At 31.4% G+C, this 63,563-nt stretch overlaps 5 protein-coding genes and 2 long non-coding RNA genes across 22 annotated transcripts; 3 read left to right on the forward strand and 4 right to left on the reverse strand.

Moving 5' to 3' along the window:
- Positions 1 to 1,631: 1,631 nt before the first annotated feature.
- LOC146920078 (PHAF1 protein At3g51130) lies at positions 1,632 to 7,289 on the forward strand. Of its 4 annotated transcripts, none has more exons than XM_085713477.1 (15): positions 1,632 to 1,906; positions 2,311 to 2,393; positions 2,816 to 2,890; positions 4,012 to 4,079; positions 4,410 to 4,515; positions 4,603 to 4,663; positions 4,741 to 4,907; positions 5,057 to 5,119; positions 5,264 to 5,311; positions 5,813 to 5,926; positions 6,016 to 6,115; positions 6,222 to 6,301; positions 6,487 to 6,591; positions 6,691 to 6,773; positions 7,024 to 7,289. In XM_085713477.1, exons 1-14 carry the CDS (start codon positions 1,810 to 1,812, stop codon positions 6,739 to 6,741), a joined length of 1,218 nt encoding a protein of 405 aa, XP_085569603.1. In that variant the 5' UTR covers positions 1,632 to 1,809; the 3' UTR covers positions 6,742 to 6,773; positions 7,024 to 7,289. The 4 variants fall into 4 exon arrangements, with proteins under 4 accessions (XP_085569603.1, XP_085569602.1, XP_085569605.1 ...); XM_085713476.1 differs by having other exon boundaries at positions 6,691 to 6,746; XM_085713479.1 differs by having other exon boundaries at positions 6,694 to 6,773.
- Positions 7,290 to 8,140: 851 nt separating this feature from the next.
- LOC146920079 (putative serine protease EDA2) lies at positions 8,141 to 12,570 on the reverse strand. Its single transcript, XM_085713475.1, has 12 exons — positions 12,363 to 12,570; positions 11,719 to 11,844; positions 11,360 to 11,515; positions 10,992 to 11,174; positions 10,639 to 10,755; positions 10,459 to 10,512; positions 10,294 to 10,365; positions 9,877 to 10,082; positions 9,629 to 9,723; positions 9,095 to 9,169; positions 8,896 to 8,979; positions 8,141 to 8,445 (listed from the first exon to the last, which is right to left on the reverse strand). The coding sequence occupies exons 1-12, from the start codon at positions 12,531 to 12,533 to the stop codon at positions 8,330 to 8,332; spliced, it is 1,455 nt and encodes a 484-aa protein (XP_085569601.1). The 5' UTR covers positions 12,534 to 12,570; the 3' UTR covers positions 8,141 to 8,329.
- Positions 12,571 to 15,730: 3,160 nt separating this feature from the next.
- On the forward strand, positions 15,731 to 19,426 carry LOC146920080 (F-box/FBD/LRR-repeat protein At4g26340-like). Its single transcript, XM_085713483.1, has 5 exons — positions 15,731 to 16,351; positions 17,200 to 17,647; positions 17,827 to 17,979; positions 18,134 to 18,425; positions 19,290 to 19,426. Exons 1-4 carry the CDS (start codon positions 15,864 to 15,866, stop codon positions 18,395 to 18,397), a joined length of 1,353 nt encoding a protein of 450 aa, XP_085569609.1. The 5' UTR covers positions 15,731 to 15,863; the 3' UTR covers positions 18,398 to 18,425; positions 19,290 to 19,426.
- Positions 19,427 to 22,672: 3,246 nt separating this feature from the next.
- LOC146920081 (B-box zinc finger protein 18-like) lies at positions 22,673 to 30,314 on the reverse strand. Of its 2 annotated transcripts, XM_085713481.1 has the most exons (6): positions 30,133 to 30,314; positions 29,873 to 29,989; positions 24,464 to 24,560; positions 24,259 to 24,374; positions 23,689 to 23,934; positions 22,673 to 22,895 (listed from the first exon to the last, which is right to left on the reverse strand). In XM_085713481.1, the coding sequence occupies exons 2-6, from the start codon at positions 29,963 to 29,965 to the stop codon at positions 22,890 to 22,892; spliced, it is 558 nt and encodes a 185-aa protein (XP_085569607.1). In that variant the 5' UTR covers positions 29,966 to 29,989; positions 30,133 to 30,314; the 3' UTR covers positions 22,673 to 22,889. The 2 variants fall into 2 exon arrangements, with proteins under 2 accessions (XP_085569607.1, XP_085569606.1); XM_085713480.1 differs by lacking the exon at positions 22,673 to 22,895 and having other exon boundaries at positions 23,505 to 23,934.
- Positions 30,315 to 39,319: 9,005 nt separating this feature from the next.
- Positions 39,320 to 43,453, reverse strand: LOC146920082 (uncharacterized). 12 transcript variants are annotated; one of them, XR_015011674.1, is made up of 8 exons: positions 43,280 to 43,453; positions 42,908 to 43,090; positions 42,769 to 42,806; positions 42,611 to 42,670; positions 40,387 to 41,300; positions 40,195 to 40,306; positions 39,635 to 39,709; positions 39,320 to 39,549 (listed from the first exon to the last, which is right to left on the reverse strand). It is a non-coding gene; the product is annotated as an uncharacterized LOC146920082 (long non-coding RNA). The 12 variants fall into 12 exon arrangements; XR_015011676.1 differs by having other exon boundaries at positions 40,387 to 40,643; positions 40,737 to 40,787; positions 41,216 to 41,300; positions 42,611 to 42,806; positions 42,908 to 43,426; XR_015011675.1 differs by having other exon boundaries at positions 40,387 to 40,648; positions 40,737 to 40,787; positions 41,216 to 41,300; positions 42,611 to 42,806; positions 42,908 to 43,426.
- A 3,262-nt stretch (positions 43,454 to 46,715) lies between these two features.
- LOC146920083 (uncharacterized) lies at positions 46,716 to 49,760 on the forward strand. Its single transcript, XR_015011661.1, has 6 exons — positions 46,716 to 46,927; positions 47,077 to 47,118; positions 47,241 to 47,319; positions 47,596 to 47,651; positions 48,152 to 48,250; positions 49,416 to 49,760. It is a non-coding gene; the product is annotated as an uncharacterized LOC146920083 (long non-coding RNA).
- Positions 49,761 to 59,244: 9,484 nt separating this feature from the next.
- LOC146920084 (glyoxylase I 4-like) lies at positions 59,245 to 60,677 on the reverse strand. The gene is made up of 3 exons (XM_085713484.1): positions 60,342 to 60,677; positions 60,113 to 60,230; positions 59,245 to 59,793 (listed from the first exon to the last, which is right to left on the reverse strand). The coding sequence occupies exons 1-3, from the start codon at positions 60,542 to 60,544 to the stop codon at positions 59,491 to 59,493; spliced, it is 624 nt and encodes a 207-aa protein (XP_085569610.1). The 5' UTR covers positions 60,545 to 60,677; the 3' UTR covers positions 59,245 to 59,490.
- Between the last annotated feature and the right edge of the window lie 2,886 nt (positions 60,678 to 63,563).

Consider the following 63,563-nt stretch of genomic DNA (forward strand, 5'->3'; position numbering starts at 1 on the left):
GAATAAATGTTGAATAAGACTTATGAGATTTTTATGTTGAGGCCTGCGTGCCAAAGATTATTTTTATTGTTGAACTAATTTCCGTTGCGAAGTTTTGAATTACTTATGTTAAATGATTTTGAAGAATAAATTGTTATTTATTCAGTTTATGAATTTTTAAGAAGTGTAGCATTCCGTTTAAAGTTGAAAAACTCTGATTTATTTATGAAATTTTTACGTTGGGAAAACGGGGTGTTACAGACAACATCATGCGCGAAGTGCATACGATACCAATCACATGACGCCACACACATTAATTAATATGATGCTTAAGCCTCATGTACGACCTAGAAATTTACTATAGAGCCCTATTTTCGGCCAAAAGTGAGGGATATGAATTTTGGTGGCTCTGAGGCATAAGGTGCGATCAAGCAACCCTAAGGTCGTGTTTTTGAAGGCTTAGAAACAAGTTGGAAGATTGATACCATTGTTCATGTATCTTTCTCTTATCCTTTGAACTTTGTTATTTATTACTACTATCACGTGTAACTAAAGTCTCGTAAATTATGATTGAATTATGAAACTTTATACTATGGTTGAAAACATGTGATCTATGAGTCCTTATCTTAATGCAATTAAAACTACGTTTATTTGATAAAAAAAAACATGGGATGATGGACTCGAGAAAAAAATGTTATCTCATAAATGATCCATTATCAAGGGGATTTATACGGGGCTTAGAAGTTTGAAGTTTATTTTAATTTTTGAAGAAGGAATTCAAAGTTTATTTGAAAGTTCTCGATAAAAGTGTCAATGTGATACTTAAATCATGAGACTCTCCTGCACTATAGACCTGTCTTTTGGGTTATATTCTTCTCACGAACTCAAGTCCTAACAATTGATGCTTCGTTGAGATTTGGATCATGAAAATTGATGTCTAGATGCTGAAAGTTCCTCCACCAAATGTTAATAGGTGGGTGAAGCCGCTAAAGTAAAAGAACTACCATCTAATAGATAAAGTAGAAGTTGTTGTAGACGTTAGCTCCTAAAAGAGGTGAAATGTTAGAAGTCTGACATTATATAGATAAAAGTTTAACATAACATGTTAAGACTCTAGCAAATTAGTTTCACATGACATGATCAAATGCAATCCTACAGTGAATTAATATTTTTTCTTTGGGTCATGTTATCGAGCGTCTTAAGGACAGAAAACAGAAAAAGAAATTTGAAGTTGTAAATAACATTTTTTAAACAATTAAAGACCGCATAATTTTCAATGCAAATACTATTATATTTGATTTTTAACCGTCGCCAAGAGCACACTAGTTAACATTTTTTTTTTGGGAAATGTTAACTAGTGCCCCCGGGGCACACGGGTTAAGGAATCAAATGTAAAAAGTCTTGCCTCAGAACTTGTGTTGTCAACTCATCAAAAACTTAAAAAGTGTTATTTTTATTTTGAATTTTCCTTTTTTAGTTTCCTTGACCAGTGCCCCGGGCACCGGTTAACATGACCTTTTTTTTTTCTCTCTCTTACTCATGAGTCATGACCCTGTCGTAACCAAATAAATACCGCTAATGTGGTTTGGGTGGCGTGCGAGAGGGGGCAACTTTTGCGTTATGTGATGTCCAAAAACAAAAACTTGTTAGTTAGTTTTTTAATTTGATCCAAACCAAATATCATTTCCAATCTAAATCTAAACCAATAGAACGAACCAACCCCATATAAGCATTCAATTCAACACATCATCATCTTGAAGTACTTTCATCTCCGATAGTAACGGAATTCCAACCCAGAAATCTCTAAAATACCCTCCAACTTCCCCGATTATGTTGCAGAGACCCAGACGCCGTTGCGAAGGCACAGCCATGGGCGCTATCGTTCTCGATCTTCGTCCCGGTCTCGGAATCGGTCCTTTCTCCCTCGGTAATTCTCTTTTCATTTCACCAATTCGATTATTACATTCATCGCGCTTTATTCCCAATCGAATAATTCTCCGATCAATTTCCGAATTCCGCTTCATCATTTCCATTCCATTTTCAGTTCTTCGAAATCCGATTAATTCGATTTCATTTTTGAATTTAGATATTATAGTAATCATTCTTCGTCAGCGCGTTTATAAATTTAGGTCAAACTGATTGTGATTTTTGATCGATTATATTATCAGTTATTAATAATTATGTAATGTTGTTGTTAAGTGCTGTGGAGTTTTTGTTCAGTTTATTTGATAATTTTTAGAACGAAATGAAGTTTGTGTTATTGGGAATCTTGTTGGAGTTTGAGAATTGGTACTGTGTTTAAGAGGTTATTGTTTTCTTTGTGATGTTTAGGGATGCCTATATGTGAAGCATTTGCTCAGATTGAACAGCAGCCGAATTTGTATGATGTGGTGCATGTCAAGTATTTTGATGAGGTTTGTGACATAATCTCTTGTTTGTGTTGTCAGTGTTATATGTGAATTTGCATAAATAATGTTAGAAACTAGAGGTAACAGATTTGTGGAATACTGAAATTCACTGCATTGAAGCACAAAAAGTCAAAAAGTAGGAAATATTGCACCACACTGTAGTTTTTTCAATTCTGTGGTAACCAGAACCGGCTTATTGATGGTTTTGCCTCTGGAGCTCTGTAGCACCAACACGACACTGACACATGTGTTTACACTTTACAGTTTACACACTGAATTATGCCATTTTCTCAAATTATTAACTGTGTCGATGTGTCAGTGCCGTGTCCGTGTTTCATAGCTCTGGAGGCCTCTGCTGCTCTATATTTTTACTTTGTGCGAGGTTTATTTATGTTTACAATGGTTTTTTATGCTTTGTGCATTTGCAGGAACCCCTGAAGTTGGACATTGTTATTAGCTTTCCTGATCATGGTTTTCATCTCCGTTTCGATCCATGGTCTCAGGTGCTTCTTTTTTCCCTCTTTAGGATACCAACAATTGATTTTTACCTGTTTAAATGCCTATTCAGGTGCGCGCGCGTGTGTTTGGGGGTGGGTGGGGGGGGGGGGGGGGGGGGTATGGCTTGGTACGTCTAAGTGAAATATTTTATTATTGCATTAATAGGAAGCATGAGTGTTTCAATGGCTATTATCAGAATGTCACAATTTATTTATGGGAACTATCATTGGCGCTTTAGTTCAGTGTTGGGGTTGCACGAATTATTATCAATATAGGATTTTCATAAGAAAAACTATGTAGTTTTGTAGTGTCTTTGCATTCCATGGAATCTATGTAGAACTATCGGGAAAAGTCCAACTCCCACATCGGTTAGAGATATGGCCTAAATAGAGCTTACAAAGCTTTGGTAATTATCATTTATCACCTTACAAGTCAATTTTGTGGGCTGTTAAGCCCGAAACTTAAGATGGTATCAAAGTCTATCTTAAACCAGTTATCGGGCTTCCCACATTATCCATGCAGCTGACCCAATAGCCTTGGGCGTGACACAGTGTATTGGGAGAAACTTGATTTGTACATTGACTATATGTCTAAATAGAACTTATAAAGTTTGGACCATCCTCACTTTACAAACTGATTTTGTAGTGTTAAATTGAACCCCAAAACCTAAACGGAACCTGGTAAGAGAATAATAATGAAAACCGTGTAAGGATCTTGTGTTTCTATCCCCGTGCAAATGTAAACTGTGGGAGTGTGTAATTTTATTTTAGAATTTTGCAATACTTTATTTCTCCAATTTCATTGGGGGTGGATTAGTTGAAAGTGAGGGGTTTTTCGACACTAGATCTGTTTCTTTTCTTACATTTGTGTTCGTTCCTGTGAAAAGATGATATCATGCTAGAGAACTTGTATTTTTTAAGCTGATATTGCTTAGTCAAAAAATTGTGTGACACTTCCAATCTTCTCTCTTCTCTTCTTATAGATTTAAAGCTCCAACCTCAGCTGTATGTAGCAGTTCTTATGCTTTCATTCATGTTATTGCTGTCGCAGAGAGCTTGTTTTTTTATTGTTTTCTATACTTAACAAGATGACTTTATCATGACAACACTTTCCAATACTATTTTAGAGACTGCGCCTTATTGAAATATTTGATGTAAAGCGGCTTCAAATGCGCTATTCTACTTCTTTGATTGGGTGAGTCTTTGAACCTACAATTTTGCTACAATCTATACTTGCACACAGTTGGATTTGCGTCTAACTTATGCACTTCCTAGTTATTATTTTGGTTCTTCACTTCCAAAAAGTCATTTTAAGTAGGCATCTGTGGAGAAATTAAATAATAGTTTTTTTGAATAAAATAAAATGAAGTTTATTTCAACTTTTATGAAAGGCTATTGTTTTTAAAGACTCCTTGGTACTATAATATTCTATTAGTATTTTTTTCTCTACAAATGATTATTGATAAGTTTATCCAAACTAACTTTTATTATGAAACCCCTAACTGATATTCTTTTCAACTTCTAGGGGACCAACAACGCTAGCTACTTTTGTTGCGGTGTATGCACTGTTTGGGCCCACATACCCAGGGATTTTCGATAAGGATAGAGGCATTTACACGCTGTTTTACCCGGTAATGCATAAGTATTGGTCTTTATTTTGGTTTTACTATTCCACATTAAAATATTCTGGTTAATATTTTTCTTGGTTTGTTCTTTAGGGGCTTTCCTTTGCATTTCCTATTCCGGGTCAGTTTACAGACTGCTGTCATGATGGGGGAGGTATATCATAATTAATTTGAAAAGTTTTAAGTTGTCTAGTTTTCATACGTTAACCTTGTTTCTTTTCATTATGAAAGTGGAATTGCCGTTGGAGTTTCCAGATGGGACAACGCCAGTTACATGCCGCGTTTCTATATATGATAGTTCCTCCGGTAAGAAGGTTGGTGTGGGCTCTTTAATGGATAAGGCTTCTGCTCCTCCATTACCTACTGGCAGCATTTACATGGAAGAGGTTCACGTTAAGGTTTGGTTTCGTTAATCTCTAAAATCTAAGTTTGTTTGTGTTTTTGCTTATTTAGTACAACACCTTTAGTTGGCTGCATAAGCTTTCTGCTTGTCTTGGCAAGGTAGCTATTATTTATTGTCTAACTCAGTTCTTTCTCTGTTATATAGCTGGGGGAAGAATTGTACTTCACTGTTGGCTCCCAACACATTCCTTTTGGTGCATCCCCACAGGTGAGCTTAACATCCAATCAAAATTGTTAGTTATACTTTTATCAGATTATTTTCCCGTGCTTTCACTTCTTCTCTTGTCACCTTCCACTTTATTATTATTCTTTATCTGAAACGAGGTGTTTACCATGCTTCTGTTTTACGCAGGATGTGTGGACTGAACTAGGACGTCCCTGCGGTATTCATCAAAAGCAGGTACCATAAATTACTAGTTCTTAAAAATGGAATATGGATCTTTTGTAGGATTTTTGTGGACTTGAAGTCTTCAACTAATGCACTACAGAATCAAAATGAACTCTTTATGCATCTTTACAGTTGATGCACCAGGGAAAATTGAAATTTTGATGATTTATGCAGTTCCACTATTGAGATTTTGGTGTACATTTTTGAGTCTGCCAGTAAATATAAATTCAATTTCAACATACCAATAAATGCCTTCCACCTGATATTTTAATGGATCATAGGAGGACCTAGCCAACTGACTGCTGTGTTTTAGCGAACTGACAAGTTCTTTTTGGGTAGAGCGCTCTAAATACTGGGAGTTGGGATGGATCCAAACAAAAATTATCAATTTAAAGATTATCTAAAGAAAATCTGATGCTTTTTTATTGTTAACAAGCAAGAAAATCTGAAGCTAATTGTTGCTGCTCGAATGAGTATTTCCTTTGTTTGGATTCTGACGTTATTGCTTTGCAGGTAGATCAAATGGTTATACATTCTGCCTCTGATCTTCGGCCACGGACAACTATCTGCGGAGATTACTTTTATAATTACTTTACTCGTGGTCTGGACATCTTATTTGATGGACAGGTTTGCACCTTACCACATTCTTCTCTATCTATACACACAAGCATACAGTTGACAATCAATGATCCCTCTTATATGTTTTGTATTTTCAGACTCACAAGATTAAGAAGTTTGTGTTACATACTAACTACCCCGGTCATGCTGATTTTAATTCTTACATGAAATGCAACTTTGTCATCTATTGCTCCGATGGTAAGCAATCTTTTATTTGCATTGCAGTATTTAGATTGGTCTCAATGTAACAGTTATATAATTTTTTGCTGTGAAAAAAGTGGTAAAATCTTTTCCCCCTTTCCAGCTGTTGGAGGATCTTTTCAGGATGTAAATAACAGCAAACAGAGGGTTATTACACCCAGCACAAAGTGGGAACAAGTAAAGGTAGCTTTCACCCCTTCCAAATTGTATGCTTTGCCTTATAATGATGTTTCATCTTGGAAGATACTGAGTTATAGTAAATCTGTATGTACTTATTTAAAATGCATGAAGTAATTTTGGGAAGAAAGTTGTGAGTAGCTTTGATGTGGGTTTCTTATAATAATATAGCATGTAATGGATTCTTGTAGGAAATACTTGGGGATTGTGGGCGAGCTGCCATTCAGACACAAGGTTCTGCCAGTAACCCGTTTGGTTCTACTCTTGTATATGGTTATCAAAATATTGCTTTTGAGGTAACTCATTCTTTGTGCTTATGGTGCTCTGCTTATTTAATAGTCCAGTCTATTATGGTGCCTGTGAGTGACCCCTAAGCTATACTTTTGTGATTTTAGCAGGTGATGAAGAATGGTTATATTGCAACAATAACTCTCTTCCAGTCATGATGATGGTATATTTTTTTATATTGTGTTCTTATGTAAGTAAATTTCCACTTTATTCAAATTAAATAGCAAGTGATAACCTTAATTTTCTTTTCTTAACTCGTAGTTATTGGTTCAATCATAAAAATCCAAGTTTATTTCTTACCAACCACAGTATTGGACCATTATTGTCCTGATATTTCCAGCTTCTGTCATACTAGACTTTGATTATACATCAGGTTTATTTACTTATGTTTACCTATCTATTGCTGGTGATGAGACTTGGAATTAAATGTCTTGATGCAGGGGCTTTTGGAGTTTGGTTACACCTAATCTTTCCTATCATTCTAAGGTTTGCGAAGCGTGGTTGCGGAACTTCACAAGGAGTGGCAGGCTTTGTACGTTCACTGTGTAAAAAATCTGAATAGTTCAATCCTCACCATCATTATCGTGCGAATGGGCTATGGTAAATTTGTACAGCTGTGTAACAAATTGTACATATAAAATCATGTAATCAACTGATATTGTCTTGCACAAAGCAAATACAATAAATTCCTAATGCTTAACTTCCAGATGGTTTCACTTTGTAAGATTCTCTCCTTTGTCTGGGTTATCATGATGTCCGACTAATCCAAACAGTACCGATTAAAAGTAATGCGTTGGTATTATTGTGTTGATTCAGATCTCATTTCAGTTCAGTTACTGGGTCACAAGAAGAATGAAATCCAATGAATATGAACTGAACTTGAAGCTTTTTGTGCAATCGCACATAGAGGTTATCTCACCTGTTCTGTCAAATTTTCTTGTGCTCGTTTTCACGCTGGAATGGTTTGAGCTTCTTCCATTTCTTCCCACAATGCTTTTGCTTGTTAAATCCCACTGCATTCAACATCTTCACATCTTTGCTTCGCTACTAATTTAATGCAGTGAATGGACACTTTCAGGGTAAATGCTATAAAATGGAAAACGCATGAATGTTGGGGACATATTTATGTTTTTTCCCCTCAATTTATTAAAATTGTGAATTTTTATTCAACTTGGCCACTCGATCAGTCAAGATTTTAAAAAAAAAAAAAATCAAACGATTGGTTTTAATGTTTTATTGTTTGAATACAACCTCAGGTTTATCAATTTTAGTTAACTCTTCAATTTCCTCTCTTAATCAGCCTTTGCATGCCTTCTCATTTTTATTCTGATAAGCCAAGGTATCCATATCTCAAGTAACTGAGATTCATCAAGTGGCAGACCTATTACATGGCTCATGCATGCAAACAAAATGTCAATCTGAGCAAGACTGAAGTAACAAAGACAGGGACTAAGGACTCAATATGCACTAGTGGCAAAGGAATAATGACCAAAGTCACTACTGGTAGACATCCATTTTCTTGGTAGATTTTCACTATAGGCCAATGACACCCAAATGTTATATAAATATATAACTGGTACACTATCATCTTGAGATTGCACGAAATAGAATAACTTTGTACAAATATGTTTTGCCTTGCATTTGATCAACTTACACAAGATTATTCAAAACACAACAATATAATTTAGTATTAGTACTAGAAACCAGAGTAACTTTTAGTTGTACATCATGCAACCCATACAAATCTTATATACAAGTCCTGCCCGTGTCCTGACACTGAGACAGCCATAAATCCATATGCTCTATGATCTTTTGTCTAACTTTGTGAACAGCATCAGGGGATGTGCAGTTCTTCTCATTGCCTAAAAAGAGATTTCACAATTAGAATGTTGGTTGATATAGCAAAATAACGCATACATATTGTTTTGTCACTTTCTTCCTTAATGTTTTTTGTCTTAACTCTTTGATTCTCAGGGAAAAAAGATATCTATAATCCAGGTAAGTAAAGACCGGCGAATGATTGTTACAGACAAAGTTTGAACTTGGATATTCCCGATCGATTCAATCTTTGCCGAAAGTCATTAACCTCTTGATCCTACGCCTACCTGCTTGATTATTTTCCCTCTTATGTTTTCATCATCATCGTTATTATTATCATCATTAAAAATGTTTTTCCTCTTTTGATAAGCATGAGATTTATTTGTTGATGCCTTTGAGAAGAAATCTAGGTGATAAGTAAACCCAATAAATTGCAGGTTGAAGGTTGGCGGCCTAAAAAATACTGCGATAACAATAATGATAATCAGACATACCTTCAATATTAAAGGGACTTTGAGGGCATCCTCGTATGTCGGTTCCATGGCCACAATTATGACAAGTGATAGTGTAGGAAGGCACTGAAAGTATAACAGTGATAAAACATTATTCAGCAAATCTTATGAGAACATCATAAATTATTACACAAATAATGAATGCTACGGTCTAACTTGATTAAAGTAAATTTTAACTCACTATTAGGTGATGAAATTTGTTTTGATGCACGACGCCAAGGATCCTGTGAGCCATTTGTGAATACTATTTTGGAACCTGTCCATACACAAGTTAAATTTGGATACATGAAATGAAGCCAAATTTCAAGATTATATAATAGTATATATTCATAATAAAATCATAGAAGAATGTAAAATATGTAGTGTCCAACCAAATATGCCTACTGCGAAAAAACCCAAGTTACACAGGTTAGAAATATGACCTTAAAAAAAGCTTATAAAGCTTAGGCAATCATTACCTAACAAAAAGGATGATTTAGGCCCGAAGTCCCAATTCTAAGATATTACAAGAGTTTATCATGGGTTCGCTGACAGAGTTCAACAAAGTTTATACAATTCTAAACCTTTTATGTTTTATTTTGTGGGTTTTGTAATGTAAGGACTATTCAAACCTTATAACTTAAAGCACTACTTAGGTCATATCTCTAGTTGATGTGAGACTCGATACAATAAAAAAGAAAACAAAAAGAAACAACAATTTTTGCAAGTTTCTAACCAGCAATTTTTGTGCCTCCATAATATATATTTGTTGCATCAACATCAGGAAATATGCCCTCTCCAAAGACATTTTTGCAAAGGTCCAAATGGTATCTGCAATTTATGAGCACCACTCCGTAAATATTTACAGGATCATGAAAACTAGAAATATTAAAATATAGTTTTTTTCATGATATGTATACAAAAGAGGAGGAAAGGAATATTGTCAAGAGAGAAGTATATTAACAATGGAAATAAGGATATTGCCTTGTGTCAACTTTTGAGGAGCGTATACTGTCATTTGAGGGAGCCACCTGAAAGTATGCAACCTCAGTACAAACTTGAAACCACCACAGTCTACCAGAACTGTTTTCAGTGATAGGAGTGTTCTTCAAGTTCTTTTGGTTATAATCTTGTGTACTTTCACCTTCAGTTCCAAGGTAAAACTCTTTGATAAATTTGGCATAAGCATCCTGCATAGTGAATTATATATGTGCCAACTTAGAACTATACAATAAGATAAAAAAAATTACATGACTATATTGTATGACAAAGGAAAAATATTACTAAGCAAGGAAAAATAAAAATGAAAGGTGAATTTAATTTGAACATCCAAAACAAGTTCATTCAGGATTGAGCCGTTTCGAAATGTTTTGGCAGAAGTAGCTAAATTGAAAAACATACCACCAAATCCTCGCCGTCCTTCTTCGCTTTAACAAGAGGCTTGCATAATATATCAGGATTCCCGTATTGAAACTGAAGCATTCACAAAGAAGACATGGTGAAGTTTAAATACAAGATATTGCAAGAAAGAATTAATAAAAAAGCAGCATGAGTCAAATCAATTACCGCTGTAACAGCAGCATCAGCCAAGAAATACAAGAAATCACCGTCAATTTCAAGCTGCAAAACAAGAAGTTCCCAACATGAGAATCGTAGAAGAAAATCTAGTGGGGACTCGGGAGCGTGAAATTGTATATGACTAGATTATAATATGCTTTAGAAGGTGTAAGAAAGAAATAAGCATACATCAGCTGCATTAAAAGAAGCCTTCAATGCCTTTCCATTAGTTGCAAGTTTTCGATCGATAAGTTGAGTGGTTTCTTGTAATGCTGCCTTACATTCAACACCTGCTGACTCACCAATCTGCATGTTAAAGATAGAAATCTAAACTTTGACACTAGAAAATAGTGAAATTTGTAAAATATACACCATCTTGACACACAAAAATGTATGACCAACAACAACAACAACAACAACCAAGCCTTATCCCACTAAGTAGGGTCGGCTACATGGATCAAATGACGCCATAGTGTTCTATCAAAAACCATATTTGGATCCACAAAAATGTATGACCAAGAAGGAGAAATCACTATCTTCACCTGCTGATCAAATTCTGTGAAGTTGTAAACAGCAAGAACAACTGCAGAACTTGCAAGACTTCCACATGTTAAATGTGGAAACTTAAGACGGAACCATGCACTGAGAGCTCCAGGGTATGAAACACCAAATACGAACCAGGGATTGTCAGTTTTTGTTCTATTAAGCTTTACATTTAAAGAGTCCTGCAAGAATATACTGCCAATTTCAGGAAGCATTTATCATAAGTTTACGAATTCTATTATTTGATTTTAAATAACTTCTGCATGAACTAGATATCTTAACATTTTCAAATAGATTCTTACGGTTTCGGTACTACTTCACTGCATTTATTTATGCCAAGTAGTCATCAAACAGGAAGGGCACTTGCCTGGTAATTCTGGCGAAAAACTGCCAAATCAAAAAGCGCCTGTTTAGATGAAAGATATCTCAAATTTTCTGTCATCAGAGATTTAAATGGCGAACTCTTCCCATAATAGCGATGCTCAAGAGAAACCACAGCTGCTCCAAACTTCTTTGCCAGAACCTATAGATGTTCAAAGCACATGGATATATATTAGCTTCATAAAAGCCACAATATATTTAAAAGAAAGATTATCAATCTTATTGGTCACTATGATCTATAGGATTCGATCGAGACATATTAGGACAACAAATATACATTGCGCAAAAAAGCATATAGGTTATAGCGTATGATAATACAAAACTGAACCAATAATAGCAACTTACACCAATATAGTCATTTCTTATCCCATTGCATGAATATTCACCACAGATCACCAAAAACACCGGTCCATCTGGAATCCGAAAATGGTCAAGGAACTCATAGTAACGCTGCTGGAATTTGCGGTGATCCTGCAGCGAATTTATAAAGCACACAAATAAGAAGAATCGATCAAATTAAAATTTGATAAGTAAAGTAGATAAACAGATTCTACACTTGTGAAAAACTTAACAAGACTATCAAAACATCCTCTTTTCTCAAATTAGTGTAGAATGTCATATTTTTTAAACAGTTTCATTTTCAACCAGCATGTATACTGTAGTTTCACATAATGTGATATTTAGGCCCTGTTTGGATAAACAACTATCATGATGAGTGCTTATGTATAAACTATTTTTATAACAAATGATAAAATAAAGTTAAATTATTTTCGTATAAGCTGTTTTCATAAGTAATCTTGGAAAACTTATGAAAATAAGCTGAAGAGAATAAGCTGAAAACAGTTTATGAACATGTCATAAGCTATTTTCATAAGTTCTCCTAACGGTCTAGAAAATGTTTGTATCAGTAGATAAACTCAAATAAGTCCCTTTATGCAAAATTGGAGAATTTCATTTGATTTTACTGAGTAGAGAAAAGAAACAAGTACATAGGGAGAGTAGTGATCTAGTGTTTGGGGGAACCACAATTCTTCCTTAGTCAGATATCTTGCAGATTCAGACAAACGACGTTGCAGCGAAGGAGGTGTTGCCGACGCTGTAGAGAACAAGAACAGAAACACCAACAAACACGGCGACATCATCACCCAACGCTGTCTCATCGTTTCCACGTCAACCCCCTGTTCAACCTTGAAAATTAATTATTTTTTTTTATCAAGAAGAAATGATAAAAACAAAAACAAACTACAATCTCAAGCGAACAAATCTTGAAAATTAAATTAATTCGTCCTTGCTTGGTTTTATTTTGTAAAATTGATTTTCCAATTCTTGTTTTTTTTTATTTTGACGTTGATTTTCTAATTATTTTGATCATTTTAAAATTGAAACTAAATCATCCTTTCAAAATTGAAACTAAGTACTCTCTCCTTCACCCTTATTGTAAGTCCTTTGACTAATTTAACATGTAGTATTAGGGATGGCAAAGCGGGCCGGCCCGCCCCGTCTAAGTCCGCTAAAAACGAGACGAGACGAGCCGAGTCAAATTTTATGACCGAGTCCAAAATCTCACCCCGCCCCGTTTAGTGGCGGACTTGCGAGTTGGCGGGCAGGCCCGCCAAACAAAAAACATTTTTTTTTAAATTTTTTTTACAACTTAATTGTTACAAAAAAAACTATGTTGCTTTTATCTTAAAAAAATATAAAAGAATAGGTAGCAAGTAAATTTGTGAAAAACAAGATAATTATCAAATTGTCGAATTCAACATCATAACTAATAGCAAAATAAGGCAAATCCGCAACATAAAACAAATCATAAAATAAATCCAACAACCAAATTATAAAATAAGTCTCAAAATAAATAAACTCAACAACTAAGATAAATCCAAAAACATAAAATAAGTCTCAATATAAATCTAACAACCAAATAAATCCAAAAGCATAAAATAAGACTCAAAATAACAAATTGAAACACGAGTTAAGCGGGCCGCCCCGCCCCGCCCCGTGCCCGCCCCGTATTTTAACGAGACGAGACGAGCCGAGCCAACCATAGAAAGCGAGTTCAAAACTTCGACTCAGCCCGCCAAAAATAGCGAGCCAAACGGGCCGGCCCAGCGGGTCAGACCCATTTTGCCACCCCTATGTAGTATTAAAAAAAGGAGAATGCGATTTTGAGATATTCCTTAAAATAAGTAAGTTTGCATTAAAAAAAGTAGTAAAGATTTGTATTTTCAAGATAAAATTTCTATAAATGGAATCCTTAACCAATGCCTTCGGGGCACCGGTTAGCAAAGACTCATTGAAAAAAAAAGGGTCTTGTTAACGAGTGCCCCATGACACTCTTTAAGGATTCCAAAAGAAGAAATTATTTTATTAAAAAGGCAAATATTTCGATTTCCAATACACTGATTATACATATTTTTATGATAAATTACTATTTGAAGGCCTTAACTAGTGCCCCAGGGACACTGGTTAACATTTCCCAAAAAAAATGGTAATGTAGTTAATGTATCCAGTTTTTTCTTCTTTTTGGTTACAAAGCTAAAATTAATGTATCTAGTTTGTGTATATATTTTACTAAATTATCTTGTTTGTATTTAATTTGACTTTTCATATTTTAATGCAAGTTAATAGTATTAATTAGAGATCTATTTAAGAAAAAAAATGATAAATGCATATAGTAATTTATACATAGCTTATATTTAAAGACTAGACTTTTTTTTTTAAAGAGGACTTATAATTAGGGACAAAAAAAGTATAAACTTTTAAAGTTGAAAGGACATTGGTTAAATAAATAAATAAACATAGAAATATTGTTGCAAATGATGAATTTAACTTTTTAGAAGGTTAAAAATGGTTGTTTTTAAAACAAAATTATTATATTTTGACTTTTTTAACAAATGTCTTTAGGACTCTAGTTTAGGGATGTCAATTGAACCCATGTCGAGTGGATAAAATCACCTTAATACCCATCTTGTCTCATATCCCTGTGGTATGTTGGCAACGATGACGATCCTGTCTGAGCTCCCATCGGCGACCCAATAGTCATGCTGAGAGAGACGTAGAGTGAGGCACGACGACCCTGTGGTGGAAGGTTGGGATGCCGTCATGACTTTATGTTCTATGCGCCGGAATCGGCGGTGGACGGGGTGACGGCGACCCTATGGTGGTGGAATGTTGGAGGCGTCAGATCTGGTGGTGGAAGGAAGAAGAATCGGTAATGTGCAATAGAACTGATGGATAGAGTGGGTGTGTCACATGTGTTATTTAATTGGACTCTTTTAATCTTAACCATATATTTTTGATCTAATGAATGATAAATGTTCCTACCATTCTCACTTGATATGCCCCCTATATATATGACATATCATATGAGAATGACATGCTTATATGAGAATGATTAGGAACCATCAGATCAAAATAGATGGTTCAGATTAAAAGCTATATTTTAATTAACACACGTGTCTTTCCACACTCAATCAACCTTTCTCATTTCCATTAAACTTTCTCTCTCCCCACCATCAGAATTCATTTCTCTCCCTCACCATAAAAATTCTCTCTCTGACGGCCACCTCTATTCCGGTGACCACCTATATTCTGGCACAACATCTCTCTCGGCGAAGCCTAACGGGTTATGATGAGAACAACAACGTCGGAAAACCTGACGCGTGAACTGTGCCTAGTATAAAAGACCGACTCTCTCACTAAAGAACCGTTCACTCTGACTTCTCTCTAAGTTTGCATCACAACCTTTTCCCTTTCCAAGATTAGAACTTTTTAACATGTAATGAATTACATATGTATGTTTTTTTCAAACACCAAAATTTTAAGCTAAAACTAATGAAAATTTAATTAAAAATCAAATTGATTTAATTTTTTGCGGATGAACTTTTTATAATGTTTCAAACAAATCTTCAAAAAATCATTAAATTTTTTTAAAATTTAAGTATAATTAAATAAATTTTAATTTGATTAGGACTAATAACTACGTGCTGAATTTTTTTATAGGGATCAAAACATTGTCAATTTTTTTTTCTGTACAAAAGAGGACATTGTCAATTTATTTTATATGAACTAAAAACAAAAATGATTATATTTATAGAGACTAAAACCTTATAAAACCTTATTTAACCCAAAAAGTAATTTAATAGATATGATAATAATTTTTTTTTTTAAATACGATAAATTAGTGATGTAATAGAAGATTATTTAAGAAAAAAAAAAGAGCACGAAAAACTAGTAAGAAAGGCAAAAAAGAAGGTATAGATTAGAAAGGTGAGGGCTACTCACTCTGCTCTACTGATTTTGTGGCCAGTACTCAATGGCATTAACTGATACGAGAATTTGAAGCTTCTTGAAGAAGCTTCAGTAGCTTGTTTTCCTTCTTTCCGTCTGTGAGAGAAACTTAACCGACTAGCTTCCCTGAAAACTAGTAGCTTCCGCAAAGAAAACTAGTAACAACCAAAACAGATCCAAAACTAAAGCAAGCAAAAACAATGGTGATATCGTCCAAACGAAGAAAACCGGTAACGGATGAAGAAGAAAACGAAGACAGAATCAGCTCCTTACCCGACGGTGTTTTGAACCACATCCTCTCATTGCTCCCTACCAAAACCTCCATTTCTACCGCCCGCCTTTCTAGCCGGTGGCGTCACCTCTGGCAGGATCTCTCCGTTCTTCACTTCTCCGATGACTCCCACGAATATGTGGACCAACCAGCGGAACGTTTCAAGAGCTTTGCTCTTTTAGTTAACGGTGTCTTGGCTCTCCTCCGTAATCCCCGCGCTATTCGGAAGATGAGTCTCAGCTGTGCTCATTCCTTCTCCGACGATAAGTTTCGTGAATACTCAGTGGAGACTTGGGTTCGTGCTGCTGTTGGACCCCACCTTCATGAACTCGAGCTTACTCTCTTTTCTGACGAGGATGGTCCCGACTTCAAGCTACCGCAAACCCTCTTCTCATGCCCTAATCTAGTTTCACTCAGGCATGCATGCACTCACGCTCACGCACTTTCATTTTATATATACTACATTTTGATTTTAAAGCATTTTTCTTTCCTTTCTGTGGTTGTTGTTGTGTCCTTCAGTATTTGTTTAAGTTTGAAGTGAAATACCAGACACGGGACTCAAGTTACGACATTGACACCAATGATAGATAATTTGAGGAAACAAATTAATTAAATGTAATATGTGTAAGTGTTGTGTTGATGTTGGACCAAACACACCTTTAATCAGAGGTGTCAGTGTTACAGATATTAATTAAATGTAATATGTGTGAGTGTTGTGTCGATGATGGACCAGACACACCTTTAATCAGAGGTGTCGGTATTACATACATAGTAGTAAAAAATCTCGATTTGAATAGTTAAATCTTACTATTTTGCAATTATACTTGCCCTTAGTGATTATGAGCGATTTTTCGATTATGGTCGTGGTGGTGGAACTGCTTATTTGAGACTTATGAGTTTGAATTACTTACGTGTTATGCAACATATGTTGTAATGTGAGCTATGGTTATGATTATAAATATGCACAAGTGTTTTACTTCCGCTTACCGATCTTGCGTAAAATCTAGATTTTGACTACCTTGGTTACGGTGGTTGGAATTGGTCATTTTAATAGGTAGAACATTTGATTTTATATTAGACCATTTCAATATGGCTACATAAGGATTGAAATGAATATTACACACACATTATAGACCATTTTCAACATGAACAAATTTTAGGAGACTAGAATAAAACAAGAAAGTCCAAAAGTAAAAACTAGTATATTTGATTTGTTTGGTTTCTGAATTGTGATATAATATAACATTTTCTTGTTTGTACGCCAGTCTCTCCGGTGCAGTTCATGTAAGCATCCAACACTCTACGGTTGTTAGTTTACCATCACTAAAGATGTTGATGATCAACATTGGTTATGTGGAAGTGTCTTCTGTGAATGCACTTCTTGATGGCTGCTCAAATCTAGAAATTCTGGATCTTTGCTTTTCAGCCCAAAGCTTGGAAAAACTTTGCGTCCCGCCTTCCGTGAAAAGGTTGAAAATCACCATTGAGAATGATGTTGGGGCTTACTTGGAAGTAAATGCACCGGATCTTCAATACCTTAATATTACCCAAATCACATTCGGCGAAGGTTTCAGCTTGTACAACTTGCCCAATGTGGTGGAAGCGTATCTTGATGTGTTTCCCACATCACTTGGTTCCATCGTCCCTTTGCACAACCTCTTTGGCGCTCTCTATGGGACAAAACATCTCATGTTGAGTCGTTCAACAACCAAGGTTAAGTTTTTTCTTTAGTTATTTTATGTTTACCTCATCATTTATATATAGAGTTAGAACCTAACTAATAATAATAAATCATTAAGTAACTATATTTCTGATAATTGTGATATATTTATATTTGTAGATAGATAGATATCGTTTTGTACTAATTACTACTTGATTTCGTGTCCAAACAGTGGCTGCTTGGTGAACCCCATGAGATGCTTTTTCAAGAATTTCGATATTTGATTCGCCTTGAGCTCGTTCTTCCCTGGTTTAACTCACATTCTCTTCTCCACTTGATTCAGAAATGTCCCTTGCTCCAAGCTCTCATGATTCAGAATGACAAGGTTTCATTTAATCCAAGCTTAATTTGGTCTATTAAACTTTGTTGCTAAATTAGAAGTTGCATCTTATTGAACACTACGCTACTGAATATATGACATGATTAATTCATTATTAAGAATATTGCATCTTATTCAAGCCCTTTGTTGCTTACAACAGGAACGGTCGCCAATTTTAGCATGGTCTCCACAGCCAAGTATTCCTAATTGTCTCGTATCCCACCTGAGCTTTATTGAATTTAAAGGATTTCGAGGATTTCCAGACGAGGTTTCATTTGTTGAGTATGTTTTGCAAAAAGGACATGTTTTAAAGACGATGATTATTGCTGATATTTCCTTGGACCTAAAAAAGAAGTACTTCATTCTCAAGTTATTATCTGATGTGCCAAGGGCCTCTGCAATGTGCCAACTGAAATTTGATTGAACTGTATAATCTCCTAACTATATATAAGGTTTGAACTCTCTCCCTCAATCCATTCTCTCTGTCTTACTACATCATCAAATTCAAGATGGCTAACATTGGGTTTAATCTGTGCTAATTAGGGACTGAACTGAATCTTGTTTATAGCAGCATGTCACCACATTTCAATTATATTGTGGTGGAATTACATAATATATACCATGCTCTCGAAGTTTCTAAATTTTCTTTGATGTAGTTATTTTCATGCTTACCAAGAGGTGTTAACTGATGAGAGTTCTCAATCACAAGAGCAGAGAAGCAAAAAAACATAACTGAAATTCCTCTTGATTATTATTGAAATACAAGTAGCAATCTGCTAGTTACATCTGGGAACCTCTTCGATTTATAGAGAGTGAATTGGCAAGGTATCAATTCTATCGAAAAGTGAGGCCGGAAGACAGAGGGTGTTTCTGATATGATTGGCCTCGGAGTGGCATGCCTCCAAAACGACAGGAGACGGCACATCCACCACCGTTGGAGGTGGAGGCAATAACAGTATCCACTGCGTTTCTATTAAAAAAACAACATGGTTAAACTAGGCATTTTGGAAAGAAAAAAAATAGAAGTTAAGACTGACTGTATCCACGTTCCATTTCTGAGTCGTTCGTAAGATTTGCATGACACCTATGTCGTGCACATTAACATTTCTCTGTTGCAAATTAACTTGGAGATTTTCTATTGTGTGATATTATTGTTATTGCAACTAAAGCTTTGTTTATTTGGGACATCAGGGTTCACTTTTATGGATCATCATCAACTAAAGCTTTGTTTATACTGCAATACATATTGTGGAAGCATATTTTCTTTTGCATAAAAAGTGAAGTATTAATGTAAGTTACATCTGTTTGAGTTTCAGAGAAAACTTTCCCTCTCGAAGTACTCAGATCAAGTTTGCTCTGATGATTTGGCTTTACTACAAAGAGGATATGGGAGCAAAACGTATAATATGTATTTTGCATTTCATCAGGTTCAAAACTCTTTTTGTATTTTGACAACTACTATTTATTTCCATATTTTTGTATATTAGTATCAGGAAATGGTACACAAGGAAAAGTTCTTGAAATTGTGTCTTGTTCTTTTGTGTAGAACACGGAAACTCATCTAAGTATTGTCTAATTCTCTCCTTAAGATCTAAAGCCTGTATGCATAATATTCAACTATTGATTTCAAATTTTAGACAGGTTTTGGTTGTACATTTCATATCATCTTATGCACAAATACAATCTCTCTTTCTATGACGAACAAATGTTGGTCGATATAGCTATATGCTTAGAACTTTGCATTCATTGAAAGGTCATTGTTTAGGAGGCAAATGTTTATCAAGGATTTCAATTAAGGTCAAAGTTATCAAAATTTCTAAATTTATAATTTTATAAACTTCACTAGTTAAAAGCTATAAGATTGCAACAAAACAATGATTCCTTCTTCAATCTAGATCTCTACTGCTGAGAAGTTTTTTGTCTCTTGATACTTAGAAGTCTTTTGTCCCTATTTAAGTAGAAGTAGTCACCAATAAAAATGACACAAATGATGTACAATATACATTCAACTATCTATGAATCTAGCTTACATTCTCAAATTTGTAGCTTTGAACTCACTTAACCTCCATCCTAATGTTTTTTTTTTTTTTGAAGAAGCCTCCATCCTAATGTATAAAGATGTAATACAATAATTTTTGCCACCTTTACTAATAAATGGTTTCCCTTTTCCCATTTTTTTTCTTCTAAAAAACATAGAAAAATACAAATTATCAAGCAACTTTAACTTTGTATAACTATTACTAAAGCTCTTTTCATTTTTATTTTGGTATGTATACGAAGTAGCAAGCATAAATTTAATTGTAAATAAATGATTAAATAAAAATAATGAAATCATTCTTATAAAAAAATAATAATAACTTGACCAAAAAAATAAAAAAATAATAATAATGAAATCATGGTGTAATAAAGTGATAAAGATATAGTAGCAAATTAGTATATGTTTACCTAAGAGCACTTGTATGAGATGACACTGACTCTCTTCTAGCTTAATCAGAGGTCATGAGTTCGAATCTAGTTATGTAAGTGCATCAATATTAAATCTCTTGAGGATGGTTGGTCTCTGCAGTTGCGCGTAGAGAATACTTGATTAAAAAAAAAAGTTTATGTTTCCTTGTCGATAGACTGCTTTGATAATCAAACTAGTTAAGGATGACCAAACCAACAGGCAACTTAAAAATGAGTAAGAATCCTCTCTATTTAGAGAAATGAAGAAAGTACTAAATGAAGAAAATCTTAACTCCTTGAATAGTATATGAACACCGTATCATAAGAATAACTTAGTAAATATTTTCGAGAAACAAAAATTTAAGCATAAGATGATGCCTAAATTAAATACAAATATAGTCTCTGAACTAGCATTTTCTCTTTGGCAAAAAAAAAAAAATACTATCATTTTCTCTACTATTTGGTATATGAACTATAAACATATAATAAATTGACTTTAAATTATTCACAATCTATCAATTTAGTTCACAAACTAATATTCTCTCTCTCATTTTAAAAATAGTTGAGGGAATGACTCGATTGATTGATAATATTTTATAGACTATTTATTATATTCAAGAGAAATTACGAGAGTTGGTTAAAAAAAAGAGAAACTATGAGAGTGAGTGATAAATTAACCAAATTAAAGGTTTTTCACAAAATAATAAAATATAAAATAGTTGGATTTCATGGGAAGAAAAGAAAATCTACGGAAAAGAAAAAGTTGATTAATGTAACCCGCAACCTCAATTGCAACAGCCAACAAGAAAGCCAGTTGGAGTCTTCATAAAGTAATTCCTGGAGGGAGACCACGCAAACCTCAATTATACCACAAAGAGAAACATGCATTGAATTTACACAACAAATGAAGCCTAATATCATTATCAATCTCAATCGGTGTATATAATAATTTGACAATTTCTTCTTCCAACAGCAAAAATGCATGTCGGCTGTTTTTTTTTTCCCTTCCAACTCTAGCAGCTTACATTTTATTTGAATTAATTATACGTGATTCGTTATAATTTTAAGATTTCCTCTTACAATACTTTTGAAATTTACACTTTGAAATTTTTCAGTAAGTTTAAAATATCCAACCATTAAGGTGTTGGAAAGTGAAAGAAATGCTGATAGTCGATGAATTGGCTCCTTATACAGCACAGCACCTAAAGACTTTGACTCTTGAAGGAATATATCCAATTCATTATTTTTTTTATTAACATATAAAAACAGATGCTAGTATATAAGATATTCAATTTGTTTTAATGAATAATTTCAATATATAAACTCTTTATAATTTTTTTATTATATTAAAGATATTAATAGTCAAAGTTGTGCATTAACGTGTATGAAGTGATAAGTGTGACCTATTTTTAAAAATAGAAGGAGTAAATGATTATCGAAATTTGACTTTATTTTTGACAAATGGTTAACTTTTAGAAATCATTTGAGAATCAATATTAACTATGTACTTGTCTACATAGTGACGGTGTAAAGAATTTTTCCAGTGTTGGTCAATCATAACGATATCCAAGCATAAAATTACCTGACTTGACCATAATTACTTTTAGGACCATGCTAACTTATGTCCTAAATGCACATGTTAAGCAACCCTAAAAGATCAACTTTACATTGAAAAATATAATATATTAACTTTTAAAAAGTTGAATGCACGATTTTTGATACGTATATTTTTATAATGAATTCCTTAACATATGCCCTTGAGGGCACAAATTAACATTTCCTTTCCTTTTAAACTCTGCATATGAATTGTTGTAATTTGTTGGTGATGTATTTTTTTTTACATTGATTGAATATATGAAAATTAAACTATCTATTATAATTCACTATATATGTCAATAAAACATATTATAGCCATGAACTAACCAGGGTTAAGTCTAGTAGAAGGAGCAGTACTCTCACAGTAGCAAACTAAGATTCATAAGTATTCACACGCATGGTGTTAAAAAAACTAAAGAAAGAAACATATTATAGCCGTGCAAGTCTTCATCATGGTTGTTAAATCATGCATGGTGTATTTTAGAAATTGATAGATAGATGCTCAATAATTCACAAACAACGACAGAAACAAGGCAGCGGTCCTTTGATTTCTGCCATCAATTGTAGTTTGGCTAAACACATTTCCTATTTTTTAATTTTTTGAAAAAGAAGTATTATCCTCTATGTCATGGGGGAGCACAAATGTCACATACAAAACTGAAACCAAAAACAAATTTCAACACACTATTCATTGAAAGGGGGTCAGAGGTGTATAATAAACAATGCTTTGCAGTACAGATTCTATGTGTTGAACTAAAAAGCTAAATTCCTACATGAGAGAACAAATTCTTTAGACTCGCATTGCTTTGTAGCACGATCTATGGTAGATTTCTGATGTAAGATCCTGTCGGAATCAGACTGCCTTGTAGCACAACCTATGGCTGCCAAGATAAACAAAACAACATTAATATTCATGAGATGCATGTATGTCAATCACACATGCTTTGCAACGTGTAATGGTAAATCAAACACGCGCTTAAAAGGTTCTACTTTATCCTGTCATTGGATGATTGCATTGAAGACAGAAAGATGAATGGTTTGTCGTTCGGAAAAATAACAAAATAATAAGGAACCAATCCGCAAAAGTTCAAGATATATTTTACATAGAAACTTTTTAAGGTAATATTTCAAACCACAATCATAAACACATGGATATTGTCCTTGCAATGTTAATTTCTGTAGAATGCATCAGTAGAGAGGATTCATCTCAAGTTTTATTGTTGATGTCTCTTTAAGTAAAGCTGGTCATTTGATTTCACAAGATGAGATGAAATAGTGGAACTGGATCCATCAAGGTGGATGATTGCTCATTCATTGGACTAGCTCAAATTTTGGAAGAATGAATTCAAGTTCAAACGCGACAAGTTTTATTTGTAGATAATCATAAATTCAACAATCACATCACTTCGCAATATCAGTCCTATATCCCAATCATAACTACATTAGCTATACAAACAAGTTCATTATATTTAATGCATTAGAGATGAATCTAGCACAACTAACCAGAAATTATTCATATTTAGCGTGATTAATGTGTACCAGTAGCAACAGCCAATACGTTTATCAATTTCACTAAGTATATTTTGCAGTATCTAATTTATGTTAAACACACACATTTATCACAGCAGAAATTTATAACCAGCAGAACAAAGTTTACTTCCCATGAACTCTAACCTGATTATTTGATGCATGTTCATGTATTCTGTTGTTAGGCTTCATGTTCAAATCAATCAATTTATTTTCCATCTTAGAATTCCCATCAGCATTAGGTTCTGAAGTTGGAACCGGAGGCATCCTATGATTTTGTTGCTTCTCTCCCATTTTTTGTTTAGGAAGTGGACTTTGTCCTCTTTTAATATCACCTGGATCTAGAGGTTGTGAAGCCGGGTTGTCTGCATTACTAGGTTTATCGCCTGGAAACTATGAAACAAAGAGGTATTATACATACATTTGAAGGTATGAAGAAGAAAAATTCAAGAGAGTAAACAATCATTTTAGTCCCTAAATGTGTGAAACGATGTCACTATAATCCCTGAACGTATCAAAATTTCAAAAACAACCCCGAAAGTGACTAACAAAAGATACATCTGAGGACCAAACTGACTAATAAAAGACACATTCAGGTATACTTTTATAATAATTTTGATACATTGAGGGACTGTAGTGACTGCCTCACACATTCAAGGATTAAAATTACTATAATCAATTCAAGACTAATTCATTTTGGATAAAGGATAGACACACCTCAACTCTTTGCCTAAAGAGAAGATATCTTCCATGCGTTCTTTTACCACCAACATGAACTATCATATCACATTGCAAACAAAGGGAACTTCCATCTGTTTCGCAATAGAAGAAAGCTGCAACGAGATTGAGAAAAACAAATTCATAAGCAACGAAAAACATCAGAAGAACAACACTACAAGGATCAAAAGAAGAAACTTCTTACCAGGGGCATTCTCACATATGTCGCACCGCGGCACGTCACTCGGACTTGCAAGACCAACCCTAACATGTCTACTAGCTAACTTATTGCACATATGAACCTGCAATTTCCAAAAGTTGCAAACTTTGAACCATTAGTTGAAAGACATTGACCAGGAAAATCAATCAAATTCCAATACCAGATTATACTTAAAACTAACTTGGATTTCTTTAAACAAAATCGAGAAGGAGAAATTATTCAGTAATGACGATTTTAGCTTATAAGGTCAAACTCTTACGGCTGAGCGTACACCTTAGATTTTGAATTTACACAAAGTCCACAAAAAATATCAAATCAAATCGAATTATCATACTATATATAAAAGTTGCCCCAAGCTATAATTTTCGCCCTAATTTTTCAGAAGCCCTAATGATATTAATTACTGTTTTACCCTATTCCAAACTTTAATTATGAAAAATAAAAAGAAAAATTAAAAGAAAAATAAGGCTTTTCATCTCTTTGCGCTACAAACATGGGTGTTTCCGCTAAACCCTAACTGTTTGCGCTACAAATAAGGCTTTTTTTGTTTTCATCTGTGCACAATTCTTCCGAAACCACAAACAGATCAAACACGCAAATAGAAAACAGATAAACAGATAAAGATGAGAAAAAAATACGGAAATATCTCAAATTGTTGTTTTGGCGTATAAGTTGTTTCCTATCACACATAAAGCCGCAAATCAGACAAAAGACTTGCTTCCTATATTGTTTCCAACCCTAACAAAAATTCGTTCTCCTTTTCTTGACCTATGGCTGGAAGAAACATGGAAAATCTCCTATCCTATCACTGCCTAACTGCTATTATTTTTGCTGTTTTATGTAACTATTTTTTGCTGATGTTTATATTATTTTTGTTTCCTTGCAATTTATGCATAACCAATATTTCACTCTCCTTCATTGACAGGACCTCTATTAACAAACCCAATTTCAGATTATGACAAGGCAATCAACAAGCTACAACTCAAATACAGAACATACATCGTCGACTATGACGTCGAAACTGTGAGTATACTTTCCTCTTTGTTCAACTATCCTTTTCCTTGATTTGTATAATGTTCTTTGCTTATAATTAAACTTTTGTACTTTTGTGTTTTTGGTCTCTTATTTAATTTTTTTCTGTGCACTTCTTTATATAGATTGATTTGTGTGCGCTATCCCTGTTACATATATAAGAATGCCACTCTTTCCATGCTTCTTTATAATATCACTTTATCTATAAAAGTTAACCCGAAAGCTTATTTTAGCCCTAATTTTAACCTAAATCCTATTGCATAAATTTACTGTTTTAACCCTAAAGCTTAATTCTGATTTGTTTAACCCTATTAACCCTTTTTTTGTTGAAACAAATCGGACATAATCTCCTGTTTCCCTATTAACCCTATTTTTTTTGTTGAAACAGATTGGACCTAATCTCCTATTTCCCTATCAACCCTATTTTTCTGTTGAAACAAATCGGCCCTAATTTTCACACCTTTTACTAAACGGAGTCCATCCTATAACAGTTTCCTCCTATTTTGTTTTCAACACAAAAATCGTACAAATAAAATCGATAATCATAAAAAAAAATCTATTTTTCTGATTAGCTACATTCCTATAAGAAAACTCTATTTTGCTGATAAACTGATAAACATGAAAAAAAAAAAAACAAATCACTCCTATTAACAAATTGCTCCTATTTGTTTGGAAGACAAAAATCATTTGCTGGTAAACAGATAAACATAAAAAATAAAAAAAATAAAAAAATCACTTCTATTAACAGATTGTTCCTATTTTGTTTGCACTCTAAGAATCGTTTCCTACTAAACAGATAAACATTAAAAAAAAAAAAAACAAACCACTCCTATTATTTCCTTTAAACAGATCGCTCCTATCCTTTCCAACCTAATTATTTGCGTGAGTATGCAATGTTTCATCTTTTGACAAATCCTTTCTTTTTCCGTTAATAAATTTGAGAAAAGCAATGTTTCATTTGCGTGAGTATGCAAATCCTTTCTTTTTCCATTCTATTTCCTGATCATTTGTTCTTCTCCCACTATCTCTTCAATTCTCATCCTTCCCATTCTATGACACGCCATCATGATGAAGAAATATCTCATGTTTTCTTCTGACACTGACTTATATCTCTATTTTCTAATTATTACTTCTGTAATTTCTCTTTGGTATCGACTTTTCATATCGATTGGAGAAATATTTTGGTAGTACGAATGATAGATTTTGAGATAAACAATTTAGGCAATTTTCATGAGTAATGGATTCTAAATATTTTTTTAAGCTCATTTGAATCAATATGTTCTGTTTCTCACTGCCATACCTTTTTTAAATTGTGATGCACGAATCCTTTTTATTTTATTTTTTTCATATTTTTTCTAATTCAAACAATTTGTTGTTTCTCTTATTGTTTTTTGGAAATGTGATAGGTGAGTGAATTGATATATTGATAGGTTGCTCAATATCTCCAAAAAGTGATGCTCATATAGAGTATGGAATCCTTTGATTTTGGTAGAAGGTTGGCTGTTAAGAAAGAAATAGAGAAAACAGAAAATGCACGACAATCAAATGCAGTTTCTGATGATAGCTTTAGCTTTCTTATATAAGCAACTTGCTTGGGAATAAAGTGAGTTTTTTCTTACTTACTGGATTACAATCAAATGCAGTTTCTGATGGCTGATGGTTGATTGTAATCTCTTAGGTTGATGTGGTCTCTAGGTACCAAAGTTGTTTCCATTCTGCAAATATTACTTTCTTTTTAGTGTATTTTTTGTGCCTTTTTCTCTTTACCTCTCTATATAGCCCTCAATCTCTTCTGTTATGTGGTTTCATTTAGCATGAAAAGCCTCATGAGCTAATTTTCATTTGGTTTTCTTTGTTAGGGATTGCTAACATATTGACTCAGTATTTTAGGGAATTATTACATCCTCCAATAGAGGTATTTTTCTCAGGTATTTTTCTACAACATTGCTATTTTTAAAAATATATTAATTGGCTTAAATGCAGAATTTTCCAATTTTTTCCTTTCAATGTTGCTAAAGAATATATTTTATTTGATGGGTACTACAATATTAACCTAACACAATGATGTTGAGTTTGCTTATGCTATGCAGGATATTTAGCTCACATTGAAATTTGATTGTTGTTTCACTTATGGCTTGCTTTGTATCAAGGTACTTTTTTTTGTGTAGCGGGATTTACACAAGACATAGTCATGTAGATTAAATCATTTGCTTATTTTTTTTTCCTTCTACTCTTCTCTTTAGTTTATATATTCACTTTTATTTTCAGTTTTTCTAAGTTGATTTTGTTATACTCCTATAAACCATACTCATTTGATCCACTTTATTTTGCAGAATGGTTTGTAAGCATTAGGAGTTTTCTTACCTTTATCATTAGAGGACACTCAATTATATTGGTTTGCTCACCGACCAATTAATATCTTGGCTCTTATGTCTATTTTCTTATAGTTTAATAGTAGTTTAATGAAAAAGATGTCTTCTTATTTATGTCATCTTATCTATGTCTTCTTTTATATTCTTATTTATGTATTCTAATTTATGTTGTGATATGGTGGTTCGTTAATTATATGTTTGAGCAAAATGTATATCAATTTCTTGACCACATTCAATTTATTGTGTTATGGGAATGAAGTTGCAGGAAAAATCAAATTGCTTATGAAGCTCAAATTGGATTGTTCTCTTGAGAACCACTTGAACTAACTCAACTATACTGGTGTATAGAATGATATTGTTGTTGGTGATGGTTTCAAAATGAACAATGGGTAGTCAATCTTTTATTTTGCATGATTGAATTTTTGTTTTGCATTGCATGATGTTTTAAGCATAATTGAAGGATCAGATTGTTCAGCCATTAAGTCGGCAAAATTGTTGTATGTGTAGACTTTTCACATGAATATTCTAAATGCTTATTGAAATTTGTTGTTCCTTCAATCAAGTTTGGTTGCTTTTGAGATTGAAAGTGTTGAACATTAGTTCGGTTGCAAAATTGTTGAACATTTACAAGGACCATTGAAAGGATTTGCTATTTTAAATTGGGAGTTCTGACAATATTTTAGTTTCTTTTGTGCAGGTTTGATTTGTGGTCTGTGAGGATCGATTAAAGAAAAATACGAGAGGAATAAATTTATGTTCATATTTTTTATGACATTATAATTTATGTCCTGTGCGAATAATCAATTATGAAAGTGAACTACCATTAGCTTAGAGAATAAACTTTTGTTAATCCTTAAAGATGCTCATATGCAATATACAAGTCGATTGACATAAGTATAACTTGGCAACAACTAATTCATGATAACAGGCAACAACCACTCTAGATGTGGAAGACATAAGAATTGTTAGTCCTTGGTTAAAAAGTTTGAGATACATTGATGAATTTTAGCAAAATTTCCCCATTACTATCAAAAGAAAATTCTGCGGAAGGAATTGAGAAATAATATCCAAAGTTAAATGTATAATAAGAACATAAAGGAAAATATGATGATTCATTAAACACTAAAGAAATGCTTGGAGGATAAAATGCACTCCAAAGACCGAAAGAATGTGTTACATGTTCAATGAGGATAAGTAATAAAGTATATGATGCACCAAAAAAAAAATTAATAAATAAAGTATATCATTTGTAAATAACAAAAAACTATCAACATTGATATCCAAAGATCAGTTTCCGTTAATTGTTTCATTTGCAATGACTATCAACGAAAGCCAAGGTTAGCCACTAAAAAATGTTAGTGTCTATTTACCTTCTCCTGTTTTTTCACATGGACAATTGTATGTTGCAATATCAAGGGTTACTTCAAGAGATGGTTTGAAGATCTTGATAAATTATGAAGACGGTGAAGATACCAATGTTACATCGAATGTGGTTTATAAAAAAGTTTTTTGTAATGTGTAGTACTTCGTTGTATAATTTATTTTTTCCGACATATGTTCATTTTAAAGGTATTAGCAAAGTGTCAAACTTTTTGTGTTAAACGACTCATGCTATTTCAATATTATGTTATATTCGCAGAGTAGATGTTTCATTATAAAATGACTTGCCATCGCACTTTTATATTATTTTTTATTTCATTGCCAATTATTACTATTAATATGACCCGTGCGATAGCACGGGTCGATGGTCTAGTATTTATGAATTATGAAACTAAATTGCAAGTGGTCCAATCCAATCTTTAACCTAATCCAACATAAATGGACTCATTCAAATGAAGCAAGATTCAAAATTTCAATATTGCTACATTAATAATGAAACATTACACTTACAAAAAAGATCCAATTATAAAAAATTGATGGTCAATGATTAACATGAAATTAAATAAATAATATTTATAAGAAATGAAATCAAAGATTGATGATAAGCTACCTTCTCATCACAAGCACGACAGAGTGCAGCCTCATCAGCAGCACAGAAAACTATAGCGGCAGCACTCTCACAAGCATCACAAAGCGTTCGCATAATTGAACTCTCTAACTTTCATTGCTTCATTTTCAATACAAAAAATAGAAACATAGTTGAAAAGTCAGATATAGAACAAGAAAAGAAATAAAAAACCACCTGAATTATCTACTTTAAAATAATAATAATAAAAAATAGATAAGAAAAAAAAAAAGACAGATATTCACCAAATCCATGTGGGTTTGTAAGAAAGTTTTGTTTTTTATCAAAAAAAACTATGTTGGGTTGTGATGAAGTTTGATGAAGATGGAGGTTGTTGATGATGGAAAGTTATAGGATTTTGAAGGAGTTTGGGGGGACCTTTTGGTTTGGGTTGAAGGGTTTTTTTTTCTTTTGATTTTTGAGAAGTGAGAAAGCTTTGGAGAGACACAAACACAAATAATAATAATAAATGAATATGAAAGAAGAGAGAAGAGAGAGAGAGAGTATTGTTTGTTGAATGTTGTGTTGTGTTGTCAACTATGATGTTACTTGGTAGCCACAAGTTCAAAGCCAATTTGGGGTTGACACTAACTCTTCATTCATTCTCACCCACTACTTCACTTATCTCACATGGGACCCATTTTCATATATTTTTGTTTGTTTACTTATTGTTGTCCACCCTAAATATTTGCCTTTTAATGCATGCCCCTCCCTCCCTCTCTCTCTAACCACTCAAATAAATATGAGATCTTTTCACTAAATTTTACCAAATTGGGGATCGAATTGAGCAAATAGTCACTTTAGTCCCTGGCTCTGCACCTCGCTGTCATATAGGTCCCTGACTCAGGATTAAATACAAACAAGTCCCTGACTCTACACTTCCGTTATCACTTTAGTCCCTGCCGTTAAAAAAATCTGTTAAGTGATGATGTGGCACGCTGACAAGGAGTATGACGTGTCACAAGGACTAAAGTGAAAGTAAAAAAATGGTCACTTTGGTCCCTGAATCGAAAATCAATATCCTCAATTTACTGTTAGATCCCTGACTGTGTATACTTCCTGTCAGTTAGGTCCCTGAATCGAAAATCAATATCCTCAATTTACTGTTAGGTCCCTGACTGTGTATACTTACTGGCAGTCAGGTCCCTGATAGTAAACACGAAATTAGGGGTCAAAATCCAAATGCACGTCTGAATGAACTACAAATGCTTACATCTTTCATGCCAACTCCAAGGGGTCCGAGGCCAACTATGTGATGTTTGTTAGTTTATTTATGTACCGAAATTGCTAAATTATAAGCACAACTGTGGTGCGATATTTTGTTTAATATTTTGCTGAATCATTATGTAATGACTTGTTGAATTATATGCCCAAATATGGTGCAATCTTTTACTTACTCTATGGTTGACATTAATGACTTAATAGTTATGTTATGGAAACATTTGTTATTAAACTATGGAATCATTTTTATAAGTGTTATAATAATATTTTGATATTTAGCACAAATACCTTAGTGTTGAGTAAGTAGCATGTTAAACTAACAACTTGCCAGGGATCTTAGTGAAATTTCGTGTTTAATGTCAGGGACCTAACTGATAGTAAGTACACACAGTCAGGGACCTAACAGTAAATTGAGGATATTGATTTTCGATTCAGGGACCTAACTGACAGTAAGTACACACAGTCAGGGATCTAACAGTAAAATGAGGATATTGATTTTCGATTCAGGGACCAAAGTGATCATTTTTTACTTTCACTTTAGTCCCTGTGACACGTCAGACTCCTTGTCAGCGTGCCACATCATCACTTAACAGATTTTTTAAGCGGCAGGGACTAAAGTGATAACGGAAGTGTAGAGTCAAGGACTTATTTGTATTTAATCCTGAGTCAGAGACCTATGTGACAGCGAGGTGCAAAGTCAAGGACTAAAGTGACTATTTGCTCAATTTGGATCCTTCCTTTTTATTTTTCTCTTCATCTCTCTTTTAACTATCTTTTAATCTTACTGTCTCTTTTAATTGTAAAATCATCATTTTATAATGAAAGAACAGTAAGATTTAGAGAGAATTGGAGAAAAGAGCAAGAGAAAAATGGAATGAGAGGATCCAATTAGAATTGAATCGCCTTTTCTCATATTTTCTACATCATACTTCTAACTTTATTATATTTAATACCGCTCTCTATCTCTCTTGATAATTTTGTTATTTTTTAAAGAACAATGAGAATTAAGAGATATAAAGTTATCAAAGATGTAGAGAATAATGTAAGAGAAATTTTCAAATATACTACCTTTACCTTTCTTCTTAAATGTACATTTTATTTCTTTCAAAAATTAATTCACAAATATATTGGTTCCTATGTTATCAATACGCAGTTTTCACTGTCACTTAATGGTGACTAATCTTTGTCGGGGAGTCTATAGGGCACATAAAGTGAGTTCTCTTATCCTAATCAGATTTTTTCATGCGTAGGAGTCAATGATCAAACCCTTGATCATCTAATTAAAGAGCCCAAATTCTTTACCACATAGACCAATTTATTGTTGGTAACCAAAAAAAACATCTTAAGTTTCCCCTCATAAAAAATATTTAACTTTCCCCTCAAAAAACATAATTAGTTTTAATTTGTTTTTTGAGGAATTGGTTTTAATTTGTTAACAATATAATTTTTTTACATTACAATGTATTAAAATTAAACTCTTTTTCTTCATTATCGCTAATTAGCTAAAAACACTTATATATATAAAAAAATTATTAGTATAATAAGTGATTTAGATGTGGCTATTTTTTTCTCCACGAGTTCTATATTTTGTTACGAAAACCGTAGTTGGTAATTCAACTTGTCTTTTCTCACCAACTAATTATAATTCTACTAAATCAACTTTAAAATTATATTTGAATAAAGATTGGATGACTAATATTCTCCACTTTATTCATATAAAAAAGGATGAATAAATTTTTTTGGTTGTAAACGAAGTGACTAAAATTTGTACGGATCTTTATTCACATTGATTTTCAAAATCAATGTATCCATCTTAATGATTTTTAGTCACTTGATTTTTATTCACATTGATTTTCACGAAGTGACTAATATTCTCCACTTTATTCTCCACTTTATTCATTCACAATTGTGAGATCTTGTGTCCAAAATCAATGTATCCAGCTTAAAAATATTGATATTGTTGGTTGAATTAAAATTTAAAGACAAAGACTAATTTTTTTTTGTCAAGAAGTTTATTGGTTAGAAATTCATCTTTTAAAGATAAATAAGTAGATGTTTTGTATCCCGATCCATATAGAGTATATAATATACGATATCCCCACTAACCGATTTAATTTTCTATTGCTCACTCGATCAACTTTAAAATTTATTTCAAAAGAGAAATCATATTTTGACAACCACTTTTTGACAACTTTTGGACAACTTTCTCTCTCATACTCACATGATGTTGTTATCCTCTCTCTTCCTTTTTCTCTCTCCATTGTTTTTGACCAATAAGAAGTGAGAAAAACAAGGTTGTCAACAAAGTTGTCGTCAAATAGATGTCAAAATATCATTACTCATTTCAAAATAAGTGTTATCCATTCTTTATCTTTTTTTTTTTAATAAATTGTCCATTCTTTATCTAACAATGTAGATATATAAATGCGGAATATGTGGATGATGACAAAAATCCAAATGTGACTCACTCAATTGAAAATCCTAAAAATTCTAGGACACCATTGACACGTGTCCTTTATGATTATTATTTAATTATTTTATGAAAAAGAAGATTAATGATTCAACTTGCTTATCTCCCAACTTCCCTTTTGGGATTTTGTCAAAAATAATTTCCCTTTTTAGCGAAACAAAATATTGCAAATATTTTCTCGTGCAATAAATTATTTGCAGTTTAGAGGGCTTGGTGGATTTGGATTGATATCTATGGTAGTGAAGGGTGACGTGTGAAAGACTCAACATTTTTAATTAACTTTCCATAGTTGAGCAAAAAAACAAATTAAATACACTATAGATTACTGTTCACGGGTCCATAAATAGGAGGACATTAATAATAAATCCACAATTATTGTGGCTCCTAGAAAGAATTATATTCAGTTTGTCTTCAAAACCTCTAAAGTAGTTGTTCTACATCATTTATGTTTAGAGAAGGCTCACACATTTTGAAAGCTACTCCCTCCGGTCTCAAATATAAGAAAATATTTCTTTTTTAGATTTATCGAGTAGTTAATGTATGTGGTCTACATTGTAAAACAGATACATTAATTATTCAATGAACCTAAAAAATGAATTTTTTCTTATATTTGAGACCGGAGGGAGTACAAGTTTAACAAGAGATTTGGATTATGATTTTTCAAGAGAACACGTAGTTAGGCAGTCAGTTAAATTTTCTATGTCTTATTTTCTTTTACTCTCTAATTAACAGTATATGTAACACTTGTAAAAAATGAGAAGCAGTATATACCACACAACACTTATAAGGTATTATATTTTCTATTTAATATTTATGATAATAAAAATTAATCAACAGTTACTAATACGACAATGGATGAAAGAGTAATGAATTCACTAACCACTTGATCACATATTTGCTTTACCACAAGAAGCACTTATAGTTTACTATGCGATTATGATAACATATTTGTTGTGAATTCGGACAAAATCACACAAATGAAAACAAAGATGTATGGAGCAAAGGAATTAGTAATTAATGAGTAAAGTAGTCTCAAGCGACAACAACAAATAGACCTAAATCTAAGTGTAGATCAACACCACAAGCATAATCTAAGCAATAAAGATAAACAATGAAAGAAAAGGAACAAACACACCAAAAACTGTTTACCAAGTTCGGTCCAATATGACATATTCTTGGAGAGAGAACAACTCTTCAATCCATTAAGATGAAAGTAATACAAAGGGGTTACAAGAAATTACCATAAGAGCTCACAAAGAACAAAACCTAATTTCTACCTATTTCTCAAGTCACCCACACTCTCAATGAATCCTAAAAAAAAACACAAAAGGAAGCTTTTTGATCCTTCCAATGGTGAAATCTCACTACCCAAGGTGTTTACAATGTTTTCCAACCCAAGAAAACCTCACTACAAAGACACTCAACCATAAAGTTAACTCCTTTGTATTCCCAAGTTTCTCTCTCTAAGTCACTATACGAAAAAAAACTTGAAGAATGAAACCTTAAATAGTGTTCAGAAACCCGTGACATCGTGTCGCGTTTCCATCCATCGTGCCACGATGGGGGTAGGTAATAGTATAGTACTATACCTTACTATACTTGAGCCAATTTTCAATAATATTTTTGGTAAACAATTCTTGAGCCAATTCTTGGTAAACGATGGGGGTAGATTTTTCCATTGCTTCAACATCCAATTCTTGAGCCAATTTTCAATAATATTTTTGGTAACATTATGTTTTTAAGGGAATGAGTCATGATAATCAGATGTTCAGCCGAGAGACAACTAAAATATGATTAATGATTATCCTAGTTTGAATTTGAACTCGTTATGAGCAGGAAAGGTCAACAAAGATAACTTTCTCATCCTCTATGCAAAGAACCATCTTAAATACCTTTTCTATCTTCTTTAACCAACTATGTGCTTTCAAAGGATCTCGGCTCCATTCAAATGGTTTCGGCTTAATTTTGCAAAACTCCTGAAGCTACGACCTCCTTTCTCTGATAGGGGGTGGTACGTTGATGTTGACCTTGCGCTTGTTGCACCATCATCCACTGTTGTTGCAACATTCGCATCATTTGGTGTTGTTGCGGCATCATTTGAGTCCACTTATCCTCATCGGTGTTTGCACTCTGGTTCCCTGGAGGTCGATCATGTCTCATTTGTTCAGCCATATCTTTCATATAATTTTATAGTACAATAGTCAAAACTAAGGAAACTAATACATCTTGTATTATAGACCAGTACATACTACAAAACATTATACAGTGATTTATACAATTGCAAAAATTACCTAATTATACATTACAAATCCAAACATTTGTTTTCAAAATATAAGTTTCCAAGTTGTATTACATAAAGGAAGTTCCTCATTTTACATATAATTCAAAATGAAATGAAAATTTAATGCTACGTTTAATCTGCCAAAAAAAGTAAACAACACAAGACTGAACAACATAACAAAATATAGAACAAATAAAACAAACATTTATGGTATTGAATAATTTTTTGTCTTATACGATTTTTGGTGGACAAAATACTGTTTTGGTATTTTAGATAACTTGTACTTGAAATAAAAGATTGTGTTGTAATATAGTAAAAGACAATAATTTAAGTTTTTGTTCTATCTCTTACCTCCTAGTTTCTCTTACTCCCTCAAATAATTTTACAATCAAACATTATAAAACTGAAGTTGTCATATCCTATTATTCATTTTTTAATAAATCAAACACAACTTAAATATCAATTAAAAGTACATTTGCATCATATACATAATCATTACATCTTCACATAACTTTATCCTAATCTTTATTAACGTGCTTATCTGAAAAGAAACAAATCCACGTGTGAACATAAAATACAAATAGACCAATCTCACGATTTCTTATTATTTTAAACACCACATAATACAAATACAGTACAGCTTTTCCTTGGACCACTATTCCCTCACAATTAAACCAAGACTAATAATTTTACATTCTTAATTTTAATTAGCAAACTTTTCTTATCTTATATTACAAAAAAAAGGAGGTGAATTTAATGTTATCCACTTTTGACATTTTAAAACGTGAAGTTCATCATGTCCATGCTCAATCTTTCCATCATAGCATTCTCCATGAATCCACACTTGGAATTGGAAATTGATCTCTTAAGGTTATGGTTTCTTCTAGGCTTGAAAGAGGCAAAGCATGAAGAAACATGAATGATTGTCATAGTCTCACAGTTGCATAGCTCAGTCAGCCATTAGGTTCAAGGAAAATCACTTGATCCACCTTGAATTCTACTCAATAAAAGGGCTGAAGAAGAAAAATAAACACAATCATAACACAAGAATATAACGTGGAAACTCCAAAATCGGAGAAAAATCTACTACCGTTGTCTAAACTGACAACTAGAGAATTATTACTATGTGAAATTTTTTACAAACTTCTCTCACTCTCACCCCCATGGCCCTAGTACAACCACACTCTGACAAAACAAATATTTAAACTAAGTCGGATATAACCACACTCTCACAAAGCAAATATTTAAATTAAGTCAGATATAAGCTTAAAGTGTTACTGACTAGTGCATCTAAAAACAAAGAACCTAGGTTCAATATATAGCCTTGGTCTTCCCATTGCTTCACCAAACTAAGCGATGTGGGACTTTTCTAATAACTAATATTTTTTAACCTTCTTTTTTATTTAAGAAACTTGACAATCAAACCCAACACCTTCATCCTCTACCAAAGCTGTAACATACCTCATCCCCTTTTCTACTAATCTCTTCTTAACAAGTTCAACGTTCGTACAATGCACAAAACCATATTGTAGAAAACTTATGTTTAGTATAGCAATCATCAATTGTTATCCCTGGTACTGTGGCTATATTTGTTTGATAGACAAATGTTTTTATTTTTTTAAGAATGAGAGACAAATGTTTATTTTTAGTATATTATGTTAGTAGCGAGAGTTTGAACTATGGACCTCATTCTCAAATTATTCCACACGTCTCATTTAAGCCGTTTAACCTACGATTGGGCCCATCCTCGTGTAACAAAATTTAGGGTTAATTATGTTTCTAGTCCCTATAAAATAGTGACCTTGTAAGTTTAGTCCTTACTTAATTTTAATAGCATTTTTAGTCCCTATAAAAAAAAATTTACTTATAATTTTAGTCCCTGCTAAAACAAAGTTTGATTAATTATCCTTAAACTCTTAAATTTTTGAACGATTTTTTTGAGACAAGATTAGAACACTATGAAATGTTCGTTTACTAAAATTTAGAATTTTCAGACATGAAATGAATTAAATATGAATTTTTTAAAACGACAAAAGTTAAAGATAAAAAGTAATAAAATCTGGATGTAGAAATCAAATTTTGCGATAATTTTTTGCGGAGGAACTTTTAGTAATGTTCTAAACATGTCTGCAAAAAATTGTTCAAAAATTTAAGAGTTTAAGCATAAATTAAACAAATTTGAATTGAATAAGGACTAATACTCAGGGCAAAAAAACAAAATTAGGGACTAAAAATGCTATTAAAATTAAGTAAGGACTAAACTTACAAGGTCGCTATTTTACAGGGACTAGAAACATAATTAACCCCAAAATTTAATAGGGCGTATTCAATTGCGAGAATCTCTTGTAAGAGTAAAAATAGCAATCATGAATTATGAATCTTGTGACCATTTCATGAAGACAAATGCTAATAACGGAGTCTAGATTTGCCAGGGTCACTTACATTCACAAGACTAGTAGTTGGGTGTCGTCCAATTTTAACCAGACAATTTACTAAGCACAATAAATTGAGTTTAAAGAAATTAAAACAATATCTAATGCTTGAAATCTATCTAGGTCGTTTAAATCAAGATTGGACGAATGAATAAACGGTAAACCTTTCTACAATCGATTTTTGAGTCCCTTCGTACAAAAAATAATCTTCTTTCAATAAAAACTAAGTAGCTATAACATCTTATAATATAACAAACTAAATAAATATTTAAATGTTTTTAATCCTCCAAACATATATTTCGGCTTAATGTCTTATATATTTCTTTTATCGATCAATAATATTTCAAAATGAATCCTTTTACTCTCATTTTAAATCGATGTTTTAATATTTGGGTTAAATATTTCTTTGATCCTTATAAATATTCTAACTTTTCATTTTATTCTCTCTAGATTTTTCTTTGACTTTTAGTCTCCTAAAAGTTTTTTCGTTTACACTTTTAGTCTCTGCTTTTAAGTCATTCATGTTTACCCTTTACATTTTTGAATGAGTTGTTATTTTACTCATCTATCTAAGCGCTGTTCCTTTTTCCACCCTCCTCTCTTGTCACGTGCCCTACCAAATTTCCAAAATACATCCATTTGGATTATATAATCCTAACCAAGAAACTTCTCTCATTTTCAACCATTAGGTTTTTCACTAAATTTTCCCTCTCACCACCCAAAATCCGAACTTCCCACATTGTATGATTCTTGAAGGTTTTTTTTTCTTCCCCAAATCATGACATTTCAAGCCTTTTTAAACATCAAACACAAGAAAATGTCACATTCCATTGATTTATTGTTGTTTGATTCATATTTTTTTCCTTGGGGTCTGAACCCGTTCAAATTATATATATTACTAATGGGGTATTTTCAGAATATTGAAACGGCGTGCGAGAAGAGAGGAGGGTGGAAAAAATAACAGCCTTATCTTTGCCTACAACTCTTCAATCCAAGCCATATGGACGACACTTTAAAAAAAAAACATATTTTGCACACCATGATAATGTTGCAATTTATTCAAAACAAAAGGCAATAAGCAAACCACAAAATCCCAAATATTATTGGACTAAAATAGCAAATATTGAAAGCTAAAATAGTAGATGTTCATCTGAAAAACTTATAACATGAAATAAGGGATAAACAAAGAATCAACGGCACCTTTGGGGCCATAAGTTATTTGTAATTCACTGAGATAATGACATCTTTCTTCAACTTCCTGAAATATACATATTTAATCAAAGATCATTAGAATGGTTATTATTTAAATAGTAAGGGTAATATAAATTAACATTTCTATATACCTGAGCTCAATTTGCATGTTGTCATCCTTCTCTCCTTTTCTTTGAATTTCCTTGCTGGGGTTCTATGAGTTCAACCTAAAATGCCCAAAAAGGAAAAAAAAAAAAATGAGGCAAAAAACGAACATTTGGGTGTAGAATCATGACACTTATATATTCTCAAATCTTTGTTATCTATATTTCCTAGAAACTCATATGATTCACCTTTTGAAATCTTAGCAAAGAAAATGAAGCAATTGAATAATGTTTTACTTCCAAAGTTACTTGCAGTTAAGAAAGAAACGGGTTGAAGACATTGTTATCTTGTCTTGATTAATGGTAATATATGACACACTAAAACACTAACTATTACATGAATCCCAATCTTTTCAACTACATTTTTCTATTCCTTACTCGCCCATTAACTTCCTTCAATTTCAAACCTTCTATTAACATGACTAGTAAAAATGTACTTGCAAATAAATATATAAAGCCAAATATATTTTAGTAGATAAGAAAATATAGTATATGGATAATTTATATAATGTCTTAATAATGTCACTAGACTCATAATAATATCTTACGTTTTCATTTTCGTTTATGTATCCATGTGGCATTGGAACTTCAACATACATGTAGCTAGCAACTTCCTTGCAAGTCATGAACTTCAAAACTAAGTTCCGGGATATAAGGCAACTGCATAGCATGAATTGCATATAACAATACATATAATATAGTTTTAAAGTGTAAGGTGAAAAATAGAAAAAGATTTATACCTATTTTTCCCAAACATTTCTATTCCCTTCAAACATAATTCTTTTTCCAAAAGTTTCCAATTTGATACACTACACTTCCCTTCAACTTGTCCTTCCATTGAGTTAGACAAGAGCTTCAATTATGTTTCATCCATGACATATGTTTCTTCATGGGAAGCATCCAACTTTTGATCCCTAATATTACTAATTGTGGTACCTTTATAATAAAGGTAACAATGATCACCACATGGTTCTCTGTCACCTGACCAAATTGGTTGCTTTACTTTCTCAAAAGTAAACCATTAAATTAGTTAATTAATTAATTAACGGAAACATGTGTTAAGAAATGAATGTAGAACATTGTTGCTTACTAGATATTAAATTTGTTGATCAGGGTATTCGTGCAAAGTACAACAAAAGATCTACAAAGAAATTACAAAAATAAAGACACAAGATATTCATTATCACGATAGACAACATGGGCAATGAAAAAAATGCAAAAAATATGCTGGTAGTTTTGAAGTATTTACCAAACACTTATGACATAAAAGGTGGTCAAATTTTTTTTAAATTGGCACTCAAACTTCTGTTCAAATATATCTCAGTGTGAGATTCATTTTCTCTATTATCTTCAGAATATTGTCCATTTTCTTTGATGTTTTTGCATCGCTCCTACATATTTTGATTCACAGAATTTGTTCAGATGATAAAACATTGCTTGAACACATTTGATAAGCTTGGTTAGGGTTCAAATCCACCCACTTCTCAACGTTTACTGTTGTGTGAGTTTGTCACCAATAAGCTCTATAAGAAGTATGTATATTCATCTCTGAAAATTATTTTACTTTACCTGAATTTTTGAACAAGTAGCCTCGAAATCATTCCTAATACTTCTGGATACCTCCTCAATTGAACCATGTTCCTCATATTCCTTCCTAATATATTAAATAGTAAAAGAGAAGCTTAAAACATTTGGTGATGCAATAGGATCATATGTCGAATGACCAAGAAACCTCATTTTTCTGAATCTCGAGGTAAAGTAGAAAAAAAAAATCTTTATATGAAAAAGTTGGAGATTTTTTTTTTACTTTGTTTATGTGTGGTTTTGGTTTTGTTGTGCTAGAAACGTTTAGTTTATTGTTTGATCACTAACTGAATCAATTACACATAGAATCCTGCAATATACAAATGCAATGGTAATGATGAGATTAGGAGGGGTGACGAGTCGGTCACATACAAAAAACATGTATATTGATATGCACAAGAAATGTTCATTTTACTATTCAATCATTTGTTAATCATTAACTATACAATATTTTAGATTCAAACACAAAAATTGCATGAAGGCAATATAATTATGAAGGATGTATCTAGAAATATGTCAGTTCAAGCACAAAAATTGAAAGAAGTCGGTAATTGTATGGAGGGTGGACATAGCAATATGCCAATCACAAAACAAAAACAAGCTATTGCAAAAACAAAACATCAAAAGCCTTCCCCTACAAAGTGTCGTTCATCGTCTGTGTCAGTTCTTAGATCATTTGTAGAAATACAAATGGAAAACACACATATGCATCAGATAACTACGGAGGAGTGTATTTTTGGAAAACATTATGAAGAAGAAATTATCAAAGAGCAAATGAATGAGTTTTTCCAAAATACAGAAATAGGTGTGTCTGTTATTTGCATATATATCGGGTACTCCGAATAACTTTAAAATGAACGAACACACTATTTTATTTGTATGAATGAAACATTTAATCTTATACTATTAAATGTTTCATTCACACAAATAAAATAATTTGTTCGGTCATTTTAAAGTTATTTGGAGTACCCGATATATATGCAGACAACAAACACAACTATTTCTGTATTTTGGAAAAGTCATTCATTTGCTCTTTGATAATATCTTCTTCATAATGTTTACTAAAAATACCATCCTCCGTAGTTAATTATGAAACATCACTCTTCTCTCAATTGATGTTAATTATGGTAAATAATTAAATAATATTGACCACAACATGGTAAGATTGAAGGAAGACATAATAACGAAGGAAATGGTAAGATCTAAGGAAGCACACAACAAATGATGACTACTGATATGCATGGGTTGAAAATCGAGTGAGAATTTATATACACAAACTCAACACAACTAATAATCACATTAGAGTCGGTGATTAAATCAATTGGTTAAAAAGAGAAACCCTAAAATTAGTTACGAAAATATAAAAAGGGTAAAAAGTACCTGTGGTGAAATCCTTGAGCGGTATGAAGAAGAAGAAAGATTGTGAGAGTGAAAAAGGTTCTGGAACAATTGTGTGATAAGGAAGAGAAACGGTGAGATTGATGGTGGTTATGGAAATCACGATTAGTATATTGAGTTGAGGAAGCTAACACACATACTGTAAGACAGCAGTTAACGTTTCTTAATCTGATTTGACCTAAAAAAACGTTTATTAATCTGTCAAAAAAAAAATCAGCGTTTTAAAAAAAATAATAATAAATAAAAATGCTTACATATCATAGAGAATTAAACAAGGACCTGAAGTTGAATGGGAACAAGATATACCACTTGGCTGACAATCTATGTACTATTTCAAAGAATCGACCATTCTATTGAACTCACTTTGATTGATTCAAGTCGTTCTTGGATTTGTTTTTTCAATAGAATTATCTCTTTGTCCAAATTTTGACTAATGTTTGTTGCTCCCCCTCCATGTTTTTCCTATCCAAATATACAATAAAAAAATTGTTAACATATCACCAAAAATGAAAACAATAAAATGCATACATGTGTTTTGTTGACAATTATATTCATAATTCTAAAAAATTATGGCATACTCAATTAAAATATTAATGAAACAACCTACAAAAAATAATTTGAACAAAGATGAGAGTGGAAAGAGAAACAAACTTGAAGTTCAAAGATAGAGTTTGTGGTATTGGAGGCTATTGGTGAAACTATGAAAATAGAAACTAGCTTTGATAAAAAAAAAAAAAAGTTGATGAAACAAAAGAAGTTGTTTTGATTCCTTAAAAAATAAGAAGTTGTTTTGATAAAAAAAAGAAAAGAAAAAGAAGAGTAGATGAAACAAAAGAAGCTTAAACTCATTTTAAATAAGAGTGTGGAAGAGATTTTTTTTTTTTGACAAGTGTGTGGAAGAGAATTGTTCATTCTTTTATACATCTTTTTGGGGTCACCATCTTAAATGAAAATATATTTTTTCTTTAAAGGATATATTGACTAGTTAATAGAATTGTGAAAATTTAGAATATTTTCATTTTTAATAAAAAATATTAAATGAAAATAAATATATTTGATATAATAAAGTTTTGAATATTTTATCAATTCTGCTTCTTTTCTTTGACCAAATCAATTCTGCTTCTTAAATTATCTAAAAAAGTAATTTTAATATATTTTCTTGAAATTGAAAAATGATAAGAAGAAAGAAAATAAAAAGTTATTCTCTTTTTAAGACAATAATAATGTCTCGAATATGAATTCAACCACCTACCACCAAAAGATAAGAACAAAATTCAATACTCACATATCTTAATGTTATTTTAAAAAAAATCAATGGTACATTAATATATTTATTATTCTATTTCAACATTGTTACTAATTTACTATAAACAAAATTACCTAAAAGACTTATTTTTAATCAATAATAATTGAATCCATTTTTAAAATGCTTTGGTACTAAATTTTCTCATTCAAATATTTAAAAAATTATGAAAATACTATAACTTTGTTGACTAATTATTGATATTAACACAAGAAAATAATTCATGAGAATTTTGTTTTTTGACCAAACATGAGAATAGTTAATGACACTATGATGATATATATTGTCACAATGAATTTTTTAGGGGATTTTTTTTTGTTACAAATTTTAGGGGAAAATAATAGTAATAAAAAAATTAATATAAACAAAATATATTTACTATAAATTTACGGTATTATAACATTGTTATTATTTTACTATAATTTTTTTTTTACCTAAAAATTCTAATCTAAAACAATTGAATTCATTTTTTAAAATGATTTGGTACTAAATTTTCTCATTCAAATACTTTTAAAATTTAAGAAAATACTGACTTCTCCATATAAAATTGTAATAAAATATGAAAATACTATGAATTCGTTGACTAATTATTAATACTAACATATTTTTTGTTACAAATTTTAGGGGAAAATAATAGTAATAAAAAAATTAATATAAACAAAATATATTTACTATAAATTTACGGTATTATAACATTGTTATTATTTTACTATAATTTTTTTTTTACCTAAAAATTCTAATCTAAAACAATTGAATTCATTTTTTAAAATGATTTGGTACTAAATTTTCTCATTCAAATACTTTTAAAATTTAAGAAAATACTGACTTCTCCATATAAAATTGTAATAAAATATGAAAATACTATGAATTCGTTGACTAATTATTAATACTAACATATTTTTTGTTACAAATTTTAGGGGAAAATAATAGTAATAAAAAAATTAATATAAACAAAATATATTTACTATAAATTTACGGTATTATAACATTGTTATTATTTTACTATAATTTTTTTTTTACCTAAAAATTCTAATCTAAAACAATTGAATTCATTTTTTAAAATGATTTGGTACTAAATTTTCTCATTCAAATACTTTTAAAATTTAAGAAAATACTGACTTCTCCATATAAAATTGTAATAAAATATGAAAATACTATGAATTCGTTGACTAATTATTAATACTAACATAATGAAATAATTCATGAGAATTTTGTTTTTTGACCACACATGAGAATATTTAATGACAATATAATGGTATTGTCATAATATTTTCTTGGTCCGGTAGACGAGATGGGGTTGCATATGCATGTATGTAGAACTACTAAGGTAAGACAGAGTATGTGATGAACTTCTAAGATTGATAGACGAAGTTGGAGCCTTTAGATGACAATTTAGGAATCTCAATTCTTTTATGTTTCAATTACTTATAAGAGAGTAAGACCCCACTCTAACACACGTAGGCATATTGGATCATGTAGGATTGACGACCCTACACCCCTTAGAGCGTGTATAACCTTAGAGCGATTAGTAGGTGAAACTCAACGGCTGGAGAGACGTAACAATCCTACGAAGTCATAAATTAAATAAAACCTTTGTCTCATAAATGAATGTTTACTTGTCTTTAATCCAACAAGGAAATAGAGGAGATTCGAAGAATCCTAACCGTCGCTAAAATTCTGCGATCAAACTAGGTTACTAAATCACTACTGCTTTGCGCAATCAAATTAAACTTGCAAACTCCCTCCAATTTACTCTCTTTTTATTTATTTCATTGTTTTTATTTTCTGTTGAATAAGTAACATTATATATGTGAGTATCAAACGAAAAATTTACAAATGAATTCAATTATTATTGATTAAAAATAAGTAACGCTAAATGCTTGAATCATTGAGCTGGGATTTTAAAAATGATTGAACTTTATTACTTTTATTACTGTGAGTTTTAAACCACAAATTCCTTTGTAATTGAACTGGGATTGTCATTTAAAAATAAAGTAATACTAAATGCTTTGGTACTTTATTACCTGGAAATGGTTTGGTGTATTTGACAAATTTAGTCATCAAGTTTTTGACTTCGTCGTCAGAGATTGTTGATATTTTCAAGGAAGAAATTCTCTTTGTTTGTTTTTTAGGTTTCATTTTAATTTTTTATTTTCAAAATTTTTTATTTTATTTTTAGGGTACGATTCTATTTTTCGTTTTAAGGGTAATCTTATCTTTTTAGATTAGGTTAGTTAGTTGTTTTCTTTTTATTTAGGGTGAATCTTATATATCTTTATAGGGATTACGTGCCTGCAAACACCTTTTTCCTGCACCGTGAAGACTCAACCTCCGTTGCATCGGAGCACCAAGAACAACCGTTCTTCATCACCGATCTTCACTGAACATATCAGAAGTAAATCTCTTAAGGCTATGACTTCTAGGATTGAAAGAAGCAGAGCATCTTAATAATATACAAACATGAAGCAACAAATAGCAACTTTTTTTACACCAATCCAATGTGGCACATCTTCAATCCAATGTGTCACATCCTCAAGCCACTAAATGTCACATCATCATTAAAAAATAATTTTACTTTTGCCATTTTAAGCAATTACACAATACAAACAATAAAATATCATTATCACACATTTTCCCTCTCCAATTCAAAATTCAAATTTCAAAATTTTTCAAATCATTCTTTCCCTCCTACTTTTTCTCTTATCCCAACAAACATCACTCTCAAATTTCAACTTACTTTTCTCCCATTCTATTTTATTCTTTCCTCTCATCCCAATCTGACCCAATTTCTCTCCAATCTCTCTCTTCAAACACAATCTCATTCCCATTTATCGGTTTCTCTCTCTTAATTTTGAATCTCATCTTCTCTCACACTTCATTACTTCCATAATCTATTTTCCATTCATTTTCTGTCTCGCGACCACACTTCCTCTCCTATGTCACCGCCGTCGGTTTGACGGAAAAGAATACAGAAGCAACGTGCAGAAGAAGAAGAGGTAAGAACTCCAAAACTATTTCCGTTTTTGGATTCCAGATCCATGCTCATCTTCAGATCTAGAACCACTTTATTTTGTTCCTTAAATCTGACATGAGATTGCTTCTTACTCTACTAAAGTTTTTTTTTTTTTTTTGCATATTCAATCAGAGATTGTTGCGCATGAATTTGAGGATAAATTTGTGAAAATAGGTATGTAAATTAATTGTATTAAGTGGAAATAGGATGAATTTGATGATGAATTTGTTGCTCTTGAATTTCATGAGTTTTGATTTCTTTGAATTTTTATAATTCTGTTTTGATTTTTCATGCAGTTGAGTAAAGTGGACAAAAAAAAAAAGGTTCCATGGGATTGTTGAGGCAGACATTTGAATGGGTTGTCTGCATCTCAAGGTGATTTTTTTTTTTATATTGATTTTTTTCTTCTGATAATTTTCATGGAGTTTTTTTTATATTGAGGCAGACAATATTTTTTTTACGATAACCATGATTTGAAATTTGTTTATTCACTTACAACCATATTTTCTTCAAATACACAATTTACTTGAATGGAGTACTATATTTTATAATTGAGTTTCTATATTTCTTTTATATATGACATGAGCCTAGCTGTGATATTGTTGAGTTTATTTGTTGTAGTCACATTCAATTCAATTATTTTATTTGCAGGCTCTTTGATTTTAAGCTCTATACTTAACAGGAGCATCAATCGGATGTTATTATTTGTAAGTTCTTCCTAATTTATTATAGGTTCTTTCAGTTGGTCTTTGTATTTGATGTTCCTCCTATGCATTGATTGTTTCTATTGAATTATTTATTACATTTATTGTATTTGTATTTGTAGTTTCTTTCAATTTGATAATTATACCAAACTTATAAGATTTGAATTTTCACTATACTTTTATGTTATTGATCTAAATTTTTAATTGTTCTTTACGGTAATTTGAGTCTCTATCCAACTTATTATACCTCAAAATGACTACACATTAATTTGGCAAAAAAAAAACATTAAAACTTTTGCTTAAAGGTTTAGTTTTTAGCTCTTTTTTTTCAATCTTGCAATATTATTTTTTTCAAAAATGTTGCTTGAGTTATGCAGTATACTATGGTTATATTAACTGGAAAACGGAGATTTCATGTTTTGATTGGATGTAAGTTTTCACTCTGTTTTTTTTCCCCTTCTTTCTAATCCTTTGAATATTTCCCTGTTCTTTCTTTATTGAAGGAAATGTAACATGAAGAAAATTTTGATGAAAGAAAAGCGAGGTCTCATCTTCAAGGAGTAGGGATGAAGCCCAGTTTGGGGAAATCATAAAGACCAAAGGTAACAATGGATAAAAATTGGATTCTGATTTTTTGTTTACTTTCATTAGTATTATCTCTTTCCTTTGTTTGCCATCATTAGCAATGAATGACTTAATTGACTACTGAAATGCAAGGTTTTGGGATTTAATTTCCATACTTTTTTTTATCTTTGCATATATACTCATCTTGAATGCTTACATTGCCAAACAATGAGAAGTTGCTCAATGAAAAATATATATCAGCTAAAGCAATTATGATTTTTTGTCCATTTTTTCATTGACTTTTGTTTCTAATTATAGTCATATAATTGCCTAAATTATAGTAAAAATTTGTCATGGTCGTATGATATCCTTTGCTTTTCATAGCTTATTCACTTCAGAATTTGTATAGTGCTATTGGTACCATAATTTTGTTTCTCATTCCTTAATTTGATTCATGGATTAGGAATTGACTATTAATTTTATTGTGCATTCACCATTCTGTTTGCATGCCTCAACTGCAATGTAACATTCTAAGTTAATGTTTGTGGGTTAGATCTACTTGATGGATTATATTGCATTAAGATAAAGAACAACTATTTCATGGATTTTATTGCATATATGCCTCAGCTGAACTTCATTCTAATTCTGACTATTTTTTGATGTAAAAGAATTAAAGAAAGAACAAATAATCATAGTCTTTCTTGATGTGAATTAAAGGGCTGATGTTTGATGACGTGAATTAGTTACCGGATGGTCACAACAACTTTAACTTTTTAGTAACTGTTTTATTTAATTTTTAGAACTGCTTTGTTGTGCCAATTTAACCTGGCCATTTTTTGTGGATCTGTTTGTTATAGTTTTCATTTAGTATGGTCAAAGTCAATATTAGGATTATAAAAATTGCTTGAAATTTGAGTGACAAATGCTTTGGAAGCTTACTGAAAAATGAATACGAGACTTAACTAACTATCAAACTAATTAACCAAGTAAATAATCTCCCTAAACTACTAACAACATTTCATTCGCCTATTTATATTGTGATTCATTTCTTGATGTCTTTCCTTTATAAGTTGGGTTGAAAACATACTTTTGTGGGAGAGAATTGCCATAAAAAAATTTGCTATGTGGCCCTCATTTTATTAGAACAAGGTGCAGCTTATTGCACATTGTATCACTAATATCCTGCCATGCTTATATTGCCAGGAGATACCCCCCTCAGCTTCTGCATCTTCATCAAGCAAAAGGGCATCTCCCACCAATGATGATGATGATTACATGAATGTTCCAATTAAGAAGCTACTCAGGAGGACTGTCAAGATTGAGAAGATTTAAATTATCGTCTTAGTATTCCTAACTGGTCCCCTTTTTAATTGCTGTTGGAATAACAAGAATTGTTGGTCATTAATATATTAGGTGACAATAGTCTTGATGTTATTTGGTTAGCTGATAATGTTTTGGTACTCTGAGTCTGTCTTTTTGGTTATGTAATGGGGATGTAATATTAATTATGAGCTTTGACTTTATCTATAATAATCATCATTTAAGTTATTGACTTATTATTATATTTAGTTGCATTCTATTCTAATGACGTTGGATATACATCTCAGTTGACTAAGGTATTGCTTTTAATGACATGTATTTTTATTTTTTTTGACAAATTTAATGACATGTATGTTTAGTTTTTTTTTTTTTTGAGTAAAACATGTATGTTTAGTTGGCTATTTCCCTTATAGACTTATACTAATAGAGTGAGTTTGTTTTTACAGATTTTTCAATGAATCATGTATTTAAATCCAGAACTCAAACATAAATTTTAGTTGTTATATTATAAATGAGAGTTATTATTTTGGTGATCTTAATGAATTGATGATTATGTAAATTGTGAAATTTACATTCTAGATAGGTGAATCACACTTTGTGGCAATCCTACAAGTACTATTTTATTTTATAACCAGTGAATTAATTTTAGATTTGCACTCAACCATCATAGATGAATTCATTTTCAAATTGATTATAAGTTCAAATTCATTAACATCTAAGTTGGTAAGAATCAAAATATCATTTTGATTAGTCAATATTCTAAAATTTGATCAACACAATCAGTTATGATACTGTCCAACAAAAGCTTAAAAATCTAAACAATTAGTAATTTTAGAGGTGTAAAAGTATTTAATTTAATAATGGGCCTTGAGAAAGGGTTATGGTTGTTCAGCCCATATATATTAAAAATTTAATAAAGCTAAATTGATGCTCTGGAAATTATATGAGGATATTAAAACATAAGAGGATCACGGGAGGCTAAATTGTATAAGGTTAACTAACTAAATATTTTGCCACTTTTTACTTATCAATTTATGCATCACGGGAGGTTATAAAGTATTTGATTTAAATTTCTATTAAATGTCCAAAGTTTCATATTCCTTTAAAACATCGAGTTACATGTGTTTCATTTAAGTTTCTATTTAATTAAGTCTACAATTTCATATTCCTCAAAAAGCATGGGAGGCTATAAGTATTTGATTTAAGCCACAATAAATCTTTTCTAGCCCGTGCGTTGCACGGGTGGAAATGCTAGTGACGAAACATGCATGATTGAGATATTCTTACAGGGTCATGGAAGAACACTTGATCTTCCTTAATTCTTACATCCTTTACCAAAGCTGTAACACACCTACTCCCCTTTTCTTCTAACCTCTTCTTAACACGTTCAACATCCATACACTATACAAATTCATATTGCAAAAAATTGATGTTTAGTATAGAAATCATCAATTGTAAGTCCTTGTGGCATAGTTTGTTTGATAGAAAAATGTTTATTTTTAGTATATTATGTTAGTAGAGAGAATTTGAACCCTTGACCTCATTCTTAAATTACTTCGAATGTCTCATTTCAGTTGCTTGATCTACGTTTGAGCACACCCATGTGTTACAAGATTTAACATGGTGTATTCTATTAAATCTCTTGCAAGAGTAAACATATCACACGGCTAATATTAGAGTCCAGATTTTGCAAGGATTACATTCACACGGCTAGTAGTCAGGTGTCCTCCAATTTTAATCGGACAATTTACTAAGCACAATAAATTGAGTTTTAAAAAAATTAAAACAATATTTAATGCTCGAAATCTAACTAGGTCGTCTAAATCAAGATTGGACGAAAGGTGCTAACTGCATGAATGTTTAAATCTTTCTACAATTGATTTTGAGTTCCATTCATGCAAAAATAATCGTCTTTCAATAAAAATAAATGGCTGTGAAATCTTGTAATATAACGAACTATATAAAGATTTAAATATGTTCTTAATCCCCCAAAACTTATATTTCTGCTTTATGTCTTATAAATTTATTTCTTTTATCGATCAATAACATTTCAAAATGAATCCTTTTACTCTCAATAGTAAATCTCTGTTTTAATATTTTTACCTGGAATTGGATATGGTTATCATTGGGATTAATTAAATAGGTCTTGATTCATTCGGTATACACTTCATGTTGAAATTTTACATATTCGGCATTCATATAAGATGATATTTTACTTTTATTTTTTAAGCACTACAACTCTTCAATCCATGACCACACTTTCCAACCCAGACAAAAAATCATATTTCACACGCAATGATAATGTTGCAATTTATTAAAAAAAAATGGCAATAAGCATGCCACAAAATCCCAAATATTATTGGACCTAAAATAGAAAATATTGGAAACTAACAGAGTAATTCTTCATCTGAAAAACTTATAAAATGAAATAAGGGATAAAAACAAAGAATCAAGGGCATCCTTAGGGCCATAAGTTATTTGTAATCCAGTGAGGTAATGTCATATTCCTTCAAGTTCCTGCAATGTACATTTGATCAAAGATAATGGGATTAGTTATTAGTTAAATATAGTTAGGGTAATATAAATAAAAATGTTTCTATATGCCTGAGCTCAATTTTCATGCTGTCCTTTCTTATTCTAATTTCAATTTCATTGCTGGGGTTCTATGATGTCTACCTAAAATGCCCAAAAAGGGAATAATAAATGAATGAGGAAATTAAAATAATGAACATTCTCATGTAGGACATGACATTTGTATATTGTCACATCTTTGTTATATCTATTTTCTACAAGCTTGAACGATTCAGCTTTTGCAATCTTAGCGAAGTTAATCAAGCAATTGAAAAATATTTTACTTCCACATCTATTGCTATAGAAATATATGAACTTATTTTTTTGTTATTCCTTCCTTTATAGTCATAAGTTATTGTTGAACAACACCATATAATCAAAGAAAGGGGGACTTGATTAATGGTAACGTGGCACTAATACACTAATGGTAACGTAGCACAAGCGCTTATCATGGTAAGTGTTTATGCATAAGCTTACATAAGTTTTTTTTATCGAAAAATACAAAATAAATGTAATTGCTTTTGTGTATGCTATAAACTATTTTTATAAGCTACATTGGTGCAACATTTTAACAAAACTTATGTTAATAGAAAATCTCAAATTAGCTAATCCAAACAGACCCTAACTATTCCATCAATGGGAAATTGATAGCCAAATATATTTTAGTAGATAACAAAATATAGTATAAATCATTTCTATAATGTCATAATAATATCTTACATTTTCATTTTTGTTCATGGATCCATGTGGCATTGGAACTTCAACATACATGTAGCTAGCAACTTCCTTGCAAGTCTTCATCATAAAAAGTAAGTTCTTCGATATAAGGCAACTACATAGCATGAGTTGCATATAAAACACTTTTAGCTTATCTCATAATATAATCACTTATGCAATAGTTTTAGGTGTGATGTGAAAAATAAGAAAGATTCATACCTATTTCTCCCAAACATTTCTATTCCCTTCAGACATAGTTCTTTCTCCAAAAGTTTCCAATTTGAAACACAAGAGTTTCCCTCATTTCTGTTATAAAGGTCACAATCAACACCACATGGTCCTCTGTCACCTTCTGGTGTCCAAATTGGTTGTTTTTCTTTCTGAAAAGTAAACCATCCGTTTTTTATTAATTAATCAATTAATGGAAAAATGTGTTAAGAAATGAATAAAGAACAGTGTTACTTGTAACAAAAAAAACAGTGTTACTTACATGATATGTAATTTGTTGATCAGAATAGTCGTGCAAAGTACAACAAAAGATCTAGAATAAAGACAGGCATATTAGACAACATGGTGATGACAAAAATCCAAAATATTTATTGATAGTTTAGTAGTATTTACCAAACATTTGGAACAAAAAAGGCGGTCAAAAACTTCCATATTGGCACTCAAGCTTTTGTTCAAACATATCTCAGTGTGAGATCCATTTTCTCCAAAATGTTTGTCTTTTCCCTTGATATTTTGATAATTCTCCTGCATATTTTAATTGAAAATATTTGTTCAGATGATAAAATATTACTGGAACTTTTGATATTTTCAGGGTGGTTTCAAATCCACAATCCTCCACTTACATGTTCATAATATCTTACATGTATATAATATTAATGTCATAATATCTTACATGTTCATTTTCGTTCATGATTCCATGTGGCTTTGGAACTTCAAGATACATGTAGCTAGCAACTTCCTTGCAAGTCTTCGTCATAAAAAGTAAGTTCTTCGATATAAGGCAGCTGCAGAGCATGGGTTACATATAAAAAGAATCTTAGCTTATCTCATAAAATAATCACTTATGCAATAATTTTAGGTGTGATGTGAAAAATAAGAAAGATTCATACCTATTTCTCCCAAACATTTCTATTCCCTTCAGACATAGTTCTTTCTCCAAAAGTTTCCAATTTGAAACACAAGAGTTTCCCTCATTTCTGTTATAAAGGTCACAATCAACACCACATGGTCCTCTGTCATCTTCTGGTGTCCAAATTGGTTGTTTTACTTTCTGAAAAGTAAACCATCCGTTTTTTTATTAATTAATCAATTAATGGAAAATGTGTTAAGAAATGAATAAAGAACAGTGTTTCTTGTAACAAAAAAAACAGTGTTACTTACATGATATGTAATTTGTTGATCAGAATAGTCGTGCAAAGTACAACAAAAGATCTAGAATAAAGACAGGCATATTAGACAACATGGTGGTGACAAAAATCCAAAATATTTATTGATAGTTTAGTAGTATTTACCAAACATTTGGAACAAAAAAGGCGGTCAAAAACTTCCAAATGGGCACTCAAGCTTTTGTTCAAAAATATCTCAGTGTGAGATCCATTTTCTCCAAAATCTTCAGAATGTTGGTCTTTTCCCTTGATATTTTGATATTGCTCCTGCATATTTTGATTGAAAATATTTGTTCAGATGATAAAATATTGCTGGAACTTTTTATATTCTTGGTGCAGTTTCAAATCCACAATTTTACATTTCTCAATAATTAGCGTGTGTGAGTTTTATCGTATAGAAAATATTTCATCTGTCCCATATTAAGTGACATTATTTGATAATGTTCACTATAAACATAATATACTTTGACCAAAATGTTTTCCTATCATAGCACCAAAATATGAAAAGAACAAACAACATACATCGTGTTTTGTTGACAATTATATTCACAATTCTAAAAAACATATATGTCGTATTCATGCAAAAACAAATTGTGTTTTGTTGACAATTATATTCACAATTCTAAAAAACATGTCGCATTCATGCAAAAAAAAAAAACAAAGAACTAACAAAATGAATTGAACAAAGACGAGAGTGTAAAGAGAGACAAACTTGAAGTCCAAAGGTAGAGCTTGTAGCATTCGAGGCCATTGGTGATTCCGTGAAAACAACAAATAATTTTGATGAAATGAAAGAAGAAGAAGAAGAAGAAGAGTAGTAGATGGAATAAAAGAAACAATAGTTCGTTTTAAATAAGAGTATGGAAGAGAATAGTTTTAAATGCAAATATTTTTTTCTTTAATTTTTTTTTGAGTAAAAAATAAATTAAAGAAAAAAATATTTGCATTTAAAACTATTCTCTTCCACACTCTTTTAAATATTTTTTTCTTTAATGTATAGTTTTAAATATGTTTTTTCTTTAAAGTACTTATAGTTTAGTTGATACCAATTGTGAAAATTTAAAATATTTTTATTTTTAATAATAAATTATTAAATTAAAATAGATATTTTTTAAGGAAAAAGAAAATAAATATATTTGACTTTTTTGACAAATAAATATATTTGATATAATAAATTTTTGAATATTTTTTTATTCTCTTTCTTAAATAATTTTAAAAATTATTTGTAAAATATTTTCTTGAAATTGAAAAATTATAAAAAGAAAGAAAATAAAAATTTATTCTCTTTTCAAAACAATAATAATGTCTCAAATATAAATACGACCATGTACCACCAAAAGGTAAGAACAAAATCTATTACTCACATATCTAATGATATTTTTTTTAAAAAAATCAATGGTAAATTAATACATTTGTTATTGTATTAAAAAATTCTTAATAATTTACTATAAACATAATTACCTAAAAGGCTTATTCTTTATTTATACAATTGACCGTGTATTTTAAAATGCTTTGGTATTAAGTTTTCTCATTCAAATATTTTTAAAATTAAGAAAATACCAACTTTTCCACATATAGTCATAATAAAATATGAAAATACTTTAGTTATAGACTAATTATCAATATTAACATAAGAAAATAATTCATACGATTTTTTTAGACCGGACATGAGAATAGTTAATAGCACTATAATGGTATTCTCATAAAAAAAAAAATTGATGGTATTATAATGATAATTATTATTATGAATTCTATTGTTTTTTTTTTTTTTGAAGGAAGATGGATTCTATTGTTAGTATTAATCAATTTATGAGTTTAATTTTACACACTAAAATTAATTATTTTTTATGTTAATATTAATTATTTTTTATGTTAATATTGATAATCAGTCCAATGGGTACGGCATAGCCCCCTCTACCAACTCTTTGTATTTGTTTATCTTTTATTAAAAAAAATTGAGGATGCTTGGAAGGAATTTGTGGTTCTAAGGATGACAACCTAGTTGGGATCTATATTGTCACTTTGATGCAAGTTCATACTCCTGCATTATCTAAAAAAATACATTTTTGAAAGGGTTAAAACAAATTACATTATGAACAAATCATAAAAGCACGTTTCTGCTCTGTCAAACGCGAATCAGAGGTGTTTGGATCTTAAGTCTGCTTTCGCCGCAATCGCACTTCTTTCCCAAAAACGCGCGTCTAGCTAAAGCTAGAATTCCTAGCTTTTCAATTTTCAGAGAATCGATTCTCGTTTTAGCATCACACGTCACCAACAACATCTCTATTTTACCCCTTCATAATACTGGGCTTCAAAAGACAACAAAAATAAAATAAACTACTTGGTCACTGGTCAGCGTTGTTGGCTTGTTGTGGCTTGTATAGGATCACATTCACTCTCTTCTTCTTGCTGCAAATTTTCTTTTTTGCTTACTACAGTGACATTTACATGTTAGAGATGATAAAAGAATGGACTCCAAATTTTGTGGTTCAAAAAGAAAAGGAAAGAACAGGGAGAAGAGAGGGGAGAAATAGGTTGTTTTCCGATGGTATTTCATAAAAAGAATTGACAGCAACTTTGTAAAACCCATATCTACCACTTAAACTAGATGCATGTTGTCAATTCCTTGTGAAACCCAAACTTATATAATTTCGTTTATTTCCTTTTAAGCTGGTGAAAAATGGTAGAATAAGATAAGAATGTTGATATATGGGAGAAGGAGAAGTGTAGAAGAGTATTGAGAGATGGGAAAAGGAGATCATAATGGTAGAAATGGACTGAAGCTTCTGGAAAATGAAAGACAAGGGCACACGATATGAGTAACATGGACATGATTTTAATTGATGATTTTTTTTATTAATGATTTTATTTTACTATTGGGTTGGGGTGTTTTTTGTTGATTATTTAGATTTTTTTTTACTACTGTATTAAAATTTATTTATACAATCGAAACCCATTTTGGTAATTAAACATCCAAAAGCAATTTTAATCCAAAGTATCCAAACAACTTCAATTCATAAGAATCATTTTTGTACAAGTGTATCCAAACATAAATCAATTTACATCAAACTCACTTTTAACCAAACTCAATTCTCTCAAACTCAATTCTATCAAAATCAATTCCTCCCACCGCCGAACGAAACACACACTAAGTGGTTAGAACTTGATTTTGTAACCTAAAAAATCATGGTTATAATCTCATATGAAATGATTGTAATTCGATCATTAATGTCACTATTATTTACAAAGTTACCCCTCTTAGTGAAGTCAAACTTTGACTTTCTCCTTCTTACTAAAAAGAAAAACCTTTCATCTTCTCCAAAGTCAGCAACCGTCATCTTTGTCCATCGTTTAATAACAAAATCACTTTTGCAAATAGAGTTCAACACAATTTTCTTTTCATTTGGAGAAAATCTTGTGTGGACCAGGACCAAGAATTTTGGTTTGGTCACACACAAAGAGAGAAGAGAGAAGAGAGAGAAGAGAGAAGAGAGAGAGAAAATGTAGAAGAGAGAAGAGAAGAGGGAGAAGGAGAAAATCTTGTGTGTGTGACCAAACCAAAATTCTTGGTCTTGGTCCACACAAGTGTTTCTCTTTCATTTGTTGGTGTGTGTAGTCTTGTCACTCAACTTCATAGCTAATGGTTTGCTCTACCTTTAATTTATAATCTCTCCATAATGATTTCATCTTCATTTTTTTTTTTTTGAGTGATCTAGACCTATGTTTTGAAGTTTAAAGAATATTGCGATATTTGTTTTTTAGTTTTCCTACGTCACTTTTCATTACTTTCTATATTCTGTTGAGTGATATAGTCCTTTGTTTGAACTCTAAAGAATATTGTGTCTTTTTTTCTTTATATTTTTCCTCCCTCGTTGTGTATAGCCTTTATTGTTTTTGTTTAGCTTCTTTACTTCTATTGCATTTGCTTGAAAAAAAAAATACTTCTATTGGATTTTAGGTGTATGCATATTTTATTGAATTTTTTTAATAGAGCATGTGGTTTTAGGTGTACCTCAATTGAATCATTGAAAGGATCACCATCAAATGATGGAAAAGAGTGCTTAACTATATTAAATTCTACCATTAATCTAGATGCAAATACAAATAAAAGATCACTAACCAATGAAGCAACACCAACAAATGAGGTTGAGAATGACGAATATGTCAAGACTAACGATAGTGTTATTCAAAAGTCAAGAGAAAGAACACTTCTCTAATTTAAGTTTACTACAAAGAAGTGAGGTTAAAGTTAAAGAATGAAACAAAAAAGGCAGGGTTTTGCACCGTAAAAGGAACTATGTTGTTGTTGCTTCTTGTAGGTCAAGCAATCATTTGATGAGACATTTAGAAGAAATATGACATTTATTCGTGAAGCAAACAAGATGAATTTAACGAGTTGAACGAAATTGTTCATAAACTTATACCAAAATAGAGTTCGAGCCAAACTTAAGTTCATATCTCATCATCGCTTAACTCACATAACTCACTTTTAACCAAAATCAATTCTCTCAAAATCAATTATTATTACCGCATAACAACATACACTTCATCTATCAATGCCACACGCGAACATGATATACAAATAGAACAATCTCACAATTTCATATTATATTTTAGGTTAAATATGTTTTGGGTCCCTATAAATATGTCAACTTTTTTTTTAGTCCCTTTAAACAATTTCTTCAACTTTTAGTCCCTCAAAAGTTTTTCATCTTCACTTTTGGTCCAAACTCATATTTAAAATTCATATCTTCGAATAAAATTTTGCAGAAAAATTTATAATATTATAAGAGTGGCTCTAAAAAAAATTAGAATTTTTTAACAATATTCTACATGTTAGAAAAATTAGAATTTGTTAAAATCTTTTTTTTTTTTAGAGATTTTTACAATATTGTACACATTTCTGCACAATTTCATGAAAAATAAAAAAATTTAGTTATAAATAGGGACCAAAAGTATTGATTGTAAATTTTACATGGACTAAAAGTTGAAGAAAAATTTTAGAATGACTAAAACAAAAAGTTAGTATATTTATAAGGACCAAAAACATATTTAACCATATATTTTAAACACCATATGTTACAAATACAATTCAACTTTTCCTTGGACCCACCACTCTGCTCTCACAATTAAACCAAGACTAACAATTTTACATTCCTAATATCCTCCAACATATCTTTTTTTTTTTTTTTTGTTCTATTTTAATTAACAAACTTTTCATATCTGATATAACAAAAAAAAGGAAGTGAAATTTAATGTTCTTCAATTTTGTCATTTTAAAACGCAAAGTTCATCATATCCATGCTCAAGCTTTCCATCATAACATTCTGCATGAATCCTCCACACTTGGAATTGGACGTAGATCTCTTAAAGCTATGGCTTCTAGGCTTGAAAGAAGCAGTGCATGAAGAAATAGGAATGATTGGGATATTCTCACAGTTGCATAGCTCAATCATGTAGCCATCAGGGTCATGGAAGAACACTTGATCTACCTTAATTCCTTCATCTTCTACCAAAGCTGTAACATATTTCATTCCCTTTTCTTCTAATCTCTTCTTAACAAGTTCAACGTCCGTACACTGCAAAAAACCATGTTGTATATAAATTTTTGGTAAGCATAGCTACAGAATTAACAGTAGCTAAATTTGTGATCCATGCGGTTAATTATTTACTTACGACAAACTCCATGCACATAATAATTATAACAAAGGTCATAATACAAAAAGTGGCTATAAAATCTTGAGATATATTAGATTAGATAAATAAAGATTTAAATATGTTTTTAGCCCTACATATGCATAGATTTCCATTTTTAGTATATAAATTTATTTCTTTTATCGTCCATAACCATTTCAAAAAATGACTATATTTAGTCGCATTATAAATCTTTATTTTTACCTGGAATGAGATATGGTTATCCTTGGGATTAATAGGCCTCGTTTCATTCATGTAAGTATCAAATTCATCAATGTCTGGATTCTGAATCAAATGTATTCCAATACCATAATTATAAAACCTGCAAAAAAAAAGTTAAAAGCATGTAACTACGCTAATATTTAGTGTAGCAAGATAGTTGATATAGTAGAGAAATTAATTAGTAACCAAAAATATAAAAAAATAAGCTAACCATGCTCCAGTAAATTTGAAAGAAGATGGCCGTTTGATGGGAACAAAACCCAAAACATCCTCATAAAATTGCATAGATTCCAACACTGATCTGCACAAAAGAGACACATGATTCAATGAGAGCAATGGAAGTGCTTGTGTTTCACAAACTTCTTCAATCTCCATTTTCCACTTTTGTTCTCTCAATGAATCAAGCAACTGCATTCAGCTTAATTAGCTTTTTATCTTGCAGTGAATTATACCATTAGCAAAGATGATTCTTATATAAAGCCTTATTTTGGTTACCATCTAGCCTCTAGGAACCTTCCTGGAAAATTCTTTAGATCAAAGAAAACACAATGAGATGGTGCACTATTGTCATGTTAACATACTACTCAATTTGTCCCACAAGCATTTTACGTATATTAAGAAAAGACAAAAAATGAAAGATGATTATACTAAATTATCTTTATTAATCTTTGGTTTATTTTCATTATATTAAATGCAAAATGAAAAATAATAATTTAAGAATGACGCACATAATATTAATTAGATCATACAATTAAAAAACCGATCCAAAAAAATGATTACACAATTGAAAAAATTAATTAAAACTAATTGAAAGTTGAAAATGACACTTTTTTTTAGATAATATGGGATTGAGAGTACACAATACCGTACGGAAAGCAGAAGTAGAATATCAATCACGATATACTGAGAAATTTCTAAGATGCTTCCCACTCAGATTTGGCATGACTGTCTTTTGTGTTTTCCTATTTCCTAGAAGCTCACACTACTTACCACTATGCAGTATGCACCGTTCTACTTTTTTTTCAACATATTTTTTCGTCAAATAATATCTACAATAAAATTTAAGATAATACTAACATTTCCTATAAAAAAAATTATAAAATTTATATACACACTCATTGTAAATATTTTTATATTATCAATCAATCATAAGTATCATATCATAAAAAATGTTTGAGTTTAATCATCATTGTTTCTAAAGTAACGCGTATGAATGGTTGTAATTTGTCAACAATGTAAAAAAGAATTAATTCATCTCTCTTTTTGAATCGATTAACCAACACACTTTTTTAGTTTATGATTTAAACAAGTCAAGTGTAATCAAGTAGTTTGAATCAAGTGGTTAATGAAATCCAATTAATGAAATATCCATAACTTGGATTATTGACGCCTCTTTTCCTTAGGATCTAGATGGTCTAGAAAAAAGTCTGTTAAGTGTATACGTAAAAATAATGTAAAGAATTTGATGTATAAATATTTAATTTAAGAAGCTAAACCAATCCACTGAAATTGGCATCGGAGATAATCAAATCTAAGATTCTGAAAGAAGCACACTCCAAGATCACAAGTCAACACCGCCAGACCAACCCAGATGGAGTTTTTATGTATAAATATTGTTGGATTTTTATATTGTGTTGGCTTCATTTTGTTAAAACAAGAAGTTCTAGCAAGATGTTGGACCAGATGTCTTAGGCATGTAATTAAGTATGACATCTTGTCTCAAGGTGTTATGCTTTGTTTCACATTCTTGGAAGATTTGGTTTTTACATGAGATCTCTGAAGATTTGATTAAAGATATGATTCACGTAATTTGTGCTCCAAGAGGCGTGTGTTTCTAGAAGTTGTTCGAGTCGGTTTGCCTATGTCGTATTTTCTAAGGAAATAATATATTTGCTCTTAGAAAATTGTGAAGACCATATATTTGTTTTGATTTGCTGATTGTTTAGCCCATGATGTTCAAGCCCATCCATTCTCTGGCTATATAAGCAAGAGTAGGTTTTGTTTATTTGAGAAAAGAGTCATCTTAGGGTTTCATGTTTGTCCTTGTTATTTGTAAACCACTCTAGAGCTTTTAAGCAAGAGTAGGTTTTGTTTATTAGAGTGTTTCTCATATTTGATTGTAATCGTTGTTGAAATCAAGGGTTGTGTGATTGAGAGAAAGTGAGATGAGATATCATATCTAGGGGAGTCTTCGATAGAAATACTACGAGTAATGATTAGGTTAGAAGACAGTGAACCGGAGGTTGTTCACATGGGACTTTGAACTAATACTATTATAGTGGATTTCTTTTCTTGGCATGGATGTCTCAAGACGTAGGTGACGTTGCACCAAACTAGGTTACCAAATAGCTTGTGCTCTTCCTTCCCTGCACTTTACTTTATTGTTGATTAATGTTTATTGTGTTACTTTGTCATAACTAAGTGTCCAGGACATCACATAAGACATTCCTAATGTCCCGAACATCTTATAGGACATATGATCACTGCGTGCCAGAATTTCAAATATTATTTTAAAAATTAGTAAAATTGTCTAAGATTCAATTGTTTTTGTCTCTTAATTATCTGATCTATATACAATTTTTTATACTAATAAATAAATCATGAAAGTATTTTAACGGAAAGGAAAGTCCATTATTGTGTATTGATGATTAACTTGGGTTGTATGCTTCTTATTTTGAGTGTTTCTTTTCCTACCTTCTACACATGCTTTGAATTATGAAATCTGAAAATTTGGAGCATGTTTTTAACATGCTTTTAGACATTTTAGATTATATAATTTAAAATCGGCTTAATTAATGATTTGATCCCTTAAGTTATTTGTTGGTTACATTTTGGTCCCATAAGTTATTAACGTTACAATTTGGTCCCTTAAGTTACTTTTTGGTTTCGTTTTGGTCCCTTAACTATTAAAAATTTCGTTTTGGTCCCTTAACTTATTTTTTTCGTTTCGTTTTGGTCCCTTAACTCTTCCTCCGTCAACTACTTTGGTCCTTCACGTTAGGATGAATGTATTAGAGTTAAGGGACCAAAACGAAACCAAAAAATAAGTTAAGGGTACAAAACGAAACCAAAAAATAAGTTAAGGGACCAAATCGAAACAAAAAAATAAGTTAAGGGACCAAAACGAAACTTTTAATAGTTAAGGGACCAAAACGAAACCAAAAAGTAAGTTAAGAGACCAAATTGTAACGTTAATAACTTAAGGGACCAAAACGAAACCAAAAAATAAGTTAAGGTACGAAAAGAGTAATTAAGCCTTTAAAATCTGATAATGCGTGCGGGGAAACCAATAGAATAAAAAAGAGTAAATAGCCAAACCCCCCCCCCCCCCCCCCCCCGAAATTGCAAGGTTCATCAAACACCCCCCTGTAGTTAACGAAACATCAATTACCCCCCTGAAATTGTCTAGCGTCTATCAATTACCCCCCCTCCG

The sequence above is a fragment of the Medicago sativa genome, chromosome 5 (genome assembly GCF_051527215.1).
Source record: "Medicago sativa cultivar Bolivia chromosome 5, Bolivia_mono, whole genome shotgun sequence".
NCBI lineage: Eukaryota > Viridiplantae > Streptophyta > Magnoliopsida > Fabales > Fabaceae > Medicago > Medicago sativa.

Excerpts from the sequence above, each read along its gene's own strand:
- LOC146920081 (XM_085713480.1), bottom strand. The coding sequence starts at position 29,965 with ATGCGAACGCTTTGTGATGCTTGTGAGAGTGCTGCCGCTATAGTTTTC. Across the intron at positions 24,375-24,463 it reads CATATGTGAGAATGCCCCTG|CTTTCTTCTATTGCGAAACA; the intron begins GTAAGAAGTTTC and ends ATCTCGTTGCAG. Across the intron at positions 23,935-24,258 it reads TCTTTAGGCAAAGAGTTGAG|TTTCCAGGCGATAAACCTAG; the intron begins GTGTGTCTATCC and ends TTTGTTTCATAG.
- LOC146920080 (XM_085713483.1), top strand. The coding sequence starts at position 15,864 with ATGGTGATATCGTCCAAACGAAGAAAACCGGTAACGGATGAAGAAGAA. Across the intron at positions 16,352-17,199 it reads CCTAATCTAGTTTCACTCAG|TCTCTCCGGTGCAGTTCATG; the intron begins GCATGCATGCAC and ends TTTGTACGCCAG. Across the intron at positions 17,980-18,133 it reads TCATGATTCAGAATGACAAG|GAACGGTCGCCAATTTTAGC; the intron begins GTTTCATTTAAT and ends TGCTTACAACAG.
- LOC146920079 (XM_085713475.1), bottom strand. The coding sequence starts at position 12,533 with ATGAGACAGCGTTGGGTGATGATGTCGCCGTGTTTGTTGGTGTTTCTG. Across the intron at positions 9,724-9,876 it reads TCCTCAAAAGTTGACACAAG|ATACCATTTGGACCTTTGCA; the intron begins GCAATATCCTTA and ends CATAAATTGCAG. Across the intron at positions 8,980-9,094 it reads ACAAATTTCATCACCTAATA|TGCCTTCCTACACTATCACT; the intron begins GTGAGTTAAAAT and ends TTATACTTTCAG.
- LOC146920084 (XM_085713484.1), bottom strand. The coding sequence starts at position 60,544 with ATGCAGTTGCTTGATTCATTGAGAGAACAAAAGTGGAAAATGGAGATT. Across the intron at positions 60,231-60,341 it reads TTCAAATTTACTGGAGCATG|GTTTTATAATTATGGTATTG; the intron begins GTTAGCTTATTT and ends TTTTTTTTGCAG. Across the intron at positions 59,794-60,112 it reads ATAACCATATCTCATTCCAG|TGTACGGACGTTGAACTTGT; the intron begins GTAAAAATAAAG and ends GGTTTTTTGCAG.
- LOC146920078 (XM_085713477.1), top strand. The coding sequence starts at position 1,810 with ATGTTGCAGAGACCCAGACGCCGTTGCGAAGGCACAGCCATGGGCGCT. Across the intron at positions 5,312-5,812 it reads GCGGTATTCATCAAAAGCAG|GTAGATCAAATGGTTATACA; the intron begins GTACCATAAATT and ends ATTGCTTTGCAG. Across the intron at positions 5,927-6,015 it reads ACATCTTATTTGATGGACAG|ACTCACAAGATTAAGAAGTT; the intron begins GTTTGCACCTTA and ends TTGTATTTTCAG.